This window comes from Nicotiana sylvestris, chromosome 2, assembly GCF_000393655.2.
Source record: "Nicotiana sylvestris chromosome 2, ASM39365v2, whole genome shotgun sequence".
NCBI classification, from domain to species: Eukaryota; Viridiplantae; Streptophyta; class Magnoliopsida; order Solanales; family Solanaceae; genus Nicotiana; species Nicotiana sylvestris.
In genome coordinates, this window is record NC_091058.1 from 28,658,218 (window position 1) to 28,718,229 (window position 60,012).

Below are 60,012 nucleotides of genomic sequence, written 5' to 3' on the forward strand. Positions count from 1 at the left end.
ATATAGGCAAGAAAAAAATAATAATTTAATTCTATAAATAGCGTGTATCGAAACTTTTATAAATTTGAGGAGTGTTACAATTTCCTCTCTGGAAGAGTCTAAATATCTCTCTACCATCTCTGTTGCAGAATTAGTAAGTGCTCTTCAAGCACAAGAGCAAAGAAGGGCCTTCAGACAAGATAAAGTTACCGAGGGTATTTTTATGCGAAACACCAAAAAGAAAATGTCGATTATCCTTATTGCAAAATATTGCAAAAAGAAAACACACTTAGAAAAATTTTGTTGGTGGAGATCTGATGCATTATGTGGAAATTGCAAGCAAAAAGGTCATGTTACAAAAGTTTGCAAGTTAAAAAATGCTCATGCACAAGCACTAATAGCAGAAGAAGGAATTGAGGATGGCCTTCTTTAGACTGCAGCAACAGAAGCAAAGAGGAGTGTTGGATTTTGCATCTGTTACTGCTACTGTTTTCTAGAATAATTAGTTGTTTAGTTTTAGGAGGAGTCTGCTAGAAGATTCAAAATTTTAATTATAGTAAGAGTTTAGTAATTTAGTTGTAGGGGGAATCTACTAATTTATTTATTTGGCTATTTAAAGCCCTATGATTAATAAAATTTCAGAGACAGTTTTTCAATCCTATTTTTCAACCTTCTTGCTACTTGTATATTTTCTAAAATCCATAACACATAGCGTAAGTAGCTATCTGATAGCTCAATTCCAGGAACTCAGTGAAGAGTTCGAGGATCGAGCAGCTAAGTTAGGAGCTTGCAGAGAAGCTCGAGATTATGAGCAATGGAGATCAAAGAAGAAGAAGAAGAGAGTAGACATAAAGATAATTGTAATAGCTTTTCTAATATCTTTGTAATGTGTACACTGAGATCAGTTATTGAAAATGGATTACATTGACTTGTGCAGCCTACTCTAAGTGACTCAATTGACTTCCCTTTCAACTAACTAACTTTTAACTGCTTCTGCTGATGTGGCTTCACTATCTAACTAACTTGCACTTCCAACTCCATGTTGCATATCAATACTGCCTCCTACAAAAGATCCTTGACAACAAGGATCAAAAGATGGAAATCTGGTCTTCAAAGCTTTGAAAAACTCCCAAGTAGCACAATCTGCAATTAATCCTTCTCATTTGATGAGGACTTGGGCAACAACTTTATTGCTCTTCTTCACCATTTTTCTTTGTAAAACAGAGACTCAGAATTGGGACAACGAGGACTGGCCAAATCAGCACATGAAGGGTAGGAAATCTGAGTAGGTAGTTGATAGCATTTCTTAAATAATGAAACATGCACAGTACGGTGTATCTTGACTAAAGGTGGAAACAAAAGTGTGTAAGCAACATGTCCCACTCTTCTAGCAATTTGAAAAGGTCCATAATACTTGGCAGCCAACTTGTGAAATTGAGGTGTAGCAATGCTCAATTGCTTATAAGGTTGGACTTTAAAGTAGACCCAATCCCCTACTTCAAAACTTCTATCGCTCTTGTAGGAATCAGCTTGTTGCTTTATTCTTAATTGAGCTTTAAGAAGGTGGTGTTATAGTAGCTACAACTTTAATTCTCTATTGAGTAGTGTGTTGTCAACATCTGGTCCTTTACTAATACATTCCCGCCTTATTGGTCAAGTTCACTTCGTTTCTCATCCAAAAAGTCACAATAGGCTTCTTGGGAGGTGTAGGCGGCATTTTTGGCCAAGGCAGGATGTGGATATGCTCTGTCGTAGAGCTTCACTAGCAGTGTCAAAATAGGAAAACTCGCAAACACCACTAGACCTGGTCGTCGGTTGAACATCACATCTGAAGAGCTTGATTCTCCTAGAAAGTAGGGAAGATGCAAGGAAGGTAGTCTCGCATAAAGAGCTTCATGAGGAGTAGTTTTGATAGTAGAATGATCGGAGGTATTATACCAATATTCTAGCATAGGCAAACAAGAATACCAATCTGTTGCATCATCAGAGCAGAAACACCTCAAATATGTTTCTGAACACCTATTCAACTTCAGTCTGGCCATCACTTTGTGGGTGGTAAGATGAAGAGGTATTCAATTATACTCCTTGGATAGAAAATAGCTCCTACCAAAAAGAACTCATAAAGACTACATCTCTATCACTGACTATTGATTTTGGAGGTCTATGTAGTTTGAAAACCACATCCATAAACACCTTAGCAATAGACTGAGCAGTATAGGGATATTTTAGAGGAATGAAGTGGCCATACTTGCTGATCCTATCCACAACAACTGAGATTATTTCATGACCATGGGATTTGGGAAGACCATCTATGAAATCCATACTAATTTAAGATCACACCACCTAAGGTATTGGTAGAGGTTGCAAGAGTCCTGGATAAGCTGCTAAGTCAGCATTGTTTCTTTGGAAAATGTTAGACCATTGTGCAAAAGTCTTCACATCCTTCCTTATATCCTTCCAATAAAACAGTGTCATTAACCTTTTAAGTATTGCTTCAATACCATATGACCACCTTGAGGGGTGGAATACCATAAAGCAATAATATTCCTCCTTAGCTGTTGGACCTTACCCACTACCAGTTTTCCATTTCTCCTCAATTAATTATGGTAACAAATGAATCGAGGGTGAGCAGCTGGATTTGCCTGAAGCTACTCAATGAGAGCTTTTAGTTCCAGGTCAGTATCCCAACAGTTAGCTATAGCTTGCATTAGCTCAGAGCTGGTAGTAAAAATGATTAAAGAAAACAGGTCAGCCACAAATACTCTTGAAAGTGAATCAACCACTTTATTTTCAGCTCCTCTTTTGTATTCAATCACATGGTCAAAAGGCATTAGTTTAATCAGCCACATTAGCTGAGAGTTGGTATGCAGCTTTTGTTCCATTAGGAACTTTAAAGCTCTTTTATCTGTCCTGATGATGGACTTTTGACCAAGTAAGTATTAAGACCACTTAGTCACTACATGAATAATAGCCAAGAGTTCCCTATCATAGACTGAAAGTGCATCATGTCTGGGAGATAATGCTCTACTGATAAAGGCAATGGTGTGACCTTACTGCACTAAAACAACACCTATTCCCTGCCCACTTGCATCAATTTTCACAATGAAGATATTATTAGGATCATGTAGTGCTAAAACTAGGGCCTGAGTCAAAGTAATCTTCAATTGTTCAAAGGTTTTATATGCAGCAGGAGTCCATTTGAAACTTCCATATTTGAAGAGGTCAGTTAAACGCTTGCTGATAACTCCAAAGCCTCTGATGAATCTTCTGTAGTATCAAGCAAGACCAAGGAATCCTCTCAATTGTTTAATTGTGTTTGGCAAAGGCCAATTTTTCACAGCTTCCACCTTTTGAGGGTTTGTTGACACACCTTCTGCAGTAATAAAATGACCCAAATATGCTATCCCTGGGACTCCAAAGAAGCATTTACTTTACTTTGCAAATAGCTGATGTTTTCTCATTTTTACAAAAGACAGATTTAAGGGGCAACAAATGTGCCTCTATATCCCTACTGTAAACCAGTATGTCATTAAAGAACACCAAGACATACTTCCTAAGGTTTGAAACACCAAATTCATTAATCCCTGAAATGTGGATGGAGCATTTGATAATTCAAAAGGCATTTAACATGCACGAGTTCTAAAAGCAGTTTTTGGCACAACTTCTATTGTCATTCTCAGTTGATGATAACCAAACCTTAGGTCTATTTTTGAAAAGACCTTAGCCTCTCCCAACTCATCCAATAAGTCCTCAACAATTAGAATTGAAAACTTATTTTCCACAATGTTCTTATTCAAATCTCTATAGGAAACATATCGCCTCCGTGATTCATTTTTTTTCCAACTAGCACTATAGGAGCAGCAAAAGGGCTATTGTTTGGTTGGATAATCCCCTGCTCTAGCATTTGTTTGACTAGTGACTCAATAATATCATTTTTGACATATGGATACATATAAGGTCTTTTGTTTATAGGTTCAGTTCCAACTTGTAAGACAATTTTATGATCTTATATCCCCCTAGATGGTGGTAGATGTGTGGGTTCAGCAAACAAGTCTTTAAATTATTCTAACAATTTCACCAACCTAGGATGTGTGTTAACTTCTTATTTAGACTCTAAAGAATATCATTGAAGTTCATTACACATTGCAGGTACAACTTGAATTATGCAAAGTTGTGATTGCTCACCTCACATTCTTGACAATTTCTCTGCTCCAGAAGTTAGGATTTGTGTTCAAGCTCCCCTCAAGACATGCTTTCTTCCTTGATAATAAAACTCCATAGTGAGTATCCTAAATTTCATTTTGATATTCCCTAGTGTCAATAGTTATTGGACTCCCAGAACTACACTACCAGACCCTAGAGGTAATAACAAGAAATCTGCAGAGAACTCAGCTCCTTGCAAAAGCCAGAAGACCCTGCACACCTTGTCAACCTTCATCATATTCCCATTGGTTGCTTCTACTAGCTGAGGTGTAGTTGACATAACCGGGAAATTCAATTTTTTCACCAATTCTGGATCTATAAAATTATGAGAACTCCTTGTACCTACCACTATGTGCAATGGTTTCTTTGAATGGTACCCATTCACCTTTAATGTTTTATACCCTAAGGACTTCTCTCTTGATGAGACCTTCCTTCAGAAGGTTCACCTTCATCTGGTAATGGAGATTTGTATTTCTGGTGTTCCCTTGAATTAGTTAGTTGTTTCTTCAATTCAAGGACTGCCTGATCCAATTGCTTCAGATGCAAAACTTCACTAGATAAAGCCCCTACATCAACTATTAATTTTTGCATCAATTCACGTAGGTCAGCTGGTTCTTCAGCTAAATTATCGGTTGATCGTGTGACTTTCGCCATGATTCCAAGGACCGAAGGCTCTGATACCAATGATAGCTCAATTGCAGGAACTCAGTGAAGAGTTCGAAGATCGAGAAGCTAAGTCAAGTGCTTGCAGAGAAGCTCGAGATTATCAGCAATGTAGATCAAGAATAAGAAGAAGAGAGTAGAGATAGAGAGAATTATAATAGCTTTTCTAATATCTTTGTAATGTGTACACTAAGATCATTTATAGCAAATAGACTACATTGAATTGTGTAGCCTACTCTAACTGACTCAACTGACTTCCCTTTCAACTAACTAACTAACTTTTAACTGCTTCTGCTGACGTGGCTTCACTATCTAACTAACTTGCGCTTCCAACTCCATTTTGCATATCACTATCGCTCCTCGACGTCATGGCTAATTTTGATGACCCACTTCCTCGCATGGGTAACGGTGGTGCATCTCGTGCCCATGGGCGAGGACGAGGATTGAACTGAATAGGTAATAATCTCTCCCACACCTATACCTAAGTTTCATTAAATTATTTGATGAAATTAGGATCCACTAGCTAGTTTCACGTCATCAATATGTCACATATTTTGATCTTTCAATATATATATTTTTGGTAATAAATGTAAATATTACCATTGACCTCCAAAACCATTGCAAAATAAAGAGCACCTAAGTTTTGAATGCAGACTTTAAGCCTCAACAAAACATAGTAATCCTTTAATTATACCGTATATCCTAAACTAGCCTTCTACATTTCTGTGCTTTTATTGATGGACTTAGCATCTCTACTCTTTCCTTAATCTCCATTTTTATTAGTTTTATCACCTCATTACTATGTACATTTACTTTACGAAACAAATTCCAATTCTTAACTCTCTAAGTATGATATATCACGGTCGCATATATGGCTGCTACTAGTTCCTTCTTGAATTCCAGTGTTTCCTTTTTATAGATTCCAGCATGATCTTTGTATCAGCAACCTGTATAGTTATCCCTATCTGTTGCAGCATAGCCTGTCATACTGGCTTACTCCAATCACACTCCTTGAATAGGTGTGCATTGGTTTCCAATACCTGAGCATTGCATAAACAGCATCTAGAATCCTCCACCTGAATGTGGATTTTAAGCATCATTTCTTTGGTAAGTAGTCTTCCTTAGACTACTATCTGTTTGACTCAAAAGATGTTAAGACCTTTTTGAACAAATCAATCGAAGATGAAGGGGTAAATCGTAGCTGAAGATAATAATCTCTAGAATAATAATAGGTAAAAGAAAGAGAATTACATAGTTTCTTTTCATTCAAGATTGGCAAGTTTTTTTCCAGTGCCTCTTCTACAAGGTCTTTTGTCCCCCTTATATACTAGAGAGGAACCTTCCCAATTGTACGAAACAAAAAATATAAGGAATATTCTTAATGTTCCCTAATGGGTTTACACTTCTACAAGGGTCGTACAGTTTTCCCTTTCGCCTTGGGGTCGTCTTCCTTGGGACGCCGGTTACCTGGTTATTTATCGTACTCGTTATAGGTCGTGGTCGGTCAAATTTGGAATCATACAGTTAGTCACTTCGCTAGTCGAGGTCGCGACCGGATGCGTCCTCGATGAGCGGACTTCATGCATTCTCCTGGAGACATTTGACCAGTGGGAATGTTATGATGTGGCCAGTGGGAGATGGTCGTCGTGCTCAGCAAAATGTCGTGTGGTACAATTCTTCGGGAAGTGATGTCAGCCTTACGTGCATCATTATTATGCAGGTTTTTGAGGTGGGGACTAACGACTTGGTGCTTCGATTCTTGCGCTATTTCGAAGCATGTCGCCTCGATTCTGGCGCCTCCCAATCCTATAAATAGGTGGGAGATTTGATTTTTTTGAAAAACTTTAGCCATTCCTCTCCCGAAGACCTCTCTCACTCTTTCTCTCTTGCTTTCATATCCTTTTGTTCTTCTTTCGTTCCTCACCTGAAGCTTCTTCTCCCTTTATCTTTTTGTATTGATACTCCTTTAAACGATATTATGCCGAGGTCCCGTCGTTCTCGCAAAGAGGTTCCTGAAACCTCCCTATCATCTATGGTGCCTCCTTATGACAGCGGAGATGTGGTGTAGAAGAGAGTGACAACCCTTATACGGTGGGGGAGCTACTACCGAGGCACCCCTCATCCCGAAGTAACTTCCTCAAAGATCCACCTCCTACCTCGAACCCCGTATTTTTTGAGACGGAGCAGGTCCATATTGATGCCCTTCATATAAAGTATGGCATTCCTGCTCATATAGAAATGATTCCAGCGAGGAGAGATTACATGGACGTCTAGAGACCTAGATACTGTGCTTTCTATGAGTATCCTTTCATGATCGACTATACCCTTCATCTCTTCCCCTTAGCAGAAGAATTCTGTAGATTTTACCAAGTTTGCCCAGCAAAACTTTCGCCATACACACTCAAGGTGCTTCTGCTATTGACTAAGTATGAAGAGTTGGCGGAGTGTAGCGTTTCTGTCCACCACCTTTTGCACTTGTTCACGCTTGGCTTCCTCAGGGGTACCATTGTGCATTTGAGGCTTCGTGATACGAAAGAGCTGGTGGTTGGAACATACGACCGGGTGAGCCATAAATTCTGGCACAAGTACTTCTTTGTCAAGATCGATCACGTCATTTCTGACTCCGCCGGATTTTTGGAGCGGTGGAATGGAGCTCATAAGTGTCGTCATTCATTATGTTCCTCTCTATCTTATGTATTTACTGTAAAGTTTATTCACTTGTCATTTTGAAGCTATGGGCTATCCACCTCGCCCCATTATGGGTATCAGAGATTGGGTAGCCCGCCTGTTGCCTCATGCAGCAGAAACTCGAACTTGGCACGACTTTGTGCAGCATTATGGCCCTAAAGTTTCCTCAGGTAAATGTCTTGCTTACTACTTCGTTAGCCATATTTCCTTACTTAATGGTACGAACTTTTGTGATGACAGCTCGAGGTGTTTCCAGGTGGAGGGCGCCAGTCCCCGCTTTTCGACAAGCCGTTACCACAATAGATACACAGTTTGTATTGAGTGAGTCTATTCGAGAGGGTCGTCCTCAACCTATCCAATTGGGAGATCCTTCTTGAGTCGTAGCCGCGAGGGAAGAGGTTTCTTTGGTACTGGCCTCACATCTTTTGGATGAATCCTCTAATGGGGACGAGCTGTTGTCGAGGAAAAGGAGGAGGCTTAAGCTGGGGAAAGGCATGGCTATGGACGATAATGGCAGCAGGGCATCCTATACAGCCCCTGTGCATGTGTTCATGGCCGATGCCATTTTGTTGGGGAGATCTCCCCAAGTGGAGGGCGTTGGCCCAGGAGTTGGTTCAGTACGCTCTGTTGAGGGCGGTGCGTCATCCAACGTTGGGTACATCGTTTTGAGGGTGGTGACTCAGGTTTGGATATCGACCCAGAAGATGTTAATGAATTTGTGGGTCGCCATACCCATATGGAGGTTAGGATGGACGGATCCGACCGTCATGTGGTCGTTCCGGGGAACTACAACTTATTGCTAAACAGCGAGCAAGTGGCATCGGCCCTAGCTCATCTATGTTCCTCTACTAAAAGCGAGATGCTTAGGGCGATGAGTGGCGTGGAGTTATCTCAGAAGGTCGCTGGTATGGCCCTACAGGTAGGTGTCTTTCCTTCTCTTTTCGTTGTTGGGTTGGTGCGATAATTGTCATTTTATACTTTGTTTCTGACCTCTTCCCTTCTTTTTTGTCAGACCCTCGTCATGGAGGTAGAGAGAGAGCATCGAGAGAGGATAAGGACAGGCCTTTATGAGAAAATATCGTCCAAATATCATCAGTATCGGGTTAACCACAGGGCGATGGCCGATATTTATCATCAGGACCCTGAGTTTTAAGTTTTCCGTGAAGGGCTCAAGTAGCGGGAGGACCAGTTGAGCACAAGATTGAGGAGTTGAGGGAGAGGGATGAAGAGCTCATAAAGATTGTCGCCCATAATAGTGAGTTGGAGGTCTCCCTTGAGGCGAAAGAGGATGAGCTCAAGTTGAGCAGGGGGTGATGGCTGAGAATGCCGACTTACAAGCGAAGGTGTCCGACTTGACTACTGGGTTGAGTACTAAGGTAGCGGAGATTGAGGGGCTTAAGGGTGAGCTGAACGTTAGTGCTGATAAGCTGGTGGCATCTATTTCTAAATCGGTATCTTTGGAAGATGCCCTCCGCATTTCTAGGTCGGAGTTGACTAAGGAGAAGGAAGCCTCTGGTCATCGGGTGGTAGGGCTCGAAGGGTGTGTCAAAGAACTGGAGATGGAGCGGACCGCACTAAATGGACAAATGGACTCGCTGAGGGCGGAGGATGCGCGTCGACGTTCTCAGCCTTCTACGTCTCGCGCCTCAGCCGATCCGGTTGTGCCCTATCGTTTATACAAGTTGTGGGTCCATGCAGAGTTTCGACTTGATATGTATAAGGATTTTCACGCCGAGGGAAGGGCTATTGAGGCAGAGGTTCAGGTTGTGCATGCTGAAGCTCGTGCAGCTCGTGAGTCATGCGGGTACGACCCCCTCACACCTAACAGGGATGATATCAACTCTGATGATGTGAATCGCCTTGCTTCAGATTTGTGGTACGAATATGCTTACCCCACTGGGGATGATGTGTAGTCTTAGTTTGTATTTGCTTTTGTTTAGGGATTTTTGCACGGGTCGTACTTGGGCCCATTTGTGGAGGCCAGTGTAAACGATGTTTTGCTGTAATGTAAAATTTACTTTTGTTGGCTTGTTTTTTTATTGCATTCATCACACACATGATATTGTTGATGCCCTCAGCTATTGGGATGTTGCATCGAACTGTCGTCGAGGCGGGATCCCATCGTAGTTTGAACGAGGTCGAACTTATGTTTTCGTCGATGGCCTTGGCTAGTGGGGTATTTCTTTGACCTGTCATCGAAGTAGACTCTCGTCGTAGTTCAAATGAGGTCGAACTTACATTGTCATTGATGGCCTTTGCCATTGGGATGTTGCTTTGAACTGTCGTCGAAGTAGAATCCTGTCGTGGTTCGAACGAGGTTAAACTTATGTTTTTGTCGATGGCCTTAGCCATTGGGGTATTGCTTTGAACTGTCGTCGAAGTAGAATCTTGTGGTAGTTCGAACGAGGTCGAAATTATGTTTTCGTCGATGGCCTTGGCCAGTGGGGTATTGCTTCGACTTGTCGTCGAAGTAGATTCACGTCGTAGTTCGAACGAGGTCGAACTTACATTATCGTCGATGGCCTTGGCTATTGGAATGTTGCTTTGAACTGTCGTAAAAGTAGAATCCCATCGTGATTCGAACAAGGTCGAACTTATGTTTTCATCGATGGCCTTGGCCATTTGGATATTGCTTTGAACTGTCGTCGAAGTAGAATCCCGTCGTAGTTCGAATGAGGTCGAACTTATGTTTTCGTCGATGGCCTTGGCCATTGGGATGTTGATTCGAACTGTCGTCGAAGTAGAATCCCGGCGTGGTTCGAACGAGGTCGAACTTACATTGTCGTCGGTGGCCTTGGCCATTGGGATGTTGCTTCGAACTGTCGTTGAAGTAGACTCCCGCCGTAGTTCGAACGAGGTCGAACTTACATTGTCGTCGATGGCCTTGGCCATTGGGATATTGCTTCGAACTGTCATCGAAGTAGAATCCCGGCGTGGTTCGAACAAGGTCGAACTTACATTGTTGGAGATTTGATCATATTCCCATAGGAAGACGTCACATGTCGACTAGTGGAGATCTGGTTCTGCACATACAATGGAGGTTTGATTCAGTAGATACAATGGAGATTTGATTTCGTACATACAATGGAGATTTGATTCCGCACATACAATGGAGATTTGATTCCGTACATACAATGCAGATTCGATTATCTATATGTAGTCCCTTCATTACCTTGATCCGGAGGTCATATCGACGGGTCGAGGTAATGAACAACATGTTGCTCCTTATGGCGCCCCCCTTTTCCGTCTCGTTAAAAACCTTCCCGGGAAAACCCGATTGGGACAAAACCCGGGTGAGGGAAAAAGAGTACGACTTAGGTGACGCCTTCTTTTAGAAGTGGAAGTACTTGAAATGGGCGACGTTTCAGTTGTTTTGAAGTAGTTTTCCCTCCATTATTTCTAGCTGGAATGCTCCTTTGTTTGCTGCTGCTACGATTTTGGATGGTGTCGTCGAACGTTCTTTTGTAGAGATCGCCATTTACTAGGTTATACCAGGCTTCCTGCACCCGGAGTTTTTTGGCTTTTTTTGTCTTGCGGGAGCGTTCCATCCTGCAAATAGGCTACGAAGCGGTTACGCCAGTCCCAAGTTAAGGTTATAGAATGTACCTCGACGTGGTCTATTGCGGAATGAAGGAGGGTGACCACATTTTCTTTGTTGATATTCTTGGTGGCCGCAGCCAGTTTAGCGAGTCCATTTGCTTCGATATTTTGCGCCCTGGGTATTTGGTCGAGGCGGCATTCATCGAATTCTGGCAGTAGTTTGTGGATTTCTGACTGGTATCTTTGTAGCCTCTGCTCTTTGATTTGGAAAGTCCCTGTGACCTGATTCACCACGAGTTGGGAGTCACAGTAGAGGACGAGTCGTCGAGCGCCATATTTGAGGGCTAACTTCAAACCTGCAATCACAGCTTCATACTCAGCCTCATTGTTAGTCATCTCGGGGAATCGTATGGACTGGAGAAATACTTCACCTGTAGGGACCTCGAGGACGAGTCCCAGTCCCGATCCCGAGGCATTAGAGGCACCATAGGTTTAGAGGACCCAGAGGTCGATATGTGTAGAAGTGCGGAGTGCTTCCTGTTCTACCTCGGGTAATTTTTTTGTGATGAAATCAGCGATGAAGTCTGCGAGCACCTGCGACTTGGTGGCAGTTTGCGGTTGGTACATTATGTCGTGCTCGCTTAGTTCTATGGACCATTTGTCTAGTCTACCAAATAGTTCAGGTTTATGTAGGATACCCCTTAAGGGGAAGGTTGTCACCACTTTTATAGGGTAACATTGGAAGTACAGTCTAAGCTTCTGTGAAGCTATGACCAATACTAGAGCTAGTTTTTCAAGGTGAGGGTACCTCGTCTCGACATCGATTAAAGTTTTGCTGACATAGTAAATCGGAGATTGCATACCTTTATTTTTACAAACCAAGACAATGCTTACTGCAACTTCAGAAACTGCTAGATACACAAGTAGGCATTCACCTGGGTCTGCTTTGACGAGTAGTGGTGGCGAGGATAGATACGTTTTCAGCTTTCTCAGGGTGTCGATGCATTCATAGTTCCATTGAAACCCATGGTCTTTCCTTAGTACATTGAAGAATTTATGGCATCTATCCGAGGATCGCAAAATGAACCTTGATAGGGCGGTTATTCGTCCCGTCAACTTCTGCACCTGCTTTTTCCCGGTCAGTATTTCCGGTATTTCATCAATGGCCTTGATTTGATCTGGGTTGACCTCGATTCCCCTTTGTGACACTGGGAAACCGAGGAACTTTCCAGAAGTCACGCCGAAGGCGCACTTTTCAGGATTCAGTTTCATTCTGTATTGCCTTAATATTTCGAAGGCTTCCTTCAGATGACCAATGTGATCTTCTTTCTTTGCTGACTTCACTAGCATGTCATCGATGTAAACCTCCATTGTCTTACCGAGTTGTTCATTGAACATTTTGGTGACCAACATTAGATACGTGGCCCCTGCATTCTTAAGCCCTAACGGCATCACCTTGTAGTAGTACGTACCTTGGTGAGTAATGAAAGTGGTCTTTTCTTGATCTTCTTCAGCCATTAGAATTTGGTTATAACCGGAGTACGCGTCCAAGAAGCTCAGTAGTTCGTGCCCCACTGTTGCATCGATAAGTTGGTCGATATGGGGTAACAGGAAAGAGTCCTTCGGGCATGCTTTGTTCAAATCAGTGAAGTCGACACACATTCACCACTTCCCGTTATTCTTTTTGACCATGACCATATTGGCGACCCATTGGGGGTATTTCGATTCTCTGATGGAACCGTTGGCGAGTAATTTATCAACTTCTTCGCTGACCGCCTCATTGATTGCGGCATTGAACTTTCTCATCATTTGTCGTACCGATGGATAAAGTGGATCGACATTTAGCTTGTGTGTGGCGATCTCCCTTGGGATTCCTGGCATATCTGAGCAGGGAAAAGCAAACAAATCGGTGTTGTTAGTTAAAAACTCACGATACTCACCTGGCTTCGAGAGGTTGTGTCCAACATAAGCCTTTTTGGTGCGGTCGGTGTTATCTAATGGGACGGGATCAAGATCTTCTACGGTTTCTTTGCAAGCTTCTACAATGTCCGGATCTTTGATGGCCTCTACTTGTATGTCAGGTTTGGTGCCCGACATGGCTGACTACTATGTTTTCGCGCTTTCCCCTTTTAGCTGTTTGGTGTGTGTGCAATCTTGGGCGATCCGGTAGCATTCTTGGGTGGTACGTGGCTCGCCTCGGATGCTGAATATCCCCCATGGGGTGGGAAATTTGATCACTTGATAGAAGCTTGAAGGGACGGCTCACATTGTGTGTATCCATGGTCGCCCTATGATAGCGTTGTAGGTCGTTTCCTGGTTTATGACGTGGAATGTTGTTTCCAGGGTGACCCTTCATGCTAGGACAGGTAGCACTATTTCTCCGGATGTCCGCTCTACTGCATTATTAAAACCCGTTATTGTTAGGTATTATTTTATCCTCGAGCCTTATTTGCATGAAAACTCGCGGGTGAACAATAAACGCGCCGCTTCCGTCATCTACCATGATTCTTTTTACATCGGTGTCAGCGATGCGTAAAGTTATAACCAAAGCATCATAGTGAGGGAAAGACAAACCGTCGGTATCTGACTTATCGAAGATGATATTATCTTCGAGGTCATCATACTGTTCGTGGGCGACTGTCCATTTGAGTTTGAGCGTGGTGGTGAACTTCACATTGTTGATTACTGTATCATCGCCGCCTTCAATGATCATTTGTATGGTGCACGCTTGTGATGGTGGCTTTGGAGGTCCTTGAGATGGGTCGCGCCTTCGAGCGGAGTTGGACCTTCCTTTATCGCTTAGTAGTTCTTTCAGGTACCCCTGGTTCAACATCCTAACTATTTATTGCCGCAGACCTATGCAATCTTCGGTCTTGTGTCCTCTTTCTTGGTGGAATTCACAGAGGACGTTCGACCTCCGGGTGCTTGGATCCGATTTCATCTTTTGCGGCCACTGCACCTTCGTGCCCAGTTTCTCCAGTGCATACACTATTTCTGAAGGGGAAACACAAAAATTATGAGCAGATAGTAGTGGAGGCATACCTCTTTCGTTTCGAAGGAGTGCCGTATGTCGTGGCGTGACATCCGCGTATCGTAGAGGGGACAGGTTGGATGTGCGGATATAGGGCTTATGAATTTCTCGATTGAAACGTGGTGGTTGATCTCTTCGCCCATCGTTACGTCGATCTCTCTTTGTCTCGGTCTGGACTGATGTTAATCACTGAAGCGGCCCATTCAAGTCATCCTCGTCTGCCCTTACCTCGGTGCAATAGGCATTGTGGATTTCTTCCCATGTGGTAGGGGTATTTCATGAGTCTACTGAGCAGTTTTTTGGTCGCCTTTGATCCGTTCCTATTTAACCCATTTTGAAAGGCTGCTACTGTCATCCCTTCTGATACGTTCGGTAAACTCATCCTTACTCTGTTGAATCAGGCCAGGAAATCCCAAAGTCTCTCGCCCGTCGTTTGCCGGACGGCGAAGATATCATTGACCCTAGCCTCAGCCTTCTTCGCTCCTACATGGGCGGTGGAAAATTTATCCGCCATCTCTTCAAACATCGATATCGATCGCGCTGGTAGCTGGGAGTACCATGTCAATGCTCCCCCTATCAAAGTCTCACCAAACTTTTTTAACAGCACAGACGGTACCTGTTCTTTTGACAAATCATTGCCCTTTACTGCAGTAACATAATCATTAGGTGATCCTCCGGGTCCGTGGTCCCGTCATATATTTTCAAGTATGGTGGCATCTTGAAGGTCATTGGAATAGGATGAGGAGAAGCCCTTCGATGTATGGTTGTTCGACGAATCGGCCCACATCGCATTTTGGTAATAGCTTCAGAGCGCCCGGTAATTTGTCAACCCTCTCATGATGTTCCTTTATTTGGCCGCGAAGTGTTTTGTTCTCATTTTCCATCTCTTCCATTTTATTTAAGATGTCCATGAGTGCATCGTCACCTACATTAGTATCAGTGGGGGTGTTACTTGTTCGTGTAGTGTTTGGCTCATCAGTGGCAGCTGCGATTTCTGTAGGTGGCACGTCTTTAACATCTCCTTGAGTGGGTTTCTCGAGCATGTTGCTCAAAGCACTCGTTAACCATTCTTCTAGTAGCCTTTTGACTGCTGGTGGGGCTTCCCCCGCCGTGGATGTTGAGGTTCCCTTTTCGCGTAAGATCGTTAGATCCCCCTGTGGAAGAGGTGAGATCTCTCCCTCCGGTGTAGTGCTTGGTGTTGTATTCTCATTATCTTCTTTGTCGGCTTCGTTGAGGGAGTTCAGGAGATTATTTGAGACATCTGCTACCGCCTTCAGCCTCGCTTCCTTTCCCGCCATTGTTGGTTTTTATGAGGTTTGAAGAAAAGTAATTATCCCTTTCGGGAATCTAGATGGGAACTATGATTTCAGCTATAGAAATCCCCACAGACGACGCCAAATTGTTTGACTCAAAAGATGTTAAGACCTTTTTGAACAAATCAATCGAAGATAAAGGGGTAAATCGTAGCTGAAGATAATAATCTCTAGAATAATAATAGGTAAAAGAAAGAGAATTGTAGAGTTTCTTTTCATTCAAGATTGACAAGTTTTTATCCAGTGCCCCTTCTACAAGGTCTTTTGTCCCCCTTATATACTAGAGAGGAAACCTTCCCAATTGTAAGAAATAAAACATACAAGGAATATTCTTAATGTTCCCTGATGGGTTTACACTTCTACAAGGGTCATACATTTTCTCCTTTCGCGTTGGGGTCGTCTTCCTTGGGACGCCGGTTCGGAATTACCCGATCGTTTGTCGTACTCGTTATAGGTCGTGGTCGGTCAAATTTGGACCCATACACTAGCCACATAATGAATATGTGCTTTGGTTGAGCCAAAGTTGTCCACACCAATGTAGCTATCTCAAGCTTGTTGTGTTGGCCAATTAGGGCAAGGTAACTCCGAGTGATTGGGTACCTTCCTCTGCTCGTGAGCTTATACCTGCCTTGAATATACCAATCCTCCATTGCCTCCTTAAGAGAATTCAATTTCTTCCAGTATCAACAACAGTCTAGGGGAGCTTTAAATATAAAATTAATGTATAAAGTAGAAATTTGGGAGTGAGAAAAGCTCTAATATCGGGCTTCTATGGAGGACAAGAGGGGATCATTGACTGGAAGGGAAAGTGGGAGTGACCGTTTGAAATATAGCCCTGTTTGACTTAGCTAACGACTATTACATCGCTATACATATTCTTCTACTTTTTCCCATTAGTTTAGTTCGTGGAAGTTTTGGACTCTTTGGTAGCTCGCCAATTAAAAGGGAAAAATTAGAAATATCGTGATTTACAACTGGTAATTAAAAAATAGTCACGATTTAAAAATAATTAAAATTTGATCATTTTTTCATGTAAAAATAAAATCTGAATAATATCGCCCTTAAAAACCCTAAAACATTTCAGCATAGTATGCTTGAGTTTGAATTTCTTACAAATAAGATTCTAGCATAATGTGATGGAATTTCATAATGTGTTGTAGTTCCAACATAATATGCTGGAAGTTTATGCGCAGAAACTACATAATCCAGCCTATTATGCTAGAACTTTCCGTGTTTCAGCTAAAATGGTAGTTACTATTTTTCAATAACTTTGCAAACGCTAACTATTTTTCGATTGTCAGTCCGAAAACTGACTAGCCCTTGCTATTTTCACCCAATTAAATGAGCTAGCCCCATGTATTAAAATTTTCTTTTATTTAAAGCAATTTAATTGAATTTAAATAATCAGCCCAATTATATTTATTCTTATTACTTATTTGGATTAATAAACTGAATTTAAGATAAAATCCAATTTTCTTATGGATTTAAATTTAGTACAATTTTACCTATCTATACTTACGTCGACAAAATTAACTCTAGCTAAATAAAAAAAAATTAAATATTTAAAAAGGGGCAAACCGTAATTTAGGCCTTAAAAAATTAATTTCACAAGTTCAAAGATTGACCTCCTTCCTTGGATCCTTTTGACCAGTACGTTGTCACCAAATCTAGATCTTTCTTCATGTTAAAAACAGAGAAAATGACGAGGGAGAATACGGGAAATTAAGCGGGCAAATTAAATAAATGATACAAGTATGCATTACACTAGCATAGGAACACATTTATACACCAATACAATTAGATTAATTTGAGTAAACCACAGTACATAAACATAAAGATTATATGTTAAAACTAATCCTTCAAATGTAGGAGCAGTTGAAAAATCTTTTTCAGATGCACACGTACATTCAGGATTGGAATTTGCATGTGCCATAACCTACAAAAAATACAAAACACATGGAAGGCGTCATTAGAATATTAGTATAGTGAAAACTATATGGTAAAAACAATTATTCATTAGTTGTACAAAGGAACAATTTCAACTCGGAATGTGACTTACTTGGATCAGTAGAGGCGACGACACCAGTACCGGCAAAGTCGCAGTTGAATGCGTTGCGGCCCTCCCTTTGGTAGTATGAGTTCATGGCAAAGGCAGCGTGAGACCTAATAGTGTTGGGATTAAAGCAGGGACCTCCAGCTTGAATTGGGGTGCAATCCACTCCTTGGCTGCACACATAGTTTATGTTGGATTGTAATTGTGCATCCGTAGCGTCGGCTTTCGGCATGCAGAATTTTTTGCTCTCTGCTGGTCTTACTGGTGATGTTGGTTGCCCTTTGTTGCCACTACCATTTCTTGGCGCGGGCAATGCTGGTGTTGGTTGAGCCTGTGGGTATCAAAATCACAAAGATGGTATAAAAGTAGTTCGTCAAAACAAACAAATAAATAACTAAATGAAGATTATGTAAATGATTAGAGGTGACAAATGAATGTATTGGTTCTAACTTGGATATACCAAGTCAATAAACCAATTACTCCCTCCGTTTCAGTTTATGTAAACTTATTTTTTTTTGGTCCCTTTCTAAATTTGGAAACAATTAAGCTTAAAATTTTAATTCTACCCTTAATGAGAAGCTTTTATAATCACACAAATACTTTGGACCCCTTTCTGACATGTTTAGGACCACAAATTCCAAAAGTCCTCATTTTTTCTTAAACTCCGTGCTCAGTCAAACAAGTTCACATAAATTGGAACAGAGGGAATATTACTAAATTCACCCAAAATTTGTATGGGTTAAAATAGGTCAAATAACGGTGATCCTAATATTATCCGACCAACCATTGGATCCATTTAAAGATACAAAAAAATGATGCTCAAATCTTTTTCTTTTTCATTTTCTAAAAAGACATCTCAGAAATGGGCATAAAGAATTCGACAGCACATGTTCATTAGGTCGTAACCGCTAGAACTTTCCAGCACGCTACCCTTTTTTGTGTACTGAGAAACGATAGTACCGTTACTACTATCTTTTTAATGGAAGGGGAATCCAATGTAAAAACTTATTATTGTATGTGGTGGGACTGGTGTCAAGTTTATGAAGTTCCAGCTTGCAACGTATCTGGTTAATTTTTTTGGTTAAATATCAAGATTTAGTTCGAGGATAGCAAAACAAACAATGAGCTAACAATACAAATCTAGCTACGCACTACACCAAAATAATTTTGAGGTCCATATTCTAAAGTGTTCGTCTATAAAAGTATTTGTGTTAAACTAATGGAGTAGTAAAAAAAGTATTTGCGTTAACACCGTCAATTTTGAATCAATTAATTGTCGGTTGCCCTATTCGACAGACAAAGTACACCAACCGGAATAGGTGATTTTATTCACATGAAGCCAAGTGTCCCTCACATGGACAACATATTCCATCTTGAGTGGGAAAATGCAATACAACCAGCTGTGATCAACTGAAAAAGCTACTAGCAGTTCAAAGATTTTTGAAGCTACGTCCCAACAAAAAACAATGGGGCGCAAAGAGAAAAGAATAGGAAACACCTTCCATGTAACAGGAAATACGTGAAACAAATTACAAAAGCTTGTCATAATTATAGCTGGACAAGTCAAATTCCTATTAAACTCCTCAATTCAATTTTCACATCCTCTTAAAATGACTTAAATGCCCTCATACCTTCGAATTAGTAAGTGTCGTAAAGTTGGTCTCCCAAAAACATTAAATGATCAGTTAATGAGGTATCAGTTTATTTATACTTAACAAAAAGAATTAATTAATAATTACTCCCTCCGTTCAACTAATTTGCTTAGAAAATACTAAATTCTATACAAAAATATATAGTATGACTAAACTATCTTTAACTAAATATTTAATGTGTGGAGTAAAAAAACTTTTTAGGAATATCTAAATAAGAATAATTTTGTAAAAACAAATTGAACTTTTTCTTGATTACCAAAATAAAACATATGGACCGCAATTACTTAGCATGAATGGCTAAACAAGAAGGTGCGTGGCGTGGTTTAAAAGAGGTTCCCTTGTTTTAGCTGGATGTCAGAATGGTGTCCAAATTGGACATTAAGCAGCCAGAAGAATATGAAAAAGAAAAGAAATTCAACTTAAGCCTATAATCAACAAACACTATATATATGCAAGAACATTCGTCGAACACACAATAATTTAACGCGAAACGGCCAACTTCTTAATTACCAGCAATACAAATTTTGAAGTGATGATAAAATGTAAGTGGTAATTAATGAAGAAAGTTCAAGTTACCTGCTCTCCTTTCAAGACTCCAATATTGTAAACCGGGGTGAAATCCGGGCGAAACAATCCGAAATTCCTCTCAGCAATTGAACCGGGTTTAGTGTTCTCGTTGAACAATCCGAATATGTATGTCTCAATCTTCCTGTGCGGCATCAATGGCGTCCCTGTCCCAGAGTTGTACTTCCTCAACAGCCCACCATTGTAAGAAGCCGCATTTTCCACCGTACATTGAGGCTCAAATGACTCACCCTGAGATGGCCATCCTGTCTCCGCCGCTACAATCTCTACATCTGGGTATTTAAGCCTTACCATCGACATATACACCGCATCTAACAACATGTCGAACGAGTTTGTGTACCATTTCTTAGAAAACCTGTCGTAGACACCTTTGTTTTTCCTGAATAAAAGGAAGTCCTCCTGTTTTGGGTTGTACCCAAAGTATGGGTAAGGGTTTACCATAAAAGGTCCTTTTGTCTCGCGCAAGAATTGGAGCATAGGGGCCAGAATACCCACATCCCAACCAGGCCTAAACCTCGCGGCGCTAGGTGGGTTGGATCTTAAAAGGATACCCAGAGAATGAGGAGAGGAGACCTTGATATCCTTTAACCCGGACTGACCAAGAGCTTGGTAAAAGGTTTTCATGGCAGGAACCAGCTTCATCTGGATATCTGGTCCGTCCCAGTGGAGGACTTCATTTCCCACAAGAATAACATCAATCTTGGTTTGTGGGTAAAAGGGTTTGATGTTGGCGTCGATATATCGGCGAGCATAACTGATGTCCAAGAGGTTGGGGATCTCTCCGTTTGGAACAGTGACGGTAACTGAGATTCCTGTGTTGGCGAAAGCTCGAAGGATGTCGGGGTTGATGTCGAAGATTTTGATACGGTCTATGACGGTCTTGTCTTTGAGAAACTGAGCAACTTGAGCTGGCGGAGGAAGGTTGTTCCCTAGTGTGCCATAATTAACACCGATAGAATTAACAGCCGGGAAAAACAGAGGAACAACAAACAATATTAGCAACAACAGGGACGGTCTTTTGTCTGGCATGTTTTTACAAAGGGGTTTGGTGAAGAAGGGAGAGGGAAAATGGAAGGATTATTAATGAAGTGGAGAAAGTGAAAGAGGGTCAAATTTGGATTTGGACTAGTTTGAACAAAGGAAGAACGTTCAAAGGCTGTTGGCGATGGAGTTTTCTAGTTTTGAGCTTCGTTTAATGCCTTGGGAATCGAGGGGGGCCTATTATTTTTATTTTGAATATTGAGGGAGCATCCTATAAACGTGTCGTGGCAACAAAGGTTAAAAGAGATGCCATAATTATTCTGATTACGCGTATGTTGCGCAACGCCACTTGTAAAATGAATATGTCCGAAAAGCGACAACGGACTCTATAGATTTACAGTAACACCTCATTATCCAGCACATGGGATTAACATCATGTTACCCGTGCCGACACGCCCCAAAATGGAAATTATAAGCTATTTTAGTGTTACTTGAAATTTTAATCTTATAATATTTCGTATTATTCTTATATTATGCTTCTTTACAATTTTAAAATTAAAAAGTTAATATTTTTAGATTTCTTGTGTAGGCAGATAGGCTAAATGTCACCTATATTTGTGTCACTTTGTCATCTCGGTTTCTGCATTCGATGAAGTTTCATCCAGACACCTTAACTTAGTCAAAACATGTATTTTAAACCCCTCTGATCGTTGACTGAGCTTAGGTGTCATTCATTTTGCTGAGTCAGAAAAATGAGTGGTTACATGTAGGGGTGGGCGTTCGGTATTTAAGAATTTCGGTTCGGTATTTCGGTATTCGGTTTATCAATTGTGTATACCAAATACCATACCAAAATATTTCAGTACGGTTCGATATTTCTTATTTTGGTTCGGTACGGTTTCGGCTTAACAATCAATGAATAATCAATATTTCGGTGCACTGTTTTCCGATATATAATAGTGCACAACTGCACATGGCTGATCTGAATCTGATGGCACATGCACAATTGAATAAGTGAAAAGCAAAAGCTGAACAAGACAACAACTTCTTTACAAGCAAAAACTGCACATTACACAACTTAACACTTAACACAATACACAATTGAATCTGTACACAACTACACAACACATTACACAACTTAACACTTAACACAGTACACAGCCAAACCATCTTAACAGCATCTGCAAGCATGAACTAAGATGCAGCAGCAGAGAAACCAGTGATTGGAATTGTGGCCAAGTGTACCAGGAACACAGCAAATCCAATAGGCAATGGTACCAAAAGAGGGACATGTGAATCCCTAGCACCAAGACACTGCATCACCATGTAGAACACTGCCCTTGTCAACGACAGTTTCCTTGCCAAGAACAGCCCAAAGGTCACTGTTGGATTTATGTGTTCTCCAGAAATGCCAGCAGTACAGTAGACAAGGGCAAAGATCATGCCCACAAAAGCCCAAGCAATGCCTTGAATACCAACAGTGGAGCATTTGGACTTAGACTTTGAAACACCCATCACTGTTAAGATAGTGATGTAAAGGAAGAGGAAAGTGGCCATGAACTCAGCAATTCCAGCACGATAGAATGACCAAGACGTCAATTCTCCTGCCTCAAATAGTGGCGCTGGTGGTGGCTCTGTATAATCCTTGTCACTCTGTGCTGCCGTCCCAATCGCTTGCCTCTCTGAATATTTGTTTGCTCCTAATCTTACATCTTCTTCTTTGTTCTCCATGTTTGTTTTCTCAATTCACAGGAAAATTTACTCAACTTGAGGAAGGATTTATGTTTGGCCGTTGATGGGCAGTAACACAGTATTAAGTCCATTAGCCCGCCGATTAACATATAGTCATATATCAGTCTGAATAAAGTTGAAGATTCCACCAAGTCTAAAGAAGATTTTAACAAAATAGAAAGAGAAAACAAAATCTTTTTGTAATCATCTTAGTACAGTTTCTATCCAGTTAATATGATCTATCCAAAATTAATTAGAGTACTATGTCCATTGCTAAAGAATAGAGAGCAGCAGCAGCAGAAATTAGTACAGTTTCTATCCAGTTAGCTCTAGTAAGATACAATTACTACAGTTTGTGCAACGGGCTACATAAATTAATCATTTTCCTATATCAGTTACTTCAATCAATATCAATACACAACTGCCAACGCCCAACGCTTACTGCTAAAGAAATTTCACTAAACTACTATCTTCATTCCCTGTTCTACTGCTATACCTAATAGGATTTTCATATGTCAACCTACTTTATACCTAATCAAACACTTGATCCAAAAAAATGAGTTTCGAATATAAAATTAATCTTTGCTAAAGAACATCGCTATAAATCTTCATCAAATTCATTTCCATCGCTAGAAAGTAGAAACATACCTTTGAAAATTGAAACTATCGCAAGTTTGCAACAGCAACATCTTCGTTTGCCCGGAATTTGTGAGGAGTGAGGACTGAGGAGTGAGGAGTCGGAGCTCGGAACCTTGGTAAATTCTTTACGATTAGCAACCTTGGTAAAAATCCAACAAATCCCATCACAACAAAACCGATCGTTGTACGAGTAGCAACCTTGGTAAATTCTTTACGATCAGGCTTGTGACATCTTTTGACGAGCCTAACACTGTCTTTGGCGAAATCTCTAAGAGGATCGAACACAGAATCGAGAGCGTCCATTTGAATTAGATCTGATCTGAAAGAAGAAGCAGATCAGGGTTTCTCACTTTCTCTTTTGTATCTGAATTGGACAAATGACCTTTAGAGTTTAGGCTTGGGCTTGGGCATTTGGGGCTGGGGCGGGCGATGGGCTGGGCAGTAATAATTAAGAAAATATCTTTTAAAAATCGGATTTTTGGTATTTCGGTATACCGAAATTTCATAATTTTAATACCGAAGACCGTACCGAAATACCGAAATACCTAAATTGCAATACCAAATTGGACCGAAATACCGAAAAAAACCGAAACCGAAATACCGAATTAATTTGGTCCGGTTCGGAATTCGAATTTTCGGATTTTATGCCCACCCCCAGTTACACGCTCTAAAAAGGAGAGTGCATATATTTATTTTGATTTAAAAATATTAAAAGGAATAAAGAATAACCATAAAAAAGAAAAAGAGTAAATTAATTTTCCAACCCAAGTATCTCTACCCGTTTCCCAATCCTTCGGCCTTATTTCACCCCGTTTCTCCCCGTATTCATCTCCCCCTCTTTCCTATCGTAATCCTGTTTCTCCCCGACCTTATGAAAAGAAGAACCACCAACTAGAAAGCGTTTTGTGTAATTAGCAGGTCTAAGCAATAGGTATATAATTGAAAACAAAGCAAGAAAATAGGACGCAAATAACCAATTGCTGAAGAAGAAGAAGAAGAAGAAGAAGAAGAAGAAGAAGAAGAGTACACTTATTACCTGCAAAATCATATGTTTAAGGATAGAGGCGCTAGATTGAACAAATTGTCAAATCGCAAGTGGAAATTGCTAAGGTGTTCTGAGATACTACATTCATATATACACGACATTAATTCTTAGGGTTTAGTAACGCTCGATTGTATCCATATAACACCTCTCCCAGCTTCTTGCTGCAAGGAAATTATTCCGGAAAGGCTCTACAGTATGTGAATTTTCATCTTCGTTCTAAAGAGAAGTGGTTAAATAAGGAGTGAAAAAGGGAAGTTGAAGGGTGGTGTTAATGGCGTTAGGCCTAGGAATAGAGAAAACGATGATTGGCCAGCAATTGATTTTGGGGCTGCTTGGTTTATTGAGATCCCCAAAATGCAACTCACTTACCTTCAATCTCTTCAACGTTTTAGCCAATGCAGCAACAATGAACCTAGCTTTCTTCTTAAGGGTTTCTTCAAGCTCTGAACTTTTATCTTCAATCGCTTCTTCAGATGCACTTGTGTTAACTTTATATTCCAGAAAAAAGAGGGGTTTTTCTTGATTTTCCCAATTACTTTTTCCCTTAGGTGTATTAAGTGGATGATGTGGCATTGATTTATCTGATATGGACATGATATATTTTCCACGTCAGGCGAGTGACCAACATGTAATGCCGAAGGGGTTTAAAATGCATGTTTTGATTGAGTTCATGTGTCTGGATGAAACTTCATTGAATACAGGGACCAGGATGATAAAGTGGCACAAGTATAAGTGCCATTTAGGCTATTCTGCCTTCTTGTGTATAAAAGTTTACGTGTAAAAGTAAATCTAACATATAAAAAAACACAGGATCATAAAACTAAAAACAAGTTTGTAAACTGCCACAAAATCAACTGACCTTAATATTTCAAGTAGAATTTGCAAATTTATATAAAACACAAAGTATGGCGATAGAATGTATAGGTCAAAATTTGGACGATTACGACCGATACCAAGTGTAACAAAGAGCAAGGTCCATACAACGCCGCATCTTAAGAATCGTTATGATGGACGACAACTAACAGTGGTTGGAAAATGCACGACGTCTGTGGTCGTGTTAGCATGATAGAAAACAATGGGAATATGCCTTTCGAATATTCCTTGTGTTGTACCTTTTTTTCTTTTAGGGTAAAAATGAGGGATTGTCTCCTATAAAAGGGGACCAAACACTCTATAAAAAAGGGTGATTCTTGACTTATCACAATTCTGAGAACTATATACGATTTTTACTTTAAGCTAAGAACATCCATTGCAAAATCTTTCTACATTCAAAGTTGTCATATTCATACTTTATCGTTCGGTTCTGAGATATAAAGAAACATTGTTCATATTGTTCACTCTTTGCATCTTTCAAGCTAGATCTTATTATACTTGGCTGAGATTTACCCCTTCAACTTCTTTAATTGATTTAATCAAAAGGGTTTCAAGATCTTTTGGTCAAACAATTTGGCGCCGTCTGTGGGAATTTCTTTATCTAAGATTTTAGCCTCATGAGACTCTTGAAAGGGATAATCACCTCCTCCTAGCTTTGTACAAACTAACAATGGCAGGGAAAGGAGATGCAAAACAAAAATTAATAGTAGGCGTCACAACCAACCTCCTGAACACCATCAACAATGATAGCAGGGAAGATAACAAAAATGAAACGCCAGACATCACACCTAGGGGAGACATTTCACCTCCCCCGCACGAAAGCGTAACTGCTTCACGCGAGAAGGAAGCCTCCACATCTGCAACAGGAAAGGCACCACCAGTAGTGTGAAGACTGCTGGAAGAATGGCTAACGAGTACTCTGAATGCCATACTTGACAAACCCGCCCAAAGGGATAACAAGAATGTTACACATGCAGATGTCACGATAAACATTGATGAGGAAGATGCCCCCCATACAGGTAACATTCATGTTGCTAATGACGCAGGTAATGATACGCTTGCAGCTGTTTTAAAGAAAATGAAGGAGATGGAAAATGAGAATAAGGCACTCCGTGATCAAATGAAGGAACACCAAGAGAGGGTTGACAAAATACTAGGTGCCCCAAAGTTGTTTCCAAAACGCGATGTTGGTCGATTCATTGAGCAGCCATACAGCGAAGAAGCGGCCCCATACGCCATTCCTAAAATATTCAAAATGCCTCCCTACTTAAAGATATATGATGGTACTGCTGATCTAGAGGATCATATCATCCACTACGTTACAGCCATAAAAGGTAACGTTCTTTCAAAAGAGCAGGTACCATCGGTGCTATTAAAAAAGTTCGGAGAAACCCTAACAGGGGGAGCCTTGACATGGTACTCTCAATTGTCGGTGCGCTCGATAGCAACATTCGAGGAAATGGTAGACAAATTTATCACCGTCCATACAGGAGCCAAAAAAGTAGAAACCAGAGTAAATGATATATTTGTCGTAAGACAAATGCACGGCGAGGGACTTAGAGACTTCTTAGCTCGGTTCAATATGGTGAGAATGAGCTTGCCAAATGTGTCAGAAGGAATGGAAGTAGTAGCCTTCTAGAACGGACTAAACAGGAACGGGTCGAGAGCGACCAGAAAATTGCTAAGCAAGCTCATGAAATACCCTCCAACTACTTGGGAAGAAATCCATAACGCTTACTACGCCGAAGTACGAGCTGGCGAGGATGACCTCAACGGCCCGACCTAACGGTTAACGACCCTTCAAACTGAAGTAAGGAAATATCGTCGCAACGACGGTCAAACAGATCAATTGGGGCCTCACCTCGGCCGAGAAAGGCATCAACCTTACGTTAGGACGTCTGCTCCGCCTCCACCACGACACGCGGATGCTTCTCCTCGACATACAGCACCATATTGACACGAGAAAGGTATGCCTCCGCTCCTATCTACTCAATATTTTTGTGCTTCTCCTTCAGAAATAGTGTATGATCTGGAGAAACTCGGTCCAAAGGTGCAATGGCCGCAAAAGATGAGGCCAGACCCCAGCACTCGGAAGTCAAGTGCTTTCTGCGAATTTCACCAATAAAGGGGTCACAAAACCGAAGATTGCATAGGACTATGATAGGATATAGTGTGAATGCTAAGCCAGGGACGCCTGAAAGAGTTACTGAGCAATCGAGGATGGGTTAACTTTGCCTGCGGACGCGAACAGCCCCAGGGACCTCCAAAACCACCTTCTCTCGCTCACACTATACAGATGATCATCGATAGAGGCGATGGCACAGGAATCAATCATGTCAAGTTCACCACCACACATAAGCTCAAACGATCAATCACCCATGAACGGTGTGATAACCTCGAAAACAGTATCATCTTCGATAAGTCAGATGCCAACGGTTTGTCTTTCCCTCACTATGATGTCATTGTTATCACTTTACGTATTGCATATACTGATGTAAAAAGAATTATGGTAGATGACGGGAGCGGCACATGTATTATCCACCCTCGAGTCCTCATACAGATGAGACTAAAAGATAAGATAATACCGCGCTGCATAGTGCTGACCGGTTTCAATAATGCAGTTGAACGAACTTCTAGAGAGATAGTGCTACACATCCTGGCCAGAGGAGTCACTCTAGAGACGACGTTTCACGTCATGAACCAAGAAACAACCTACAACGCCATCATAGGGCGCCCGTGGATACACGCCATGCGAGCGGTCCCCTCCAGTCTCTATCAAGTTTCCTACCCCATGGGAAGTATTCAGCACTGAGGCGAGCAACGCAACCCACAGGAGTGCTACCGCATCGCCCAAGATTATGTCCATACCTAACAACTCAAAGGGGGAAATGCTAAAGCATAACAACCAGTGATGTTGGAAGCCAGACTTGAGCGGATAGACACTATCAAGGACCCCGACATCGTGGAAGCGTCTGAATCAATGATAGAAAATCTTGACCCCGTCCTACTAGACAGAAACGACAACACAAAAAAGGCCTATATCGGACATAACCTCTCGGAACCACATAAATTTCATAGGTTCTTGATTGACCATGCCAATCTGTTTGCCTTCTCCCATGCAGATATGTCACGTATCCCAAAAGATATCGCCACACACAAGCTGGATGTCGACCCCCTATACATGCCAGTACGACAAATAAGAAGGAAGTTCAATGCCACGATCAACGAATCCATGAGCGAAGAAGTCGATAAGCTGCTTGCAAACGGCTCCGTCCGAGAGTCAAAGTACCCTTAGTGGGTCACCAGTGTGGTCATGGTGAAAAAGAAAAATGGAAAGTGGCGGATGTGTGTAGACTTCACAGACCTAAATAAAGCATGTCCAAAAGGTTCTTTTCCACTGCCACACATCGACCAGCTCATCGACACAACGGCAAGACACGAGTTACTGAGCTTCTTGGATGCCTACTCGGGAGACAACCAGATCCTCATGGAAGAAGAAGACCAGGAGAAAACCACTTTCATCACTCACCAAAGAACGTACTGCTATAAGGTTATGCCGTTCGGATTAAAGAATGCAAGGACGATGTATCAGATATTAGTCACCAAAATGTTCAAAAACCAACTCGGTAAAACAATAGAAGTCTACATCGACGACATGCTGGTTAAATCGAAAAGGAAAAAAGATCATATCGATCATCTGAAGGAAGCCTTTGATATATTAAGACGGTATGACATGAAGCTGAACCCCGAAAAATGCGCCTTCGATGTAAGCTCAGGTAACTTCCTCGGTTTCCTGGTATCCCAAAGAGGCATCGAGGTCAACCCAGAACAGATTAAGGCCATCGAAGGAATACCCGAAATGTTGACCAGCAAAAAGTAGGTACAAAAACTGATGAGACGGATAGCCGCCTTGTCGAGGTTCATCTCACGGTCATCGGATATATGCCATAAATTCTTTAATGTATTAAGGAAAGACAACAGACTTCAATGGAATTCAGAATGTGTAACGCCCTAAGGAAATTGAAGGCATACTTGTCTTCACCACCCTTACTCGCCAAGGCAGATCCAAGAGAATGTCTCCTAGTCTACCTGGCTGTATCCGAAGTTGCGGTAAGTGTAGTTTTAGTTCGAGAAGACAAAGGTACGCAATCTCTAATTTACTATATCAGCAAAACCTTAATTGACGCTGAAACGAGGTACCCCCACCTCGAGAAACTGGCTCTAGCATTAGTCATAGCTTCACGATAGTTTTGACCGTATTTCCAATGCTACCCCATAAAGGTGGTGACAACCTCTCCTCTCAGGAGTATATTGCACAAACCTGAATTATCGGGAAGGTTGGCCAAATGGCCATAGAATTGAGCAAGCATGATATAACATATCAACCATGAACTGCGATAAAGTTGCAAGTGTTCGCTGACTTCAGTGCGGAAATACTGCCTGAAGTCAAACAAGAAGCGCTTCGCACTTTGACTAAACGATCTGACCTCTGTGTCCTCTACACCGACGGCGCGTCCAACGCATCAGGATCGGGACTGGGACTCGTACTCGAAGTCCAACTGGCAAAGTAATTCTCCAATCCATACGATGCCCTGAAATGACTAACAATGAGGCCGAGTATGAGGCCGTAATTGTAGGACTGAAATTGGCCCTCAAGTATGGTGTTTGGCGAGTCATCCTCCGTTGTGACTCTCAACTTGTTGTAAACCAAGTTATTGGGACTTTCCAAATTAAGGAGCAGAGGTTGAGGAGATACCAGACCGAAATCCACAAGCTGCTGCCAGAATTTGATGAATGTCGAATCGACCAAATACCCCAAGCACAAAACATTGAAGCAGACGGTCTCGGCAAGCTGGCAGCAGCAACTAAAAACATCACCAAGGAGAATGTGGTCACCCTCCTCCACTCGTCAATAAACCAAGTCGAGGTACATTCTATAAATTTAACTTGGGACTAGCGTAATTGCATCACATCATGCCTACAGGAAGGAATACTCCCATAAGATAAAAAAGAAGCCAAAAAGCTCCGAATACAAGCGGCTAGATACAGCCTCATAAACCACGACCTTTACAAAAGGACGTTCGGCGACCTCTTATCCAAATGCCTTGGACCAAATCAGACAAGGCATATGCTCGCAGAGGTACACAAAGGCCACTGCGGCGCCCATACATGCAACCGGGCCCTCATCAGGTGTCTTATTCGTGCAGGATAGTACTGGCCCACTATGAAAAAAGAGGTTGCGGAGTACGTCAAGAAATACGAGCAATGCCAGAAATATGCCCCTATGATACACCAAGTGGAAGAACTCATACATTCTGCCACCTCTCCATGACCGTTTATAAAATGGGGGATGGACATCGTCGGGCCCTTCCCAGCAGGGTGAGGTAAGATACGTTTCCTTTTGGTTTTAACTGACTATTTTCCAAATAGGTGGAGGCAGGTATGTTCGCTCAAGTATGCGAACAAGAAGTCATCGCGTTCATCCGAAAAAACATCATATGCTACTTCGGCATCCCCAAAGAAATCAGTTGCGACAACGAACCCCAGTTCACTAGGAAAAAGACGACTTAATTCTTCAAGAAATGGCACATCAAGCGGATACTCTCCACGCCATATCATCCTGCTGTCAATGGTCAAGCGGAATCCTTCAATAAAACAATATTGAACATATTAAAGAAAAAGCTTGAGGACGCCAAAGGGCTATGGTCGGGATTGCTACCAGAGGTGTTATGAGCTTACCGCACAATGCCGAAAACCAACATGGGTGAGACACCGTATTCTCTGGTCTACGGCACTGACGCAGTCATACCTGTTGAGGTCGGGGAACCTAGTCTGAGGTACTCCAACGAGAGTGGACCAAACAACGACGAAAGAAGATTACAAGACCTAGATGAGGTCGAAGAACGAAGGGATATGGCACACATAAGAATGGTGGCCCAAAAGCAACAAGCAGAAAGGTATTATAAAAAGAAAGCCAAAGTACGACCACTCAGAGCCGGGGACTACGTACTAAAAGCCAAAATGCAAGCAGCGAAAGACCCGAATGAAGGGAAATTGGGAACAAACTGGGATGGGCCATATAAAATCACAGCAACAACAAGCAAAGGAGCATTCCAACTAGAAACAATGGAAGGAAAACTACTACAAAATAACTGGAATATCGCCCACCTCAAGCACTTCTACTTCTGAAAAGAGACGCCGCCCAAGTCGTACTCTTTTTCCCTCGCCCGGGTTTTGTCCCAAACGAGTTTTCTCGTGAAGGTTTTTAATGAGGAGAGGAGTGGGACGTCTCGAGGTTTGAGGCATTGTTCATCGCCCCACCTACTGATTACATCTCTAGGCCGAGCAATGAAGGGACTAGATATAAAAAATCTCCATTATATGTACAAAATCGACATGTACCGCCATTGTACGAGCAAAGTTGACATGTATCTCCGACATATGAATAAAATCACTCCCTTATGAACACAAAATCAACATTCGTTTCTAATGCATGAATAGAACTGACATCTATAACACACCAACAAATAAAATAGAATGTCACCCTCACGATGGGATAGTACTTCGGCACCAGCTCGAAGGTAACATCCCAATGGCTAAGGCCATCGGCAAAAGAGTGAGTTCGATATCATTCGAACCGCGACAGGATACTACTTTGGTACCAGCTCGAAGGTAACATTCCAATGGTTAAGGCCATCGACAAAAGAGTGAGTTCGATATCATTCGAACCACGATGGGATACTACTTCAGCACCAGCTCGAAGGTAACATCCCAATGGCTAAGGCCATTGACAAAAGAGTGAGTTCGATATCATTCGAACCATGACAGGATACTACTTCGGCACCAGCTCGAATGTAACATCCCAATAGCTAAGGCCATCGCCAAAAGAGTGAGTTCGACTTCATTCGAACTACGGGGGGATACTACTTCGGCACCAGCTCGAAAGTAACATCCCAATGGCTAAGGCCATCAACAAAAATTGAGTTTGATATCACTCAAACCACGACGGAATATTACTTCGACACCAGCTCGAAAGTAACATCCTAATGGCTAAGGCCATCGACAAAAGAGTGAGTTCGATATCATTCGAACCACGACGGGATACTACTTCAGCACCAGCTCGAAGGTAACATCCCAATGGCTAAGGCCATCAACAAAGAGTGAGTTCAATATCATTCGAACCACGACGGGATACTACTTCGGCACCAGCTTGAAGGTAACATCCCAATGGCTAAGGCTATCGACAAAAGAGTGAGTTCAATATCATTCGAACTATGACGGGATACTACTTCAGCACCAGCTCGAAGGTAATATCCCAATGGCTAAGGCCATCGATAAAAGAGTGAGTTCGACACCATTCGAACTACGACGGGATAATACTTTGGCCCCAACTCGAAAGTAACATCCCAATGGCTAAGGCCATCAACAAATAATGAGTTCGATATCACTCGAACCACGATGGAATATTACTTCGACACCAGCTCAAAAGTAATATCTCAATGGTCAAGGCCATCGTCAGAGAAAACAGTTCGGCTTCATACAAACCATGACGGGACATTATTTTGGCACCATCTCGAAAGTAATGTCCATACAGCTAAGGTCGTTGCTAACGAAAATAGTTCAACTAAACTCAATACAATAAGTTTAGCATTTCAACAAAGCTTTGGAGCGACGTGACTGCGGCAGAAGTCATCGTCAAACAAACCAAAGAAAGGAAATGACTTAGAGATGCACGACCAAAACGATCTTTATTTACAACAAATATACTACAAATATTTGTCTTTACAAAGGGCTCAAAGACACCCTTACAAAAATCGCGAAGCAAAAAGTAAGCACAAAACAAATACTACACATCATTTTCGGTGGCATACACGTCTTCGTTCCAAGAGTCGGAGGCAAGTCTGTTCACATCATCAGAATTAATATCATCTCCATCAGGCATGAGAGGATCGTACCCTCGGGCCTCACGAGCCGCACGAGCCTTGGCGCGTACATCCTGAAGCTCCATTTCAGATGTCCTCCCATCAATATAAAGAGCCTTGTACAAATCGAGCTGAACCTCGACGTAAACCTACAACTCATATAAATTTCGAGGTACGACAGGATCAGCTGGAGCATAAGATGTAGAAGGTTGCGATTGTCATCGTACGTCCTCCGCTTTCAAAGAATCCACTTGCATGTTCAGTACGGACAGTTCCACCTCCAACCCTTGAATGTGCCCCTCAAGTTCCGATGTCTTAAGCGTAGACGTCTCCATCTCCTTAGTCCGCTCTAACCTACAAACACGGAGAGCGTCTTCTGAAACCGCCACCTCAGAAATGCCAGACGCCCTCTCCCTCTCAGCGTGGGCCAATCTATCAGCATTCACACTCAAGTCACCCTTATTATCATCGACCTCAGTTGTCTTCATATCCAGTTCGACAGTCAAACTGGCTACCTTTGCTTGAAGGTCGGCATTTTCGGCCACTACTCCCTTACTTAGCTCAAGCTCATCTTCCCTGGCTCTGAAGGCTGCCTCAAGTTCACTACTACGGGCAACGGCCTTCATAAGGTTCTTATCTTGTTCCTTCAACTCCTCGACTTTACGTGTCAGTTGATCATCACTCTACTTGAGCCCTTCGTGGAGCAGTTGGAAGTCGCGATCCTGATTGTAGATGTCGACCATCGCACGATGCTTGGTGCGATATTCTTGGTACTTAGAAGACATCTTTCCATAGATGGTCGTCCTCCTCCTATCTCGACGCTCACGCTCGATCTCCATTATAAGGGTCTAGCACGAGAAGTAAAAGTTAAAACAAATGGGCCAAAAATAGTAATACGGATCCAATGACGAAATAAAAAGAAAGACATTTACCCATAGAGCCATGCCAAAAATGCTCTAAGACAACTCCACATTACTCATCTCTCTAAGTGCCTCGCTCTCAGGGGCAGCACACAAAGGAACAAAAATAGATGCCACTTGATCACAGTCCGACAGTAAGTCGTAGTCCCCAAGAACGCCTATGTGTTGATCAGAACCCTCCATTCTGACTTCTACGTGAGTGTGACGCTCCAAAAACTCACAAACATCCCCTAGGTCGAAGTCTGTGCTCAATCCGTCGCCCTGGGCGCACAAACCCCTGCCGACAGTAGATGATGTGTCGCCCTCGGTGGAGCGCGCAGACCCCCTCCTTGATAAACCCCTTCTATTTGGGAAGACCTCCCTGCCAAGATGGCGTCGGCCATAAATGTGGGTACCGGTGATGTCTCCGATTCACCCATCCTACTCTTACTGGTATCAATGACCACGCTCTTCCCGAGCTCTATCCTCTTCTTCTTTCTCAACGAAGACTTATCCCCATTAGAGGACTCATCCACGAGGTGATGGATTGGTAAAGAAGGTATCTCCCCCTTACAACCATATCGCGAGAGGAGTCCCTCGCCGGTACTGACTGGGCACGACCCTCTCGGGCAGATGATTGAGGCCAACCCTGCACTACTATTGAGTAGCGAGAGAGGTCGAAGCAGCTTTTACCCGATTAAGGTCGGGATTGATTTCCATAGAGAGCTAGATATTAGAGTCGGGTGTCTATCTAAAATGGAGTTGTGTATTTGCTCTTAATTGCACTTCTAAACATTTTGTTCATCATAACCATCATTTTGGAATCCACTACAATCATTGTCAAATTGCTCTGAATTACCTTGGTTTTGTTGCCCTCTTTGTCTTCTTTTGTTAACAAGCATAATGACACCCTCTATAACATTCACTTGGCGAGGATTTTGAACTTGTTGCACCTATGCCTTCGCTAGTTGGTTCATTGTAGTTGTCAACTCAACAATAGCCTATCCATGATCATGTAACTCTTTGTGCAAATGAGTAACCGTGGGGTCACCTTGGGTCACATTGGCTCTACTTTGCCAATCGGAAGAAGTGCCAGTCATCTCGTCAAGAGTGTCACAAGCCTCATCATAAAACAGCTTCATGAAGTTGCCCCCAGCAAGTTGGTTCACTATGCATTGGTCTGTGGTGTTAATACCCCAGTAGAAAGTCTGTTGGATCATCGCCTTGGCCATATCATTGTTGGGGCATTCCTTCACCATTGTTCTATAATGCTCTCAAATCTCATGCAAAGGTTCCGTAGGCTCTTGCTTGAACGCTAAGATTTCATCTCTCAATGCAACCATATGCCCCGGTGAGAAGAATTTCGCAATGAACTTATCCGCCAACTCACCCCAAGTAGTGATGGAATGGTTGGGAAGTCGCTCAAGCCAATCAAGTGCTTTCCCCCTAAGTGAAAATGGGAAGAGTCTCAATCGAAGTGCATCATCAGACACAATTGTTTGCTTGCTCCCCCAACATATATCCACGAACCCCTTGAGATATTTGTAAGCATTTTGATTTGCAACGCCCGTGCAATACCCACGCTGCTCTAGCAAAGTCAGCATCACATTGGTTATTTGAAAATTACCCGCCCGAATTCGGGGTGGGACAATAGCACTTGCATAGCCTTGGTTCGGAAGCACTCTAGGAGCCACTCTTGGAGGTGGCGGAGGAGGGTCTGGAATATTGCCATTTACATTAGCATTGGCCTGGCGGCCTCTATGTTGTCCTTGAGGTACAAGAGCCACCTCATCATGTCCGACGCCATCTACCTCCTCCCCTGCAATCACATTTCTAAGAGGGTCATTGGCATTGTTTGCTGCCATTTGGTACCTGAAGTTGTGACACATACAAATTAGTAACAAAGAAGGAAAGAAGAACAATACACAAAACTATTTAGATAGATAGACAAAATCGTTAGCTCCCCGGCAACGGGGCCAAAAAGGTAATTAAGGCCAACCCTGCACTACTATTGAGTAGCGAGAGAGGTCGAAGCAGTTTTTACCCGATTAAGGTCGGGATTGATTTCCACAGAGAGCTAGATATTGGAATCGGGTGTCTATCTAAAGCGGAGTTGTGTATTTGCTTTTAATTTCACTTCTATACATTTTGGGTTTGGATTTACTTGTAATTTTATAAATCTACAATGCTCAATTAAACTAAAATAAGCTAAGGTTAAACTAGCGCGAGTTGTTCAAATGGGAGTAAGGCACTAGGGTAGTGACTTTCGCTTAGGTGGTCAATTGATGGGTACTTGAGTCTAAGGTATTATTGTCACATTTGAGGAGTATGATATAACCATTGCACGACTCTACTCACTTTACACCTCTCGATAGTTCGAGTGATTTTGCCCAAATTGACTTTCTCAAGACCAATTAGGTATGCAAATTTGTACAAGCAATCAAGGTTCAGGTCGGGTATTACTATCTCTAGATTTAACCCTTTAATTGGGGCTATCAATATCGTGAGACGCTCCAATTCCTTGTTGGACCAATTTCAGAGACTTAGGCTTTCTTTCTCAAGAAGAGTCAAAGTCAACTAAACACAAACTAGTGTTTGCAACCACTAATTCAGCAATTAAACATGAAATTAGTCCAAATATCAAACACCCATAGACAATCAAGCATCAAAACACAAGACCCATCAATTACCCACACTAGGGTTGAGCCACAACCCTAGCTTATGGGTCTAGCTACTCATAATTAGAGAAGAAAACAAAGAATTAGATGAAGAAAAACTCATATTAATTAATTTCTAAATTAAACTTGAAGATTCAATGTTGAAATGAAGCTAAAATTACTCAAATAGCTAAAATATTTGAAGTCACGAGCGCAGCCAGTGTACAAAACTATCTGATAACCTAAATGGGAAAAGAATCTATTTATACTAAGCTAAAAAATCTGGACAAAAATACCCCTGTGGGGTTAGTGCGGACTGCACAAAATCATGTGCGGCCGCACTAGGGCTCTGAACTTGAATAAACGGCTCTCTGAACTTGGGCAATGTAGACCGCACAGAATCGAGTGCGGCCGCGATGGCTTCTAGCGCGGTCCGCATGAATGGAGTGCGAACTGCATTGGGCTTCAAGCTTGGAACTGGAAGATCTCTGAACCTTCTCTCTGCGGACCACACTAAATCAAGTGCGGCCGCATTGATCCTAGTGCGGACCGCACAAAACCTCGTGCAGTTGCATTGCCTTTTTGCCTGAATAGCAGCCTCTTTGAACCTCACTTGTGCTGACCGCACAGAATCGTGTGCGACCGCACTGGCCCTGTTTTGCCTGAGCTTTGTCTTGTCTTGATACTTGTGCAAGTTTCACTCCTTTTTGAGCTGATCTTTGACATCTTGTCACCTTGTTGATCAAACCTATAATCAAATACAACTTGTGAGCCTTTTGGGATTATTTTGTACACATTTCTAATCAAAACTGAAGCATGAAGGAGTATAAAATGTATCAAAATCCCTAATTATCAGCAGACTCATCCAAAGTGAATTGCATTCCTGCGGAGGCAACGGCCTGGCGAAATGCAGGGACTGGGGTCCCCCGCCTAGAAGCTCCACGACCTGTCATCATAAAGAGTCGTATCAATAGACAGTGGTATATAGCTGAAGAGTGATATAGAGGAAGACACTCACCCGATGAAACGTTCGCCCCAAAGTGTTTCACGAAAGCAAGCCAATCTCGAGTCTCCACTGCATGGGGCAGCAGACGGGCTACCCAATCCCTTATACCTATAATGAGATGGGGTGGGCGCCCCATAGCTGCGAAAGAGAGCCACAAATACACACTAAGGTGAATGAAGAATAAAAAAAAAGTAAACAAGTGGTGACATTTACGATTCTCGTTCCACCGCTTAGGGAATCTAGCAGGGTCAGACATGATGTGTTCAGTTCTGACGAAGAAGTACTTATGCCAAAATTTGCGACTCGCCCGGTCATCGGTTCCGACCACCAGCCCGTTCATCCCACGGTGCCTCAGATGCACCATAGTACCTCTGTGAAAGCTGTTTGAAAACAAGTGTAGGAGGTGGTGAACAGTAACTTCGCACCCCGCCAATTCCGCATATTTTGTCAACAATAGGAGTATTTTGAACGTATACGGGGAGAGTTGCGTCGGGAAAACCTGATAAAATCGACATAATTCTTCCGCTAACGGGAGAAAGGGAAGGAATGACCAATCACAAAGGGGTACTCATAAAAAGCACAGTTCCCCAATCTATGGACTTCCACGAAGTCCCTTCCCCCTGGAACCATCTCAATATGAGTGGGAATGTTATATTTTGCACGGAGGGCATTGATGTGGACTTGCTCAGTTTTAGAAAGTTACTTCGAGATATGGGGTGTCTCGGCAGTAACTCATCCACAGTGGGAAAGTTATCCCCTTCCTCCACCGTCAGGTCCTTACCACCGGGAGGGGGCGCCACGGATAGCGGAGTGGCGTCAGAAACCTCCTCACGTGATCGGTGTGTTCTAGGCATGTCTGTGAAGGGAGATGTGCTAATGGAACGAGAAAGACCAAGAACAATGAACAAGAAAGAGGAGATGAAGAAAATCGCAGAAGCCAAGCTAGAAATATGAAAGGAAATGATCATAAGAGAAATAGCCAAACATTTTTGAAAAAACAAACCCTTCCCCTATTTATAGGGTTGGGTGGCGCCAGAATCGAAGTGAAAAGGCTTCCCGTGGCAGCAAAATCAAAGCGACAGGCCATAATGTTATTCCTCAGGAAGATGCGCCATGATGACGCACGTGGAGGTGACGTCACTCCAAAGATAGCACACATCACCCAAGGTATAGCGAAGTGCATCGTTCTTCCGTCATCAGCCGAAATCGTCATGGTTTGCACATCAAATTTCTTCGTAATCATGGGCGACGTCCGCTTATCAAGGAAACTCCAAGTTGAGACCTCGACAAGCGGAGGGACTAACTGTATAGGTCAAAATTTGGACGACTACAACCGATACCAAGTGTAGCAAAGAGCAAGGTCCCTACGACGTTGCATCTTAAGAATCGTTATGATGGATGACAACTAACAGTTGATGGAGAATGCACGACGTATGTGGTCGTGTTAGCATGATAGGAAATAATGAGAATATGCCTTTCGAATATTCCTTGTGCTGTACTTTTTTTTCTTTTAGGGTAAAAAGGGGGATTGTCTCCTATAAAAGGAGACCGAACACTCTGTAAAAAAAGGGATTCTTGACTTATCACAATTCTGAGAACTATATACGATTTTTACTTCAAACTAAGAAGATCCATTGCAAAATCTTTTTATATTCAAAGTTGTCATATTTATACTTTATCGTTCGGTTCTGAGATATAAAGAAACATTGTTCATCTTTCTTTGCATCTTTCAAGCTAGATCTTATTATACTTGGCTAAGATTTACCCCTTCAACTTCTTTAATTGATTTAATCAAAAGGATTTCAAGATCTTTCGGTCAAACATAGAATACGTCCAAGAATTATGTCGAGTGATATATGTTAAACTAGTTATGATTAATCCGGGTTGTGCTCAAGCCCAATTGCCATAGTTTAAGCTATAAAGTTTTCTTTTCCTTAAGTATAAATTCTCTAACCAACTACGTTTGTTACATCATTTTCATTATGTTTGATCTTGTACATATATACAAATCCACACGAGACGCAATAGTTACATCGAGCAACTTAAACAATTACTGTTGGGTTTTTTAAGTTTATTTTAGCTTATAAGAGGGTCAATGAGAGATGGAGGGAAAATAAAATATTTGAGTTTCTTTCCTTGACAAAGGAACATTGTCCCATATTGGAGGAGTAAAAGACTTTTGATGGGTATATATACAATTGCTCTTCTTCTAGCTCTTAAATAGTTAAGAAGAAGTGAAGCATTGCGTCGTCGCTTGGCTCGGCTTCGACTTCGGTCATTTTCATTTTGCATAAATAGCCATATGTTACGGTCGTTTTACGTGAACAATCATGACAGACCTTCTGAAGAGTTGCACCTCTTCGTTTACTCTTCGTTTAAACCCAACATGTTAGCTATAAATAGCATACTATTCCCTCAGATTTTTCATACGAAATTTCTGAGTTCTCCTCTTCTTTTCTGCATTGTTTTCTTACAAAACAAACAACGTAAGTGTGATTTGCTGCCGGCTATTTTTGTTCATTGAAACACTGGGGTTTGAAGTACCTTTACACTAGTATGTAATCCATTCTATCCTAGGAGAAAATAATTCACTCGGGTACTAGGAGGGGATTAAGTTTCTTAAGAAAACATCGTGAATTCAGTGAGCTCGGATTAAATTCTATTTATTCTACATTTCTGGTTATACGTTATTTTTCTTCTCCAGAATTATTTTACAAATACAATATACTAACAAGCTTAAAGAACTTAATTATTTTCTGTATTTGTATTATACTCATTGTTCTTGAGACTAAAACCTTTGTGGTCTTCTACTCCCGTTTTGGACATTAAAAGCCTTCGTGGTTTTCTACTTCATTTGTTTACTTTAACGTATATTCTGTTTTGGTTTATTATCTGTTATTCGGAGATTAAAATCCTAGCAATTTTCTACTCCATTGGAGATTAAAATCTACGTGATTTTCTACTCCAGTTTTATTCGGTTTGAAGATATAAAAACTTTGTCTATTAAATGTTTGTTTGTGTCATATTTTTACAAAAATGACGAATGAGAACAGAAACCAGACTGTTCCTATGGTGACTGCCAATGCATCGGCAAGCCAAACAACATTGGCACCGGCACCGGCAGAAAATCCCGAAAAGTTTTTCGGGATTGATTTCAAGCGGTAGTAGCAGAAGATGTTCTTCTACTTGACGACTTTAAGTCTACAGAAGTTCATTAAGGAAGATGTTCTTGTTCTGCCCGACGAAACTCCAGACAATGAACGTTTTCTCATGACTGAGGCGTGAAAGCATTCTGATTTTCTGTGCAAAAATTACATTCTTAGCGGACTGGAGGACGATCTGTATAACGTCTATAGTAATATGGAGACATGAAAAGAACAATGGATTGCGCTTGAAAGGAAATACAAAACTGAAGATGCCGGGTTCAAGAAATTTGTTGCCGCTAAATTTTTGGACTACAAAATGGTAGATAGCAAGTCTGTTATTACCCAAGTCCAGGAATTGCAAGTAATTATTCACGATCTTCTTGTTGAACGTATAAGTCGAATTAATACTGATGTTGTAAGTATTACTTATATTATTATTACTAACAGAATTTTCATTGAAGGTCTTGTTATCAATGAAGCATTCCAAGTTGCAGCGATAAATGAGAAGTTGTCTCCTTTGTGGAAGTACTTCAAAAATTACTTGAAATACAAACGCAATGAGATGTTGCTTGAAGATCTCTTTGTTCGGTTGAGAATCGAAGAGGACAACAGAGCTGCTGAAAAGAAAGGTCGTGGAAACTCAACAATAATGGGAGCAAACATTATTGAGGATGCTCCTCAAAATAATAGAAAGAGGAAGAAGGCTTCTGGGCCGAAAAGCAACCCAAACAAAAAGCGGTTCAAAGGAAATTGCTACAATTGCTACAACTGTGGGAAAGCTGGACACAAATCGACAGAATGTCGTGCTCCAAGGAAAGACAAGAAGAAGGGTCAAGCAAATAGATAATGCAAAAAGCGGATAAATTATCCGACCCGACCCATGTTTGATATGGATAAAAAACAGGTTTTGGCTTCTTGAATATGATCACTTTTGGGAGAATTCTTCGTTATTCCAAATTTGAGGAACCCCCAATTTGAGGCTTTACAAGTGTAAAAGTTAAACTCATTAGTTATTCATTAATTATCCATTTTCAATCCGGATAATATATTTTTTTTTATAAGTTCATTATCCAACAAATTTTTTAATAGATAATATGGTTGGATAACTGTTTTCTTTTAACCATTTTGCCACCGCTAACCAGACATGATATGAAATGGATATTTAAGTGTGAGAAACATGTGCACTCATCTGAACTAACATGAACTGCTAAAAATGCATCTAAAGCAACTATAAATTTCATGTTCACACAAATTGTTTTGAACCCCAAATAATCCTATGGTCATGGATTAGCATGATTTCTTGTCACATGTTCTGCCTCTAGCAATTAAAGATAAATGGTCTTTGTTTTAGCCAGAGCCAGCTAGACCTTGCAGTTTGTAGTCAATAATACTTCAGCATGTCACTCCTCTGAGTTATCCAGTGAAGTATTAAATGGAAAACGTTTGCTCTTTTTTCAGCTTTATGTTCAAGGCTTTTGTTCTATTACTTGAATGACATCTACATTCATTCTGGAATCTGTATTTTGTACTTAAACTTGGAAATGGATAAGAAATTGGGAAGTACAAGTAAACGCGTAAAAAGGTTTTGTTTTATTGGAATTTTGCAAGTAAAAGTATAATACATGCAGCAGAGGTTGGGGGGACTGGGGAAGTGCAGGGCTTACAGGCTATATTTTAACATTAAGAACAAGAACACTCTCTTTTACAACATTTAAACAGTAAGCAAAATCTTCCCAATGTGCTTGCTGCTTTCCATTAACTGATGAGCCTCAGCAGCTTCTGCTAAAGGGAAGTACTTGTACACCACCGGTTTCACCTTGCCTGCTGCAATTGCTGGCCAAACATTCTTCTCCACTTCTCTCACAATTTGAGCTTTGTTTTTTGCGCTTCTACTACGCAAGCCAGCAGCTGTAGAAAAGTCACAAAACGACATAAAATATACTGAAACGCAACCGGAAATGACGTCCATGTCATTCATTCATAGAAAAACTCCGATTTGATTAGATTTCAAAGGGAGCTCTCTCAAAGATGTCAGTGAAGGAGTCTTTAACAGCTTAACTAAGGGAGGGGAAAACTTGCTTTGTTTTAACTTCATTGAAGTAGAAGCAGTTTGCATTAGCCAAAATGGGAAGGCAGAAAAAGAAGTCAGAGAATACTAACAATTGAACATTTGATGAAACTATCGTACATCACTATGACACGAGATATCAGGGTAAATCAGATAGCTTCGTTTCTCGAGCCTATTCTTAGAATTGAAGCTGCAACTGAGAACTATTGCCTATCCATGGAATTAACCAACTTAATCTACACTCTAAGCCCAAGTGAACACTATACCTTAGAAGTCATCTGTTGACATGTGCAACTATTTGAATACATTCTCAGTCCACTCATTGAGCTAGTTGGAGACAAGATAGAAAGAAACTAGAAATGCAGTAGGCCGTTTTGAAATTTCTCTCTTCCAGTTGACTAAGGGCGTTCTTCTTTGATGTATTAGGTCAAAAAAAATCACCACGTCAAGCTTAAGAATATAACTTCACAGAAAGTTCCAACTCCAAATATATCAGAGGTCATATGCACTTACCCTGCACTGTCAGGCGTCTTGCTAACAAACCGGCAAGATTTACTTGTGTCACTGTGCCTCCCATAAAACCAATAATGAAGAGCCTACCATCAACATTGAGGCTGTCGAGGTTTTGTTGGAAGTATGAACCTCCTATATTATCTAGTATGACGTCAACACCTGTGTTGAACATTGATATTAGAATATCCTTGATCGATATAAGACATGAGAAGAAGCTGAGTGGTGGCCCACTGACCCATGAGTTATATGACGACCATCATTATTTTCTATAGAAAAACGGATTGTCAATTTTTAACTGATACCACAAAGACCTAGTTCCAAGCGCAATAAGTGATGCCTATGAGAATGATTACCTTTCCCTCCTGTTTCCTCCTTGATGCGGGTAACAAAGTCTTCAGTCTTATAATTGATGCAAACATCAGCACCAAGTTCTTTGCATGCAACAAGTTTTTCCTCACTTCCTGGTGAACAAGATTTGACATAGTTAGCTGAATGATTTTAGTCGCATAATGAGATAAGCTATCATCACGAACCTGCTGTGACAAAAATTTTGACTCCAAGGCACTTAGCCATTTGAATGGAAAAGGTACCAATTCCGCTAGAGCCTCCATGTATCTGAAAGTAACCCATGTAGCTATAAGTCATTTCACTTTCTTGATCTTATTCCACGGGAATCAGGGGTATAAAGATTCAACTATGAAGATACTACCTAAACGATTGTGCCAATTGAGTAAATCGCTGATAACCTACATAAGGTAAAAGAAAAAGGAACTACTGCAAAACAGCAAAATGTATTAAAGAATAGCTTTGGTCTGTCTAATCACCAGGAACGTTTCACCCGAGGAAAGCTTGCTCGTCATGAAAACAGTTGACCAAACAGTACATGCCACCTCAGGAAAACTAGCTGCATCTTGTAAAGAAACACCTGATGGAACAGGAAGAACTTGTCCAGTAGGTACAGCTACTTTCTCCGCGTAACCTCCACCACCAATGAGAGCACATACCTATTATGTAAAGTTTTTAAATCATCAATGAACTGAAAAAAAATTCCTTTCAAACAATACATGGAAATGTACTCCTAATTTACGAAGAAAAGAACATAAGCTCAAAAAAAAAATGTGATGTCTGCTGCTAAGGCTTAACAGGAACTTAATTGTATAAGTTTTACTTCACCAAGCTAATGGATTAATTGCAACCTTAGCTAACAAGGGTTTGTTCAAAATCATTCAGGTTACTGTTCTAGGAAATGCTTTCACGTTGAAACTAGGAGGCTTTCACGTTATTTTGCACTCTACTCCTACTCCAGAGCCCTTAGTCTTTTCAAGACAGAGACATTATTTCCCCTCCTCGGTACACAATAAACCCCACTTCCACCGCTCTTAGATTCAACAAAATTTATGTCAAACTAAACACCAAAACATGGAGAAAATATTACCTCATGGTGAAATATTTTACACCATAATACAACAACAATAACTACCCCATAATCCCAATTCTCAAACTAGGTGGACTCAGCTATATGTATCCTCTAACATTCTGCTCTATTGGGGCTCATTTTATTCCAATACTTAATAATTGTTCTCTAAATCTTACATATCCCTACACTGACATAGAAAACTCTACTTAGAATATAAAAGAAACCACTGACAAATAACCAAATGTAAGTGCACCAATAATTATAAGTCTATAATCCCAACGAGTTATATTGTCATATGGCTTTTGCTTTCTTCATGTTCCCATCATATCTAAGTCCACATAGATTCCAAAAATATTGTAGGTCTTTTAAAGACAACTTTCATGTTATATTAAGTCATATACCAAAAGAAAAACTACCAATTCAACAATACCAAACAACTCAAAATTAGGCCTCAATTCCCCAACTGGCCGGGTTTGCTACATGAATACTTGACATCTATTCCGCTCCATTTGAGTTCGTTTTCTAAAAACTAACAATTTCACTAGATAAATGCACATTTCAAGAATAAAGTTGTAATCAGACAAACCAGGTCACCAATTTTCCAGCGAGTAACATCCTTGCCGACGGCTTCAACAGTGCCAGAACATTCAAGACCAGGGTATTCACTGTCACCTTTAGGGGGTGGGTATTTACCTTGGCGCTGAAGGGTGTCAGCTCTATTAAGGGCAGTAGCTGCTATTTTGATCAACACTTCATCTTCTTTGATTTGTGGGTCTTCCACTTGTTGTATCTGCAACACCTCTGGTCCACCTGGACTTGTTATCACTACAGCCTTCATCCTAATCACTATCAATTTTACAGAGTGTGACTCACTGAGGTAACAAGGTTTTGGCGATAACTATGGTGTCTCGAGTGGGAGATGCTTACACGACTTTATTACATACGTCTACTATTTTGTGTTGTGTTCTTGAAAGCTCTATGTTCTGTCTAATTGCAACAGCACCCCCGACCTTATAAAATAAAAGATCAGCTCCTCTAAATTTTGATAATTAAATTCTATATATTGGTTTTTACAACAAAATAGAAAAAGGAGGACAAAAAGAAAATGAAAAGGGTGTCCGATGTGCATCTCAAATTGTACGCTGAGAAATAAATAAATAAAAATATGTTTACTATAACGGAAAATATATTTCGAATTGTTTTTCTTGAAAATGTATTTTGTGTGTTTGGTTAAGTAGTGAAGAAAGTTCTTAGCTGAGAAAAAAGTTCTTGAGAGCTCTATGTTCTGTCTAGTTGCAACATCACCCCCTCTAAATTTTGATAATTAAATTCTATATATTGGTCTTTACTTCAAAAAAGCAAAAGGAGGACAAAAAGAAAATGTAAAGGGTGTCCGATGTGCAGCTCAAATTGTACGCCGAGAAATATATAAATGTGTTTTAACTATAACAGAAAATATTTTCTGAAAACGTTATTTTCTGATTTTTTTTCTCTAGAAAATGTATTTTTGTGTGTTTGGTTAAGTTGTGAAAAAAGTTCTTTGAATTTTTTTATTGGAGACTGATAATAAATATTAGCAAATTTTATAGTATTTTTATGAATTTTTTGATTATTAAAGAAAGAGAATATAATGTAGAATAAGTAGTCACACTATCAGGTTACTTGCTGTATGGGTCCAAATTTGGCAAACGACCATTACCAAGTAGGACAAGGAACGAGGTTGTCATGATGCACCGTCTGGTGGTCGCCGCGGTGAAAGGCAACGATTGAGGGCAGTCAGTCGACGCATGACATCCACGACAATGTAAACTTAGTGGGAGACAGCAAGAATATACCTTTCGAATATTCTCTATGTTGTACTTTCTAGAGTTTTTTGGGAGATTGTCCCTTATAAATAGGAAGGGTGAGTAAAGAAAAAGAGGAGACGAGAAAAAAGACAAAAGAACACTTTGTAAAAGAATCCTCTGAAAGTGAATACAAAAGCAGTCTTGTTCATCTGAAAAGAGAAAAGATTCCCCAATCATCTCATATTTATTCCCCCTTTAATGCGGATTGCACCATTCAAGCTTGATTGTGCATTTAAGTCTTTGCATTTGTGAGCATTCATTTGATTCCAACATATTTGTTACATCATTCATCTTGCTTACTCTCTCCATCACTTGATCTAAATTTTATTGTGTTTAACTAAGATTGACCTCATCTTTATCTTTAGTTGTTTTAATCATAAATATTTTGATATCTTTTGGTCAAACAATTTGGCGCCGTCTGTGGGGATTTCTTTAGTTGAAATCATAGTTTCATCTAGATCATAGAGATACATAGCCATCTTTTCCTAGCTTTGCATAGACTAACAATGGCATGGAAAGGAGATGTGAGATTGAAAGCGATAGCAGATGTCACCGCCAAAATTATGAACACTATCAACGGAGACGGCATGGAGGACAATGAAAATGTGACGCCAAGCACTACGCTTAGGCGAAATGCTTCACCTCCCTCCTGCGAAAGCGTTACTGCTTCGCGTGAAAAGGAAGCCTCCACGTCATTGACAGAGGAGGCGCCACCTGTGGTGAAAAAGTTACTGGAAGAATGGCTAACAAGCACTCTGAACAATATACTTGACAAACCCACCCAAAAAGAGAACAGGGACGTTACGCACGTAGAAATCATGACAGACACCGACGAGCAAGATGCCCCCCGAACTGGTAACGCTCACACTATTATTGATGCAGGTAGTGACACATTCACAACTATTCTAAAGAAAGTGGAGGAAATGGAAAACGAAAATAAGGCGCTCCATAACCAGATGAAGGAGCATCAAGAAAAGGTTGATAAGATACCAGACACCCCAAAGTTGTTACCAAAACGAGACATTGGCCGATTCATCGAACAACCATACAATGAGGAAGTAGCCCCCCAGGCCATCCCTAAAACCTTCAAAATGCCACCGTACCTGAAGATATACGATGGCACTACAGACCCAGAAGATCATATAGTTCACTACGTCACAGTGGTAAAAGGCAGTGATCTTTCGAGAGAGCAAGTACCATCGGTGCTACTGAAAAGTTTGGCAAAACCCTGACAGGGGGAGCCCTAACCTGGTACTCACAACTGTCGGCACGGTCAATAGCAACTTTCGAAGAAATGGCAGACAAGTTTGTCACCACCCATGTAGGGACCAAAAAGGCGGAAGCCAGGGTAAACGACATATTCACCGTCAGGAAGACACCTGGCGAGGGACTCAGGAACTTCCTAGTCCGGTTTAACAGGATGAGAATGAGCCTAGTGAATGTATCGGAAGGGATGGCAGTAGCAGCCTTTCAGAACGGGTTGAGTAGAAATGGGTTAAGAGCAACTAGAAAGCTAGTAAGGAGACTCATGAAATATCCTCCCACCACTTGGGAAAAAATTCACAATGCCTATTGCGCCGAGGTGAGAGCCGACGAGGACGATCTTAATGGCCCGATCCAATGGTTGGCGTTAGTTCAAGCACAAGCAAGGAAAGATCTACACAATGTTGGTCGAAGGGACCAACTGGGTCCCCGTCTCGGTCGAGAGAGACATCAAACCTACATCAGAGGAACCATCGCACACCCCCCGCAGCACATGGATGGCCCTCCTCGACATATCACCACACCACCAAATGAAAGAGGTATGCCTTCACTTTTATCTGCTCACAATATTTGTGTTTCTCCTTCAGAAATAGTGTACGCACTAGAGAAGCTCGACACAAAGGTACAATGGCCATAGAAGATGAAGTCCGATCAAAGTACTCGGAAATCAAATGCCCTCTGCGAATTTCACTAGGAACGGGGTCATAAAATCGAGGACTACATAGGTCTGCGACAGGAGGTGGTGAGGATGCTAAATCAAGGACACCTGAGAGAACTGATAAGTGATTGAGGTCGAGCCAATTTTGCCCGCGGACGCGGGCAACACCAGGGACCTCCAAAACTGCCTTCTCCAGCTCGTACCATACAAATGATCATTGGTGGAGGTGGCGGGACAGCAATCAACCATGTGAAATTCACCACTACACACAAACTCAAACGGTCGATCACTCTCGAACGGTATGACAACCTCGAAGATAGTATCGTCTTCAATAAGTTGGATACCGATGATTTGTCTTTCCCTCACTATGATGCTTTAGTTATTACTTTACATATTGCGGATACCGATATGAAAAGAATCATGGTAGATGACGGAAGCGGCGCGTGTATTATCCATCCTCGAGTCCTCGCACATATGTGGCTCGAAGGTAAAATATTACCGCGTTCATAACACTAACGGGTTTTAATAATACAGTCGAACGAACTTCACGAGAAATAATGCTACTTGTCCTAGCCGGGGGGGCACCCTAGAAACAACATTTCACATTATGGACCAAGACACAACCTACAATGCTATAATAGGGCGACCATGGATACACGACATGCGAGCCATCCTGTCAAGTCTCTACCGGGTAATCAAGTTCCCTACTCCATGGGGAATATTCAGCATACGAGGCGAACAACGCACCATGCAAGAATGTTATCGCATCGCCCAAGATTGTTCAAACACCTAACAACTAAAAGGAGAAAACGCGGAAGCATAGCTGTCATACCTCCTTTTTCCGGCGCCCGCGAGGAGTCAAGGAGTTTTTTCCGATTAAAGGACAATCGAAACGGGATTTATTTATTTATTCAGAGTCGCCACTTGGGAGATTTAGGGTGTCCCAAGTCACCAATTTAATCTCGTATCGAGGAAAAGAATGACTCTGTATTACAGTTTGCGAACCAGAAATCCGGATAAGGAATTCTGTTAACCCGGGAGAAGGTGTTAGGCATTCCCGAGTTCCGTGGTTCTAGCACGGTCGCTCAACTGTCATATTCGGTTTGTTTATCTGATTTTATACAATTATGAGCTCATGTGCAAATTTTTAACTCTTTACCGCTTTTATTATTATATTTTTAAAAGAATATGAACGTCGTTTAAAAACATGTCTTTGGATTGCGTCACATGAAATGCACCCGCAATCCGGAACGCATTTTTATTCAATGTTTTGGGATTTGGATTTGGGTCGCATAAATGCGCACCCGAGTTTAGGGATGTATTATTATTAAAATCGTGCCTAAAGCGATTAGCGTATTATTATTTCTGGGTAAGACTGTGGAATTTTGCCAAACGGTCCATCCCGAAATCTAAGCAATTTTAAAACAAATATTTACCGAGGGCCCCGCAATTTTGTATTTTTATTTGGCGAGGCTCATCTCAGTCTTATTCTTTAAGGAATTTGCAACGTCATGGACATGCATATCGGACCACGTCACAATCCATGTACCAGTGATTGGAGACACATTTCGACTCCGTTGAGATTTGGATTTGGGTCACATAAATGTGCACCCGAGTTTTAAGAAGGTAAGATTAATTAAATCGCGCCTAAAGAGTTTAACGCGTTATTATCTTTGGGGAAGGCAGTGAAATTCACTAAACAGTCCATCCCGAATTCTAAATATTCAATTAAACATTTATTGAGGGCCCCGCAATTGGTGCGTTTTATTGGGCGAGGCTCATCTCATTTATTTTTAAAGGACAGTCCTAAAATGCCTACATTTTTCTCTATTAAATTTGTCTCTACAAAATGAAAGAGAAAATGTCTTAATTTATTTACATGCTTGAGTTGTTATAGTTGGGTTTCGAATATGATTCATAAAATCTGAAAATGATGCAAACAGGACAGTCCGTTGCCAATGCGGGCCCAGGCCCAACGTGTATAACATAAACTAGACCTGAGACATTTTATTCACATGTTACTACCTAGTTACATTATACTAGGCATGTTCACAGTTTGTCAAATAAAAAAAAAACTTAACAATCTAATTTTAATTCTAAACCACTTACATGTTGAAATTAACCAATAGTATTTAACTAAACAATATTCCTACAAGTTCCAAAATGGTCTATTCGCTTGATGAACTAACGTGCTTTTGAGACATGGTAATCATCCAACAATAACGGATTAACTAGACGAAGTTACTACACCATTTATTTATTTTTAGGCAATATATAGATAGTTCGTCCGTTAAGCTATCGTCAGATGTTCCACTATATATATTAAACAGCTACATGATTCTGATTAGAGTAAGCTAAATAATTTATATATACAAATAAAATTCAGAATATAATTAAAATAAATTTAGAACTTCAACCCTTCATTTTCGTATTCATGCTTCATGTTTCAGTTTACAATAATCAACGTGTCAGTTGTGTACCTGATATTGGAAGCAAAAGAAAAGGGAGATCAGCAGAAATTCAGTAGCATGCAACAATAGCAACACCCAGCAACCAGTAACAACCAGCAACGAGAAACCAGTGACAGATTTTAAAATCAAGATAAAAATTCAGAAACACTGACAACAATCAACTGACAGAAGCCAAGGGAATCTTTTCAGATTTGAAAGACTAATTAATGTTCAACCCTTAATTTCTGAATCCGTATATCAGAATATTTAAATTGTATATCAGGTGTATACTACTCTATCTTTTAATTTCCAAAATGTTTTTATTTGTATGTTTGGAAGTCTTAATATTTTCGGAATTTTTTCTCTCTCTTCAATATTCAGCTCCCTTTTTTTTCTCTATCTTTTTTCTCTCTATTTTCTCTTTTTTCTGTCCCCCCTCTAAAATCTGATCAAGTCTCTCTTTTTATCTTCCATCCCAAACCCTTTAATCAATTAATAAAACAACCACTTTCTCCTACCAAACCCACTACTACATAAAAAAATACAATTATTACTTATTTAAACAACTTTTCTTGAGCCCCACAATCCCACTATGTCTTGTTCCCCACTTTTGATTAAACAAGTACATTATCCTCCCCCCATTATATCTTCTTCCCCATGCTTATATTAAACAATTGCATTATTCCCCACCATTATATCTTGTCCCCCAATTATTGATTATTTTAATATTATTTTAATCTTAATTGACAGAGCACTCAAAATAAATAATTGTTCAGAATTTTAATTCCAAAAATACCCCTCTGACCTTACTGAAATTACCATTTTGACCCTGAAAACATTGTAATTTACCAATCCACCCCGTCAGCTATAACAAGTTCAACTGATCAATTCTAACCAAAATATAGCAGCTATAACCAATTTCTAATCGGATTTTATGAACAAACTCAAACTATATGATGAACAACAAGAAACAACTTGAATTATTTTGATTGAACAATCTTTTTAAACAACAAATCTATTTTCAGATTCACCAATAATAACAAACAAATATATTCAAAGCATGAGCTCAAATTCAAATCAAACTTAAACAAAAATAAATATACAGATTCAAATCACTAAACTCAAATAATCAATTGATCTTCAAATTAAATCCAACAAAATACAATAAAGATACATGATTCAAACTAAATCAAAAATTAAAAACCAAAACATAAACTCACATTAAATCACTGAATTAAAAACGAATTTCAAACAAAATGAACACGAATTAAATCTATATTAAACAACAAACAACAGATTCAAGCAATTTAAACTAACACTCTTCTATATTAAAATTAAATCCTTTTAAATTAATAAAACAAACTGAAAAATAATTAATTGAATCTTCAACTTAAATCTAACAACATTATAATTAAGCTAATCAATTTCTACCTAAAAATAAACAAGAAAAATGAATGAAACAAACTGAAGAAAGATAAAAAAAATGATGAACATGAAGTTAATATCAAACATATTTGATTTCAAATCCGAAAAATATCAAACAAATTACGGACAGAAACGAAACTTACACCAACTAACCGGATCGGAACGACGAAGAACTTGAATGAAAACAAATCCGTCCGGAAGCGATTATCGCACCAAAACAATTCGACGCCGAAGACGACCCCGAACGGACCATCGAAGAACTTGAAGAAGGAAGCAGCGGACAACAGCAGCAGTGAAGGATGAAGAAGACGCAGCAGCAGCTCGTCGAGGCAGCAGTAGCGACAAAGAAGAAGCAGCGGGCAGCATCAGGTGGCCATGGCAGCAGTGGCACGACGCAGCAGCAGCACGAAGAATGAAGAAGACGCAACAGCAGCTCGTCGAGGCAGCAGTAGCGACGAAGAAGACGCAGCGGGCAGCAGCAGGTGGATGCAGCCATGGCATCAGTGGCACGACGTAGCAACATTACGAAGGATGAAGAAGACACAACAGCGAGAGGGGAAGCCATGGCTGCTTGAGCTCAAGCTTGACGCAGCTGAAACGAGGACGAAGACGAAGAGGAAACAGCAGCCTGTGTCTGTGTGTGTGTTGAAGGTGAAGGACCGGGGGGGGGTGTGAGGGGGAAGGGCTGCCATAGGAGGAGCTTGGGGTAGGAGGAGAAAGAGAGGAAGAAGAAGAGAGGGGGGGGGGGCGGATGGTTAGTTTTTAGGTTTAGGTTTTTCTTTTGTTTTTGTTTTTGTTTTCTTTTATGAAATGTAAGATAATAGGGGTGTTGGGTATTTGGGTTATGGACTGGGTCGACCCGGTTTGAAATGGACTGGGTCGTGGGGAAGGTTGAGTATTTTTTGGGCCTGTGGTTTGAAATTTGGAGAAGAGGCCCAATTCCGATTTTCTTTATATTTTTTGCTCTATTTTATTCTATTTTCTAATTAATAAAACTAAAATTCTAAATTAAGTTATAAACTAAATTAACTTATCAAAAATACTAAATAATTCCCAATAACTATTATCACACATTTAAATAGCAATTAACGATAAAATCGCACAATTTAGACGTTAAATGCTAAAATGCAACATACATTATTTTTTATGATTTTCTCATTTTTTGTAAAACAAACTTAAATACTAAATGAAAATGCGACATATTTTATATTTTTATTAATTTAAACAAATAAACATTCACAGAAAAAAATACAATAATTATACAAAAATACCACAAAAATTCAAAAATTGCACACCAAGGAAAAATCGTTTTATTTTGAATTTTTTGGGAGTAATTCTTTCATAGGGCAAAAATCACGTGCTTACAATAGCAATTAGCAGCGTCGGGAACCAAACCTAACGCGCAAACAGACATTATTAAAGACCATGACATCGTAGAGGCCGCCGAGTCAACCATCGAGGATCTCGACCCCATCCAACTAGATAGCAACGATAGCATAAAATAGGCCTATATCGGACACAACCTCTCAAAACTAGGTATATTCCGTAAATTTTTAACTAACAATGCCCGACCTGTTTGCCTTCTCCCATTCAGATATGCTAGGAATCCAAAGGACATCGCCACGCATAAGCTGAATGTCGACCCACTATCTCCGTCGGTGCGACAGATGAGGAGAAAATTCAATGCCGCAATAAATGAGGCCATCAACGCTGAAGTCGATAAGCTACTCAGCAACGGTTCTATCAGAGAATCGAAATATCCCCAATGAGTTTCAAATGTACTCATGGTAAAAAAAAAAAAACGAGAAATGGCGGATGTGCATTGATTTCACAGACCTAAATAAGGCTTGCCCGAAAAATTCTTTTCCATTGCCCCATATCGACCAACTCATCGATACAACGGAAAGGCACAGACTACTAAGCTTTTTGGATGCGTATTCGGGTTACAACCAAATACTCATGGAGGAAGAAGACCAGGAAAAAATCACTTTCATCACCCGCCAGGGAACATACTGCTACAAAGTCATACCATTCGGGTTAAAGAATGTGGGGGCAGCATACCAGAGATTGGTCACAAAAATGTTTAAAGACCAACTCGGCAAGACAATGTAGGTTTACATCGACGATATGCTGATCAAATCCAAAAAGAAAGAAGACTATTGACCACCTTACAGAGGCCTTCAGCATATTAAGGCAGTATGGAATGAAGCTAAATCCCGAAAAATGCACCTTCGGCATAACCTCGGGGAAATTCCTCGGTTTTTTGGTATCACAAAGAGGCATCGAGGTCAATCCAGACCATATCAAAGCCATCGAAGGAATACCTGAAATACTAACCAGCAAAAAATAGGTAAAAAACTGACGGGCCGGATAGCCGCCCTGTCAAGGTTTATCTCGCGGTCATCCGACAGATGCCATAAATTCTTTAACATACCAAGGAAGGACAATGGGCTTCAGTGGAATTCAGACTGCATCGAGGCCCTGAGAAAGCTAAAAGCGTACTTGTCCTCACCGCCACTACTCGCTAAAGCAGACCTTGATGAACGCCTTCTAATCTACCTGGCCGTCTTAGAAGTCATAGTGAGTGCAGTTCTGGTCCACGAAAACAAAGGTACACAATCCCCGATTTATTATATTAGCAAAACTTTGATTAATGCCTAAACGAGGTACCCCCACCTCGAGAAACTGGCTCTAGCGTTGGTCGTAACTTCACAAAAGCTTAGACCATATTTTCAATGTCACCCCATATCGGTGGTGACGACCTTTCCCCTTAGGAGTATCTTGTATAAGCCCGAACTGTCGGGAAGATTAGCCAAATGGGCCATAGAATTAAGCGATCATGATATCACCTATTAGCCGTGAACACCGATAAATTTGCAGGTACTCGCCGAATTCGTCGCCGACTTCAGTGCCAAAATATTGCCGAGGTCGAGCAAGAAGCACTCTGCACCTATCTTGAGCAACCCTACCTTTGGGTCCTCTACACTGACGGCGCATCTAATGCATCGGGATCTGGACTGGGACTCGTACTCGAAGTCCCTACGGGCGAAGTAATTCGTCAGTCCATATGGTGCCCCGATACAATGAGGCCGAGTATGAGGTCATAATTGCAGGATTGAAACTGGCCCTCAAATATGGTACACGGCGAGTCGTCCTCAGGTGCGACTCACAACTCGTCGTTAATCAAGTTACTGGGACTTTCCAAATCATGGAACAAAGGCTACAGAAATACCAAGCCGAAATCCATAAGCTGCTGCCATAATTCAACGAATGCCAACTCGATCAGATACCGCGTACACAGAACATCGAAGTAGATGGCCTCGCCAAACTAGCAGCAGCAACCAAAAACATCACCAAGGAAAATATGGTCACCCTCTTCCATTTGTCAATAGACCAAGTAGAGGTACATTCTATAAATTTAACTTGGGATTGGTGAAACCGTATTATGACATATTTGCAGGAAGGAACACTTTACAAAACAAAAAAGAAGCCAAAAAGCTTCGAATGCAGGAAGCCAGGTATAGTCTCAAAAACAACAATCTTTACAAAAGGACGTTCGGCGGCCCTTTGGTCAAATGCCCGGGACCAAATCAAACAAGGTGTGTTCTCAAAGAAGTACACGAAGGTCATTGCGGTGCCCTTACAGGAAACCGAGCCCTCATTAGATGCCTCATTCGGGCAGGATACTACTGGCCCACTATGAAAAAAGAAGCAGTGGAGTACGTCAAGAATTGCGAGCAATGCCAAAAGTACGCGCCAATGATTCACCAAGCGGGCGAGCTCCTACACTCCGTCACCGTGCTATGGCCGTTCATCAAATGGGGAATGGACATTGTCGGACCTCCCCCGACGGGTCGAGGTAAGACACGTTTCCTTTTAGTTTTAACTGACTACTTTTCCAAATGGGTGGAAGCAGGTGCGTTCGCCCAAATACGTGAACAGGAAGTCATCGCCTTCATATGGAAAAATATCATATGCCGTTTCGGCATCTGCAAAGAAATCAGCTGCGACAATGGACCTCGGTTCGTTGGAAGAAAGACGACCGAGTTCTTTGACAAATGGCGCATCAAGCGGATACTCTCCACGCCATATCATCTAGTTAGCAACAGTCAGGTAGGATCCTCTAACAAAACAATATTGAATATACTAAAGAAGAAGCTCGAGGACGCCAAAGAACGGTGGCCGGAGCTGCTACCAGAAGTATTATGGGCCTACCGCACCACGCCTAAGACCAGCACAGGTGAAATGCCATATTCATTGGTCTGTCGACTGACGCCATTATACCCATTGAAATCGGAGAACCTAGCCTTAGATACTCCAACGAAAGTGGATCAAGCAACGACGAAAACAGAATACAGGACCTCGATGAAGTAGAGGAATGGAGAGATATGGCTTATGTAAGAATGGTAGCCCAAAAATAATAGGCGGAAAGGTACTACAACAAGAAAGCCAAAATACGTGCGCTTAAAGTCGGAGACTACATCCTCAAGTCCAAAACATAAGCGGCCAAAGAAAAAGAAGGAAATTAGGAACCAACTAGGACGGACCATATAAAATTACAGCGGCGACAAGTAAAGGGGCATTCCAACTAGAAACAATAGAGGGAAAACTACTATAAAACAACTGGAATATCACCCACCTCAAGTATTTCCACTTCTGAAAAATGACGCCACTTAAGTCGTACTCTTTTTCCCTCACCCGGCTTTTGTCCCAATTAGGTTTTCTCGGGGAGGTTTTAACGAGGCAACGAAGGGGACGTCTCAAAGTTCAAAGTATAATTTATCGCCCCGATTGCCGATGATATCTCCAGGTCGAACGATGAAGGGACTAGATACAAGAAAACTTCTCCGATGTGTATGAAACTGACATGTACAATACTCCAATAAATGAAATAAAGCAATATTTTACTCGAACATTTAACTCTCTACTAATCATTGAAAAATGAAGAGTTCGACCTCGTTCGAACTACGATGGGTTAACATTTCAACCAGCTCAAAATAACACCCATACGGCCAAGGGCCATCGCCAAAATGAAGAGTTCGACCTCGTTCAAACTATGACGGGTTAACATTTCGACCAGCTCAAAATAACACCCCTACGGCCAAGGGCCATTGCCAAAATGAAGAGTTCGATCTCGTTCGAGCTATGACGGGTTACATTTCGACCAACTCGAAATAACACCCCTACGACCAAGGGCCATTGCCAAAATGAAAAGTTCGACCTCGTTCGAACTATGACGGGTTAACATTTCGACCAACTCTGTTAGTTTGTATGATTTCACCAAACAGTAGAGTACCTGGTCCTCTATGAGATTATACTGAGAATTCTAGTAAAACTGTAAGTAGATAAGACACATGATTTTTACGTGGAAAAATCCCAACTCAAGGGGACAAAAACCATGACCTACACCTGTAGGCTTTCAACTTCACTGACTTGTAAACACCTATTACAAGCCACTTTGTAATAACTCAATTACAAAGGATTCAACTCAACTAACTTATGATACTCTCACCACAAGTCACTTTGTCACTCTCTAGTTACAAAGACTTTGACTAACTTGTGATACTTGATGACGCTCAACTGTGTCTATTAAAATACTAAGCGGGCATTGCAAATATAATCCGGGGTATTATGCCCCATGTCGAATCCCACAAGGAATTAACGTATCAAGAGAAGACTTTAAAGTACTAAATTCTTATTAGTCAACCTTCTCAAACTTTGTGAATAACAAGTGGTGTTATGGTCACTACTACACCTAACAGAATTAATAAACAAAGATTAACTAACACACAATTGTAGATAATTGGAATAAAGGTCTAAGGTAATGGTTTCCCCCATTGTTGAATTCCTTAGTTGTATGTTTCTTATAGCTTCGATTTAGTTGCCTCTATCGATCATGAACTCTCCATCTATCATAACTCTCTATCAAGTAATTATGATAATTTACTAGACGCACTCTCTCAAGCTACGCTAGCTAGATTCGCATTACAGCTCACTTAGATCGCATCCAAGGTATCGTTATCTCTACTCCAACCTCTAAACCCTCGGTTATGACTCTCGCCTATACTCCGGGAGTGATGTTGTTCAAAAAATTACCTAAATATGCACTCTCTCTCAAGCAGATACATAATAAATAGGCACGGCTAATTGAGGATCCTTTCAACTAACCAAAATCAAAACGTAGTTGAACAAATAGAGATTAACAACCAACTCAAAACTATATTAATATAACAACAAGTTCATCCACAACGGGTTCACCCAAAACCTTAGATTAAAAGAGTTAGCTACTCATAAAAATGATGTTTATCACAATAATCAAATTCATTACAAATCATAAAAACAAAAGGAAGAAGAGAAGAACTTGATGTAAAATACTCCTTGCCTCTTGCCTTTCCTTTTCTTGCTCTCAGCTATCAAAAGCTGCACACCCCCCCTTTGGGCGAGCTTGACCTTCTATAGGTTAAGTGAATTTGCCCCCAGACTTCCAAATTTACCCCTGAGAATTATTTTCCGGAACTGGGTTAGCGCGGCCACGCACGTGAGGTAGAGGTACTTCCCTGAAGGCTCACTCCTGGTCAGAGATGGTGTCTGGGTTCATGTTGCACGCGCGTCCCAGAGCTCTCAACCAACCTAAGAACTTCTTTTCAGACTTCACCTGCCTGTCAGCCACCACCTCAACATGGGCACCTAAATCTGTGACTGAAGTACGTAACCCAGCCATATCTTGTTCCAAATTGGTCATGCGGGTGCTCTTGCGTGGCTGTGAAGATGTGGATGCCCTAGATGGTACTGCAGCTTTTACAGCGTGCTCTGGGGCCTGGGGTTCGGCCCTCACATTCTCTGCTTCTTCATCCTCGTCGTCTGAGTTGTCAGAGCTACCACTACTCTCTTCCTCTATTGCTGCTAGCTCCTTACCCATGGTTACTTTGTTCGCTCAAAACTTGCTGTCCTTTTTTTATGAGCCCATCTGCAACTAGATTTTCGGGCACTCGAGCATCCCTGCAAAGCTGAGTTATTAAAGAAGGGAAGAAGAATCCATACCTTTTTATTCGGCTGCCGATGAACATCTCGTCATGTATTACTTTAGCCACGTCGAAGTTGTGTCCATTGACGAAGCACCAAATCAAAGCAACTCTGGGCCCATTTATCTCTGTAGTATTGTGGGATGGAATCAAACGATTGTTGATGAGATACAGCCAGCATTTTGCTTCAAAAGTGAGTGCGGAGGAGTGGAACTTCTCACCATATTGCATCCAAACCACATCTTTCCCCGGTGCACATATTGTTTCAAAGAATCGCTATTACTTTTCATGTGTTGGGTTACGGCCATACTCATAAAAGTCATCATAATCAATCATAAGAGGGGGTAGCTGGTATGTTGTCCTTATCGCCTCAACAGAGGCATTCACCGCTTTCCGTCGTACTGTGACGATGTCATTGTCATGCTCAGGCACGTTGGCGTAAAATTCCCTCACAAACATTACATTACCCTCACCGGGCTCATTAATCTATGTTTGTAGCCCCGTTCTCATCAGCTCATCGTACATGTGAGGGCAATTTCGCTGGAGCGATCGGATGTCAATACCCCTCTCAGGAATTGGCTTTTTCGAAGCCTTCTCAGCAAAACGGTTCTGGGCTTTAGCCGAGACAAATTTGTTATTATCAAAAGGGCGTTTAGTGGCAGCCTCGCATGTCCTGGATGAGCTGGCTTCTCTGCTAGAAGATGGACCGGTGGTGCGGCGTTTCTTCGATGGAGCCATGATAC

General features: G+C 41.1%; 4 protein-coding genes across 4 annotated transcripts; 1 reads left to right on the top strand and 3 right to left on the bottom strand.

Moving 5' to 3' along the window:
• Nucleotides 1-17,134: 17,134 nt before the first annotated feature.
• LOC104237453 (glucan endo-1,3-beta-glucosidase-like) lies at nt 17,135-21,005 on the bottom strand. Its single transcript, XM_009791608.2, has 3 exons — nt 19,699-21,005; nt 17,477-17,801; nt 17,135-17,353 (listed from the first exon to the last, which is right to left on the bottom strand). The coding sequence occupies exons 1-3, from the start codon at nt 20,734-20,736 to the stop codon at nt 17,325-17,327; spliced, it is 1,392 nt and encodes a 463-aa protein (XP_009789910.1). The 5' UTR covers nt 20,737-21,005; the 3' UTR covers nt 17,135-17,324.
• An 877-nt stretch (nt 21,006-21,882) lies between these two features.
• On the bottom strand, nt 21,883-22,471 carry LOC104237460 (aquaporin PIP1-1-like). The gene has a single exon (XM_009791615.2). The coding sequence runs from the start codon at nt 22,417-22,419 to the stop codon at nt 21,883-21,885; it is 537 nt and encodes a 178-aa protein (XP_009789917.1). The 5' UTR covers nt 22,420-22,471.
• An 8,265-nt stretch (nt 22,472-30,736) lies between these two features.
• Nucleotides 30,737-31,165, top strand: LOC138884032 (uncharacterized). The gene has a single exon (XM_070164773.1). The coding sequence runs from the start codon at nt 30,737-30,739 to the stop codon at nt 31,163-31,165; it is 429 nt and encodes a 142-aa protein (XP_070020874.1).
• Nucleotides 31,166-42,173: 11,008 nt separating this feature from the next.
• LOC104237452 (uncharacterized) lies at nt 42,174-45,562 on the bottom strand. The gene is made up of 6 exons (XM_009791607.2): nt 45,191-45,562; nt 44,012-44,191; nt 43,721-43,802; nt 43,541-43,648; nt 43,188-43,346; nt 42,174-42,514 (listed from the first exon to the last, which is right to left on the bottom strand). The coding sequence occupies exons 1-6, from the start codon at nt 45,440-45,442 to the stop codon at nt 42,318-42,320; spliced, it is 978 nt and encodes a 325-aa protein (XP_009789909.1). The 5' UTR covers nt 45,443-45,562; the 3' UTR covers nt 42,174-42,317.
• Between the last annotated feature and the right edge of the window lie 14,450 nt (nt 45,563-60,012).

Coding starts and splice junctions, on each gene's coding strand:
- LOC104237453 (XM_009791608.2), bottom strand. CDS start 20,736: ATGCCAGACAAAAGACCGTCCCTGTTGTTGCTAATATTGTTTGTTGTT. Junction 17,802..19,698: donor GAGTCTTGAAAGGAGAGCAG/GTAACTTGAACT, acceptor TGATACCCACAG/GCTCAACCAACACCAGCATT. Junction 17,354..17,476: donor CGTCGCCTCTACTGATCCAA/GTAAGTCACATT, acceptor TATTTTTTGTAG/GTTATGGCACATGCAAATTC.
- LOC104237460 (XM_009791615.2), bottom strand. CDS start 22,419: ATGGAGAACAAAGAAGAAGATGTAAGATTAGGAGCAAACAAATATTCA.
- LOC138884032 (XM_070164773.1), top strand. CDS start 30,737: ATGGGTGAGACACCGTATTCTCTGGTCTACGGCACTGACGCAGTCATA.
- LOC104237452 (XM_009791607.2), bottom strand. CDS start 45,442: ATGAAGGCTGTAGTGATAACAAGTCCAGGTGGACCAGAGGTGTTGCAG. Junction 43,803..44,011: donor CCTCGGGTGAAACGTTCCTG/GTGATTAGACAG, acceptor GGTTACTTTCAG/ATACATGGAGGCTCTAGCGG. Junction 42,515..43,187: donor AAGACGCCTGACAGTGCAGG/GTAAGTGCATAT, acceptor ACTTTTCTACAG/CTGCTGGCTTGCGTAGTAGA.